Consider the following 72,089-nt stretch of genomic DNA (forward strand, 5'->3'; position numbering starts at 1 on the left):
AATACAAAGGGAAAGAGGTAAGAACAGAGGAGCTTGGAAGACAGTGCTACTAAACTTAATATTCTCTCAGTTCATCACAATTACAAAATAGTATCTCTAGCTGTGTCTCCTAACCAGCCTTGGGCTCCCTGGTGGCCCGAATGTCATCTGAAGAGCGGATGAGGTGCGATGACGGGACTGGGTTTGGCATCCTCTCTCACATCAAAACATACCTGCAGATAATTGACAGATGGAGAGAGAGAGCATGATTAAGCCTTGCATTTCTAGCACTGTCATTCATCTTAATCATCAGGGGGTGAAATACAAAACTGACCTTGGATCATTAACTCTGGGACTACTCCATCTCTATCTGTATTTCAATGTAAAGCATCTCTTGAATAAGACTTCCTGTTGACCCGACCAAGTGACCTCTCACCTCTGATCATGCTGTGCCATCTATGTAGCCAGTTCAGATGCGGGAGGGGTTCACCGACACAGCTGATATAACCTAGAGGATTTAGGGAGAAGAGGGGAGAGGGATAAAGTGAAGGGAGAGACTGTTATTGAGAAAATCGGGTAGTTAAAGAGACCGTGTTCAACAGGAATCTGTGTGTGTGGCCTTACCTGGTGTCCACACTAAGTGGCTGCAGAGTACTTTATACTGAAAAACATGCACAGACACACAAGGACAAACAATATCACGTAGTTATAGAAATAATGAAGTGTCTTACTATTCTCCATGGTTGGCCCTCTTGCCTATTCTTTTGAAGGTGGAAGGAGCCACAGCAATACACGTGAGCCTGCTTTACTGCAAAACACAACCATCAATCAGATTGATACACAAGTGTGTAGGTGTGGGTTATAGGTTGTCTAATTGTTCTACATTTTTTCAATATGGGTGACTCTTAAAAAAGCCTGTAAGTAGAAATCAAAGGGAGAGAAACTGGGAATTGAATAACTGCAGTTAACATAGCTAAGTAAATGGAAGAATACTGTGATTGCAATGTGAGTAGCTCTTAAAAGAGAGACGCACCCTCTTCGAAGAAGTAGGAGGTGAAAATCTCCTGCACATGGACTGCCTCCCGTGCTGCGATGTTGGCCCCTCTCCTCTGGCACACGGTGGCGAGCTGCAGACCCCCTCCTGGTCCTTGTGTCCATCCTAATGAAGTTATGCAGGACACAGGTAGCTTTCACACACCTGAATTCCTCTAGGAGGCAGTCCCAGATGGCCCTGGTCACCCAACCTTGCAGTGCCCTCGTTTTGAAGGAATCTCCAGTTGCAAGGTATCTGTAGGAATATGGAAGATAATGTCATTATTCGACTTTTCCATCAGTTCGTTGTGGATTACTGAAGTATAATATCTCTTTTAACAAATCATGATAACGTTGGATAGCTAGATGTATGTGCACATGTGCATGTGAAGCATGTGACAACAGCAGGATCATATCAAGGATAGTATCACAAATGAATACATACAGTAAATACCACTTGAAGCTTGATGATGAGTTAATCATTTGAATCAGCTGTGAAGTGCTAAAACAAAAATGTGTACTCCTTTGAGTCCCCAGGACCAGGACTGACAACCACTGCGCTTCATTGGGACCTCTTCATCTGCAGACAGACTTTCTGTATCTGAGTACAGGAAACATCACAAGCAACAGACTTCATTATACTCAAATTAGACAGCACTGATATTATGTTACTATTATCTCTGTCCTCACTTCTAGGGACTGGAACTACATAAAGTACCTGCCCTATCCAGAATAGCCAACTCTCTCACTTTGACAGTTGGGGCTGCTATCCTTTCACCCTCCTCCATGGCTGTGAGCTAGCTTCCTACAAATGCAATAGCTAGCTAATATGAAGTTAGGTAGCTGGTGATATTTAATTCACTTAGCTAGCTATCTATACAGTATGTAAAGTTGGCTAGATAGCTAGCTAGCTAAGTTAGCAGCTCATTTGAATTAGCCTGCACTGTAGCTAGTAAGTTAATAATACATAGTTTTTTTTACATTTTCAAAATGTATTTACTTAATTGAATAGGTTCTCCCAGCCTTGTGGACGATTGGAAACATGGCAGCAAAGTTTGTTTGTCACCAGAGCAGTTTAGAGCATATTACTATTCACCTGTGAATAAATTAATGAAATGGAGAATGGATTAAACTGTGGATTTCTTTTTTTGTTTTAAATAACCAGACCATACAAAAGCAGCACGTGGCAATTTACCACGTATTAATGTATCCAGGGCATTAGTGTACACCAATTGGAGGGCCTGTTGTCCGGACCTCTGGCAGTCTCTATGGGGGTACCACAGGGTTTAATTCTCAGGCCGACTCTTTTCTCTGTATATATCAACGATGTTGCTCTTGCTGCGGGTGATTCCCTGATCCACCTCTACGCAGACGACACCATTCTGTATACATCTGGCCCCTCTTTGGACACTGTGTTAACTAACCTCCAAACGAGCTTCAATGCCATACAACACTCCTTCCGTGGCCTCCAACTGCTCTTTAACGCTAGTAAAACGAAATGCATGCTTTTCAACCGTTCACTGCCCGCACCCGTCCGCCCGACTAGCATCACTACTCTAGACGGTTCTGACTTAGAATATATGAAACTCTCCTTCCAGACTCATTAAACATCTCCAATCCAAAATTAAATCTAGAATTGGCTTCCTATTTCGCAACAAAGCCTCCTTCACTCACTCCAAACATACCCTCGTAAAACTGACTATCCTACCGATCCTCGACCTCGGCGATGTCATTTACAAAATAGCTTCCAATACTCTACTCAGCAAACTGGATGCAGTCTATCACAGTGCCATCCGTTTTGTCTCCAAAGCCCCTTATACCACCCACCACTGCGACTTGTATGCTCTAGTCGGCTGGCCCTCACTACATATTCGTCGCAAGACCCACTGGCTCCAGGTCATCTATAAGTCTATGCTAGGTAAAGCTCAGCCTTAATGCTAGGTAAAGCTCAGCCTTATCTCAGCTCATTGGTCACGATAACAACACCCACTCATAGCACAAGCTCCAGCAGGTATATCTCACTGGTTGTCCCCAAAGCCAACACCTTCTTTGGCCGTCTTTCCTTCCAGTTCTCTGCTGCCAATGACTGAAACGAATTGCAAAAATCGCTGAAGCTGGAGACATATTTTTCCCTCACTAACTTTAATCAGCTATCTGAGCAGCTAACCAATTAGCTGCAGCTGTACATAGCCCATCTTTAAAAAGCCAACTCAATCTACCTACCTCATCCCCATATTGTTTTTATTGACTTTTCTGCTCTTTTGCACACCAGTATTTCTACTTGCACATCATCATCTGCTCATCTATCACTCCAGTGTTATTCTGCTAAACTGTATTTACTTCGCTACTATGGCCTATTTATTGCCTTACCTCCTCACGCCATTTGCACACACTGTATATAGACTTTATTTTTTTCTATTGTGTTTTTGACTGTATGCTTGTTTATTCCATGTGTAACTCTGTTGTTGTTTGTGTCGCACTGCTTTGCTTTATCTTGGCCAGGTCGCAGTGGTAAATGAGAACTTGTTCTCAACTAGCTTACCTGGTTAAATAAAGTTGAAATAAAAATGTTATTAAATAAAAATCATGGAATGTTGAGTCAAATCTAACTTTTTATGAACCTATTATGAAGTTGGTTTTGTAACATAACATAAACTGGGTATTTGATACTTTTGACTGATATTATGAGTGTCTGATTTTTCATATCTGCAAAGTAGTTAAAACGCTGTCACTTACACATTAAACTTTAGGTCACAGGTTACTTTGTGTGCTAAATGTGAAATGTTTTTTTTTGCAATGGGAAGTAATAGTTGTACATTTCAATTGGGAAATGCTTAATGGTTGTGTTTTTGTATTCTTATGATTGGGACCTACTGGCGTATTATGTCCGAGGCCATGGACTGCTTATCCTTTAACATCATACTGTGTGTGACTGCTGTCTTTCCATCGGCTCTGTGCAAGGGTGTAGAGGTGCCTGGAGAAGTCAGTATACTCTAAATTTGCCAAACAGTTCTTAAATGGCCCACCCAATGAAGCAAAGACAGACACCCTGTGTAAAAAATCCTGTTTTCCTATGTTTGTTATTGAGTTTTCCAATAGATTTTTCAGATTTTCACTCTCAAAATCACACCTTTTTTTATTGACGAAATATACTGAATGTTATGTTTTAAGTCCACTGCAATGCTTAAAACACATCAATCTGATTGGGTGGGCTTGTGTCCACACAGGCCCCATCCATGTGTACGCCCCTGATGAAAATAGTACATGATGACAATTGCGCATCACAAATAGCCTAGTAAACAACACTTTTCAGACCACATTTTTTTCAATAACTGGTTTGCGTACCCATTATTGCCTTAGTTAGTATTTAATGGTAGACAGGGGCGAAATTTTGGTTTTAGAAGTGGGGGGGACAACTTTTTATGAAAAAAAATATTCAGTCAGATAAACACTCCAAACAGCCTATCTGACCGCTTGGAGGCTTCCAAAAGGTCCTAGAGCACACCATTGCCTCGTTTTGTAAACTGGAGGGGGCAAAAATGCCATTTCAGAATGTGGGGGGGACATGTCCCAGTGAAAGTTGTGCCCCTGCTGGTAGATACCTTCAATTGAAATGTATTTTCTACCCTACCGGCTACCGATGTCATTCTTCTGTGAGCTGCTCCATGCCAAAACCAGTTCAGAGCTGCACATTCTTGCTCCCTGAAAATGATATTGTGCTGGAACACTGGCCTTTGTGTTTTACAAAAAGTGCACTCTCTTAATGCTCTCCTACATGAGTGCGCTGGTATTACGGTTGCTGTCCTTTCAGAATCACAAACCTGTCACACTCTGAAGGCCTATAGGTTCGCCACGCCACATAGTTAAAGTTATTATTTTTTTACATAAAGCTATACTAAATGTTTTCACGTCACCAAATAATTGACTAAAACACACTGTTTTACAATGAAGGTCTACAGTTGCCTCAGCAGCACTCTGTAGGGTAGCACCATTGTGAAGCCGGAATATCTATATCGGGACATCTAGCTTCTGTCCTCCTCTGTGTACATTGAATGCAATAGAAAATCTAGGAGGCTCATGGTTCTCAACCCCTTCCATAGACTTACACAGTAATTATAACGTCCAACAACCTATCAGAGCTCTTGCAGCATGAACTGACTTGTTGTCCACTTAATGAAAGGATCAGAGAATATACTGAAAGCATAAGCTACAGCTGGCTAGCACTGCAGTGCGTCACATATGGTGAGTAGTTCACTCAAAGAGAGAGAAAGACAATAGTTGAACAGTTTTGAACAAATACATTTCTTCCAAAATTAGGGAGTTTTTATTTTTTTGTTATTTTTTTAAACTTAGCTAGCAAATGCAGCTTGCTATTTTAGCCTAGTCAAACAGAGAGGGATGCTATGTTAGCTAGCTATTGCTATCCAACATTAGAACTCTTCCAAGTCAAGGTAAGCTTTTGGTTTGATTAATTTATTGCCACCGGGGCCCACCGGCGTAACTGCTAAACTGTTTTCAGCTAGATGCAGGCAAGAGTGTGCAAGGCGGTATTGAATGGCAGTATTGATTACTGTGCACCTACATTTTCAACTTTTAATTCATAATGGGTACAGGGAACATTTGACTATCATGTAGTAGCCTAAACTTGTCAATGTTGCATTGAGCTGGGTTAATGGAATATGAATGACATTCATCCAATATGCAAATATAGAAATAAGGCCATGCTCATATAAAAAAAATATAATCCTCCCTCATCTTAAATGGCAACGACCGCCACTTGTGCAGCATCACCCAACCTCACCCCATCCCACCACACCCCAAGATATTTGTCTGCCCCTCTTTCCCAAGAATTTGTAAAATTATTTTCACTGCCGGACTACTTGTGATTCTCTTATTTTGTCCCACATTCTCTTTTTTCTCTCTTTCTTTCTCTCTTTATCTCCCTCCCATCCTCACCTCTCTCTCTCTCCTGTGAACCCCAAATAAGATTTCAATGCCATTTTCCTGAAGTAGCATGAAGGATGGCAGAGTGGCTGAAGAGAGCAGCCGCAGTGAAAATCTTCTTTGACTACGCTGGCCAGGCAGGGGATGCCGAGTAAGGACAAAGTGAAAAGCTGAATTGAGGAACGGGAAATAGTTAAATATTTCAGGAAGGTCAGGGGGAGCAGCTGTTTTCTGCATGGGAGTGGTAGTGTGTGTGTGTGTGTGTGTGTGTGTGTGTGTGTGTGTGTGTGTGTGTGTGTGTGTGTGTGTGTGTGTGTGTGTGTGTGTGTGTGTGTGTGTGTGTGTGTGTGTGTGTGTGTGTGTGTGTGTGTGTGTGTGTGTGTAGATATGATGACTGAGGTTTTATGCTTGGTTGTCTCTATAGTCCCATTTGGACTGACAGTCTGTGCAAAGAGCAAAACAGAGGAGAACATAGGCAGGGGGACACATGAAGGGATGCAGGGTGACGCAGAGGGAGGGGAGGTAAGATGTGAGAGAGAGGCAGAGTGAGAGAGAAGCAGAGTGAGGCATGAAGAAAGGGGAGGAGAGACAGAGGATGGAATGGAGAGGCAAGGTAAGGCTGAAGGCTTAAAGACCTGAACGTTCCTCTTTGCCTCTCTCTCATTCAATTCAAAGGGCTTTATTGGCATGGGAAACATATGTTTACATAGCCAAAGCATGTGAAATAGATAATGAACAAAAGTGAAATAAACAATAACAAAGAAACAGTTAACATTACACTCACAAAAGTTCCAAAGGAATAGAGACATTTCAAACATTACATTATAGCTATATACAGTGTTGTAACGATGTGCAAATAGTTAACGTACAAAAGGTGGAAAAAATAAACATGGTGTTTGTTTTTCACTGGCTGCCCTTTTTGTATATGTATTTATGATGGATCCCCACTCTTTTTGGGGTCCAGCAAAATTAAGGCAGTTTATACAATTTTAAAAAACATTACAAAACATTCACAGGACCCTACTCCACCACTGCCACATATCTACAGTAATACATTTAGAGATAACTTATTCCTTGCCACAGGCACTGAAACAAAATGCAACTATTTGTTAAGTGTTGTAGTCATTTCAGTCGCTGTAGTAGCTGACGTGTATAGTGTTGAGTCCTCCACATACAGTACATAGAACACTCTGGCTTTACTGAAAGTCAAGTAAAGTTTGAAAAAAGCAAGGGGCCTAAACAGCTACCCTGGGGAATTCCTGATTCTCCCTGGATTATGCTAGAGAGGCTTCCATTAAAGAACACCCTCTGTGTTCGGTTAGACAAGTAAATCTTTATCCACATTATAGCAGGGGATGTAAAGCCAGAACACATACGTTTTTCCAGCAACAGACTATGATTGATAATGTCAAAAGCTGCACTGAAGTCTAACAAAACAGCCCCCTCAATCATTTCATCATAATTTTTCCTCAGCCAATCATCACTCATTTGTGTAAGTGCTGTGCATGTTGAGTATCCTTCCCTATAAGCGTGTTGAAAGTCTGTTGTCAAGTTGTTTACCTTGAAATAGCATTGTATCTAGTCAAACACAATTTTTTCCTGAAGTTTACTAAGGGTTGATACCAGACTGATTGGTCAGCTATTTGAGCCAGTAAAGGGGGCTTTACTATTCTTGGGTAGCAGAAGGACGTTATCCTCCCTCCAGACCTGAGTGCACACACTTTCTAGTATGCTTAAATTGAAGATGTGGCAATATAGTCTGCTATTATCCTCAGTAATTTTCCATCCAGATTGTCAGACCCCAGTGGCTTGTCATTGTTGATAGACAACAATAATTGTTTCACCTCTTCCATACTGACTTCGGAATTCAAAAGCAATATACTTGTCTTTCATAATTTGATCCGATAGACTTGGATGTGTAATGTCAGCATTTGTTGCTGCCATGTCATCCCTAAGTTTGCTTATTTTGCCAATGGAAAAGTAATTCAAGTAGTTGGCAATATCAGTGGGCTTTATGATGAATGAGCCATCTGATTCAATAAATGATGGAGCCGAGTTGGCTTTTTCCCCAAAAATTTCATTTAAGTGCCCCAAACCTTTTTACTATCATTCTTTATATAATTTGTCTTTGTTTCATAGTATAGTTTATTTTTATTTAGTTTATTCACATGATTTCTGAATTTGCAATATGTTTGCCAATCAGTTGGGCTACCAGTGTTAGTTGCCATACCTTTTGCCTCATCCCTCTCAACTATACAACTTTTCAATTCCTCATCAATCCAAGGGGATTTAACAGTTTTTACAGTCATTTTCTTAATGGGTACGTGCTTATTAGTAACTGGAATAAGCAATTTCATAAATGTGTCAAGTGCAGCATCTGGTTGCTCCCCATTACACACCACAGACCAGCAAATATTACTTACATCATCAACATATGAATCACCACATAAATTATTGTATGACCTCTTACACACTCACTATATTAGGCCTAGTCTTTGGATCTTTGGTTTTCCTAGATATGGCTAATATATTGTGATCACTACATCCTATATATTTGAATACTGCTTTTAAAGCAAATTTCTGCATTAGTAAAGATGGGATCAATACATGTTGATGGTGTCATTCCTGTGCTGTTACCAACTACCCTGGTAGGTTGACTGACAACCTGAACCAGGTTGCAGGCACTGGTTACTGGATACTTTGAATGCTAAAATCAGTTCTATAAAAATCATTTTTCATAATGTTCAGAGCTGGCCCTCCTGCGGTTGTTTAACCCCACATGGACTACGACAGTGTCAGCTCCCAGCAATCTGTCGTAGAACAGTCAGAAGCAGCCTTGTGATATCCTGTACTCGTGCGCCTGGTTAGCACAGGGTTTTTGCCTTTGGAACTGAGATGTTTCTCACCATAGAGCTGCCTATGATGACAGCCGGTGATGTTGAATGAGCCTGTGTCTCAGGTAGACTCACATTCTGATGAGGGTGGGAGCTCCGAGGTTCTGAACCCGAGGTTGAAGCCACCGGAGAGGGAGACAGAACCGAGGATGTAGACGCAGGTACCTCCGGATCCGATCTTGAATGGGAAGCCACCAAGGAAGAAGGCGCCGAAACCTCTGGACCCAGGGCGGCAAAGCTGTTTCTGGTCTATGTCAGATCTGGGTTCAACATTTCCATGGAGACCTCCATTGCCAGAGGATGCTTTCTTCGACTTCCACGGCGAGTGACTTACCTCCATGGCTGGTTGGTTAGGTCAAGAACAGCTCCTTCTCCAGGGATGGGGGAGACCCAATCGGGGATGGAACCCTGCTGAGCACCGGCCAGTCGGCTGTGGAAAGCCGACACGGCGGCAAAACATCCACCAGGCCAGAGCGGCGTCCGGCAAATGGGGTGGAAGAAAAATAAAACGTAGGCGGGCGTGGATTCCCCAGTAGCTGGGCTTTCGTGTCTCTCCCCCTATGCTGAATCAGGCAGGATCCCGGGACAGCCAGCAGTGCTCACAGCAACTATGTCCAACAGACCTGCAGGAGCCAAAATAAAATAAAAGTATATAAAAACACTGTCCGGTTTCAAACATACGTCACAAATCTTGCTGTTGTGATGGCACACTGTGGTATTTCACCCAATAGATATGGGAGTATATCAGAATTTGATTTGTTTTCAAAAGATCTGAAAGAAATATGTCAATCTAATATGGTCATACATTTGGCGGGAGATTAGAAAGTGCTGCTCACTTTACACCTCTTTTTTTTAGTGGGCAGTGTGCACATAGCCTATCTTCTCTTGAGAACCAGTATCAAGGCTATGCTTGGCTCTCTCAATAGCAAGGCTACGCCCAGTCTTTACATAGTCAAAGCTTTCCTTAATTTTGGGTCAGTCACAGTGGTCAGGTATTCTGCCAATGTTTACTCTCTGTTTAGGGCCAAATAGCATTCTAGTTTGCTCTGTTTTTTAAATAATTATTTCCAATGTCAAGTATCTTTTGGTTTTCTCATGATTTGGTTTGGTCTAATTGTGTTGCTCTGTGGGGTCTGTTCGTATAACCTGGTCTATGTTACCGGTGTTCATGGTTATTACATGGTAAAAGCTCTTCCGGTGTGTTATACTGCTTGTTTACATTACACTTCGGTCACAGATAGAACAATGAGACAGATATTTCACCGGATGTATAAATGTGAATCCTCCGCTTGGCATTTCCACTCACTACCAGGAAGCCCAGTGGCCGGCAGTGGGAGGAGATGGAACGAGATGGATTTTGGCCGACATTCTGCACATTTTCTCATCAATGAAACATTTGATCCCAATACAGTTTTCTGTTCCCAAAACTAGAATATGTTACGAACAGAGTGGAGTTAGTTTTGTAAACTTTAAATTGCGTAGTTTTGAAGGAGTGCGAAGGCGAATTGAGTTATTGCTCACACGCAATTCGGAGTAAGCGTTCCCTAACGGAAATATGCAAATATATTGAACGCACCTATAAGAGCTCGCTAGCTCATGCTTGGATATGCCCACATCCTTGCTTGTTCTGCCCACTATGACTCATTTGTTCCCATTTGAAATTGCGGCCTGTAGTCTTGTTTTGGTTGAGTTATAAAAAACGATTTGCCTTGTTTACAGGGGAGGGCCTGAAGAGAACAGACAAACACACACTCAGTCACTCACTCACTGGTGGTGGTGAAAGGAAGGAAAAGTAAATTGCTTGTGCTTGTTTGTGCTGGGACGCACACTAAAATGATAACAGAAAGGGGGAAAAACAGGAAACACGCAGTGGTAGAAAAAGTACCCAATTGAGTACCCAAACATACTTGAGTCAAAGTAAAGATACCTTAATAGAAAATGACTCAAGTAAAAGTGAAAGTCACCAAGTAAAAGTAACATAATTAAGTATCAAAAGCAAAAAGCAAAAGTTAGTCCGCCCAGATCAGAGGCAATAGGGATGATCAGGGATGCTCTCTTGATGAGAGAGAGAATTTTAGCCTAATGCAATTAGTGGAGGGGGGGGGGGTAAATGTCAAACCCAGGTTCTTTGAATGCATGTTCACATCGTAGAAAGTTTGTGTGTGACCAACAGGAACTCAGTCTCCCTTTCGAAATGTGACGTTTTATGGACATTTTAAGTTTAGGCTTCCATTCTGGCGGGTTAGGGCTCAGGTTTTGGGATAGGGTTAATACACACACACACACACTGGAGACACAAGGTGATGGGATTCAGTCAGGTTGTGTATGAATGTGGGAAGAGAGTGTGTGTGTGAACCCTCCCCTTTTAACACCATCTGATACCCTGACTGCCAGTTTGGTGAGAATCACACGTTATCGCCATACACACCAAACTCCAGTGTGTGTGTTTGTATATGTGTGTGTTTGTCTGCGCATGTGCACTTGCGCTCGTGTGTGTGTGTCCTAGTCTTTTGTCTTCTGCTGTTCCCTTAGTGGTGCGTTCAGAGGCTAGCATTGATTCACACTTGACACCATCTCCAGAGACTGGGGTGGATCGGTGACGATGTGTTGAATGCAGCTGTAGTTTTATAGGGTTGTCAAGTTGGACCGAGCTCATCATGAAAATCCTTTTCAACTCATCCAGGTATTCAACAATCTCCCAGAACAGCTTTAGTGCTCACCAGGCGGTAGAGCCCTATTCTGGGAAGCCCAATGTAGCAACCCTAGATTGCTAGCATACTTCTGTGGGTGTTGTTGCGTCACTAACTGCTAACTGCATTGACAGTGGGAGATGTGATGTGCGCTAAGCTAAAGTGGCGGCTGTGGGAAATGGCTACTGTTGCTCTGTATGCTAAGCTAATGTAGCACTGTGCTACTTTGGCGGACAAAGTGTAATGGAGCAGAGAGAGATTACTGTTCTACATCACCTTCATTATCTCTGCGGTCGTTCCTGAAGAGAGAACAATATCCCGTTAGGTTATAATTGGATTGTTCTTAAGGGCAGTGCGTGTGTGTTTTGACTAGTCATGTATGGAATGTTTTGAGGGATACAGACACACACATGCACGCATGCCCTTTTAATGGTCATTTGGCTATACAGTACAGTGTCTTTCTCATACAAAATACTCATCTCACACAGGTCGCACTCTACACCCATTCAATAGACCTACACACCAAACTCACTCACTGCTCTCAAACGTGGCCAAACTATAACCCTCATTTGAGAATTTTTATTCTGGATTTGTACAGTATATTGGAAACGTAAAAAAATGTTCTATCCTTTTCTTTGCCCTGTTAACTTATCATGACGACGTCCAAGCTCTCATTGCGCACGAGGAAGCAAATTAATTCTACACAGCAATGTAATTTTTTCAGTTTTTGCTGCTAGCAGTAAGAAGTCATCATCTTTTTAAAGAAACATTTTAATGTCTATTTTAAGACTGTCGGCTGTGCCTGGTTGGAGCCACCACTCTCGCTCCACATCTCCCATTCTCTCTTTCTACCCCCTCTCCATTTCCCTTTCCCTTTCCCTCTGCTTACTCTTCTTTCTCTCTCTGCCCCCGTCTTCCCCTTGTTCTCTTTCTCCTTTTCTCCCTCTCTCACCCGCTCTCGCTTTCTCCTTCTTAGTCTCTTTTTTTCTCTGATTCGTGTCTCTGATTGGCTCGTATCCATGTGTACAGCCCAGACCCTGCTTGATTGATGATGAGTCAGCGTGTCAGACTGATTGACTGCATTGCTTGATTAGTGGGAAGTGCTATCTCTACTATCTCCCGAGTGTTTTATCTCTGTAATACGTAAAGAAACACTGGCCTTCCCTCCCTACCTATGACCATCTCTCCCTTCACCCCTCCCCTACCCTCCTCTTCTTTCATCTCACTTCACCCCTCCTCTCATCTTAGACAGTGTGGCTCTGTTTGGGGTATAGTAGGTTTTCCTCCCATTCCCTCTGGTCGTATAGAGCTTTACGGCAGCCATTCCATTATAGGCCAATCTGGCCCAGTCATGTCACCATCAGTGGGCTGTTACCATACTGGGCTGCTGTTAACAGACAAACAATGGCAATACTCCAGCTATTAACAGTCAACGGGAGGAGAAGAATAGACAGAGACCTCATGTGGATCTGAGAGTGTGTATGTGTGTGTGTGCGTGTGCAGGCGTGTGCTTGATTGCATGCGTGCGTGAGTGTGAGTGGCTCAGTGTGTAACTTTAATGCCTCAGGCCCCTGCTGTCAGTGTCTAATATGGATACTGTTGTGTAGGTGAGTATGTGTCTACTCCCAGGGCCCAACGGCAGACATTTCTTGAGCCTTTGACAGAGGTCACGTCCTCTGTTCTCTCTAAGAAGGAGGTGGCCATCTGGAAACACAGCAAGGAGGAGAGAAGGATGGGCGAAGGACATAATACGCTTGTTCTATTACCTACTCTCTTTGCTCTCGCTTCCATCTTAAAATACCCCACTCTTTTCAGCCTCCCTCTGTCTCTTATAATGCCGTACCATGTGACTTAGACACTCTCGAAGTCTGTAATGAACTCTTATTCACTCTCACTGATTGTCTTTATTCACTGTGTCTGGGCAACATATCATTGAGAGGCTACGGAAAGTTACGATTTTGCGAAAAGATGGGCATTCTCTGGCACACTGGCACACACTTGAAAGCTCTGTAAAAAAAACATAAAACATATAAAAGAAACATAAAACATATATATATACATATATAACATATACTATGATTGATTGATCAAACAAACTCCTGTTTGTTTATGGTACTTTTGATCAACTTGTATGCTATTTGTTACCCAAATCCCTGAGCACGATTGTATGTTATTTCTCTTCAGCTGTAATGCTCACTGTTTCCCTGTTTCTTTCCAGGTTGAGAGAGGGAGGATTTCCCTCTTGTATTACCCTCTGTCCAGGCTGACCAGTGAGGTCTCCGAGTACTGAGGGGCTGCTTTTCCCATTGACGCAATTTCAGATAGCGAACCTGGTGAGAAAACCAATGGGAATTCTTAGCTTTCAAATATCTGGATGTCATTGGCAACTTTGCTGTTCGTGTGAGTGTGTAAGTGCATGTATCTTTGTCTGCAACGTGCATTTGTGTGTGTGTGTGTGTGTGTGTGTGTGTGTAGTTCATTGCTCAAAGTAATGTAAAATCGTGAATGTAAAACCCAGCGCCATTGATATGAACTAGTTATTACAACAGCATGTCTAATTGTAAGCATACGTCTCAGTAGTGGTAATTCTGTTACTGAATCTCTGCTTTGGTGATACATACACACACACACACACACACACACACACACACACACACACACACACACACACACACACACACAGGCACATACGCATACTCACACACCCTGCAAGTTGCAGGGAAGATAGATCAGCTTGTATGAATGTGGAAGGGTGTGTGCCTGCATGCCTGTGTCCATGCCTGTTTCTAACTGTACCTTGCGAAGCTTCGTATAGTATGGTTCAATCAGCCTCGGCGCAGCAGCGCTAGACTGGGTCTTTCTGCTGATATCTGTGTTGTTATCCCCCATCTGTCAGCCTGCTGTCTGCCTAGCCTCCATTGCTTTGATCCATGCACACTTAACATTGCTGCAAATGGCTTGGCTTTAGATTTGTCCTCATTAAACATTTAAAACACAATCTATATTCACAGGCAGATGTGGTGATGTGTGGGTAAGTTTGTTTGTGTGTGTGAGTGATGCGTGGGTCGACTCATATCCCGCAGTCCCCGCGGTTATATCCACGGGGCAGGCATGTTTAGGGTCATGAAATATTGTGTGGATAAAGGGCAGGTTGAATAAAGAAAAAAACAATAAATGTATCATTCATTTCTTAAATTATTTTCGGGCTATCTGGTACTACCCCTACCTACATGTACACATGACCTCGACTAGCCTGTACCGTCACACATTGACTCGTTACAGGTACCCCCTTGTATATAGCCTCGTTATTGTTATGTAATGTTCCTGTGTTACTTTTTATTGAATTTTTCACGTCCTCTGCACAACTGAGCAAGATGACAAGTACATTAGAGTGTTTAGTTTGAGAAACAAGTCCTCAACTGGCAGCTTCATTAAATAGTACCCGCAAAACACCCGTCACAACGTCAACAGTGAAGAGGCGACTCTGGGATGCTGGCCTTCTAGGCAGAGTTGCAAAGAAAAATCCATAGCTCAGGCTGGCTAATAAAAATAAAAGATTTAGATGGTTAAAAGAACACAGACACTGGACAGAGGAACTCTGCCTAGAAGGCCAGCATCCCGGAGTCGCCTCTTCACTGTTGAAGTTGAGACTGGTGTTTTGCGGGTACTATTTAATGAAGCTGCCAGTTGAGGACTTGTGAGGCATCTGTTTCTAAAACTTGACACTGTAATGTACTTGTCCTCTCGCTCAGTTGTGCACCGGGGCCTCCCACTCCTCTTTCTATTCTGGTTAGAACCAGTTTGTGCTGTAGTAGTACACCGCAGTGTATGAGATCTTCAGTTTCTTGGCAATTTCTTGCATGAAATAGCCTTCATTTCTCAGAACAAGAATAAACTGACGAGTTTCAGAGAAAGTTATTTGTTTCTAGCCATTTTGAGCCTGAATTCAAACCCACAATTGCTGATTCTCCAGATACTCAACTAGTCGATAGAAGGCCAGTTTTATTGCTTCTTCAATCAGGACATCAGTTTTAAACTGTGCTAACATAATTGCAAAAGGGTTTTCAAATGATCAATTAGCCTTTTAAAATGATCAACTTGGATTAGCTAACACACCGTGCCTTTGGAACACAGGAGTGATGGTTTCTGATAATGGGCCTCTGTATGCCTATGTAGATATTCCATAAAGAATCTGGCGTTTCCATCTACAATAGTCATTTACAACATTAACATTGTCTACACTGTATTTCTGATAAATTTTATGTTATTTTAATGGACAAAAAATGTGCTTTTCTTTCAAAAATAAGGACATTTCTAAGTGACCCCAAACTTTTGAACGGTAGTGTATGTGAAGGGCCAACATGTGGCCTATCAACTTTCACAGTGAAAGCTTTTGTTGAATGTTGTGTGCATATGAATTAATTGAATATTGCCAGATGCATCATCATCAGTAAAAAATATATTTAGCCTATTTAATGCAACCCTTGCTGTTATCGCAAAGCAGCATGCTTTACATTTTTTTAATGTAATTTCATTGAACCTTTATTTAACTAGGCATGTCAGTTAAGATCAAATTCTTATTTACAATGACGGCCTACCCCGCCAAACCCTCTTCTAACCCGGACGACGCTGGGCCAATTGTGCGCTGCCTTATGGGACTCCCGATCACGGCTGGTTGTGATACAGCCCGCGATCGAACTAGGGTCTGTGATGACGCCTCTAGCACTGAGATGGCACAAAACTGAGGGAAATGTTTGGAAATGATAACTTAACTTTCTCATCCATAGCCTTAAAACACTGTTTAGCTCACATCTGAAGGCTGCGGGGCATTTAAGATGTACTGCGGATTGCTAAAATATCCTAATGATTATGATCACACTTCCTCAATTCAAATATTGTGGCGACACTATACCAAAAATGGTTTGGCATGGTTTAGAAACTTGGGGACCAAGTTCTAGTTATCAGTGTGGCCCTTATCACCTGGACATGTTTAAATATTGTATCTTCATGCCTCGAAAAAAAAACTCCAGGCTTCCGTCATAACTGTCAATTTATTTTAAAAATAAGAATTTCAGGCCGCAGTTTGGAATAAACTAATCCCGTCCGAATCGTCCTCTGGAATACTGGACATTCTGGAGTAATATTTACAAAATCAACACTTTTTAGTAATACTAGTCCCGTGCAAACAGGTCTTTGGTCATGTGCACGCAATGAATACATGTGTCATGTAAAGAGAGGATGAATAGGGGATGTTTTTCGTATACAAATGAGAGATTTTGGTTACAGCACTATTCAGTCAGATATGTCGGTAATTATGTTGCAGCTTCATCAACACGGACGGCGCGATAAACACTGTTGATGTTCTGTGGTGGTCGCTGCATCGGGGAGGAGAGAGAGACAACAACGGGTGCTGGTCACACAGTCACTCGCTGTCTTTTTTTTTTTTAACACAGTGCAGCAAGTCTGAGCCTGGCCCGGCACAATCAAATCAATTGCTGGTCAGACACCCCCTAGTCATTTGTGTCTTCATTATTTAATCAAAGAGTGTGCTTAAAGCGTCAGACAAGCTCAGTGAATATAGTTGATTTGATTAAAACACATAGGATGTGTCAGTATATGGAAAAAAACTAGTTTAACATTTTTTACTAATTGATTGGTCGAAAGAACAGACAACTCTTGGTCGACCAAGATATTTTTTAGTCGGGGACAGCCCTAGTGAGCATGCATGCATGTGTGGGTGCGTGTGTTTATCCTTTGTTAAACACATTCTCTCCTGGTCGTGCTGTGTGACAGGCTATATCCAGTGAGACTCATAAGGTCTCTGTCAGGGCATTGGATTGTAATAAACTTGAGCTCTTAGTATAACCATACACACTGGCACGTGGGTGGTGTGGATTTGATGTGGTTCACAGGCTCACACAGGCCCTTACCTCCACACACACACACACACACACACACACACACACACACACACACACACACACACACACACACACACACACACACACACACACACACACACACACACAGCATCCCACTGGACCTCTCCTTCACAGGAGCCAGACACATCATTACAGAGCTGACTGGTCAGGGATAGGAGTTTCTACTACAATACCGCTCTCGCCCTGCCCCTAACCCTTGACCTCTGACCCCTGACCAGTGAAAGTGGACGGAGCTTATTGTCTTTAGCACTGCCTGATTGGCTCTCCCACAGGGCTTAGAGGGTCAGGTGGTGTGCTGACTTTACACTTTGCACACAGGGAGGTTAGAGTATCTCAGAATATATCCGAGCCTGCTGTGCTGTGGCTTATGGTCAGTGCCAAGCAGTGCCTCAGGGGCCATGGCTGCTCATATAGGCTATGAGATATTTCTCTACTTTGTACTTGGAGAGTCCAGTTCTACCTTCTCCTCAGCAGATGAGCTACTGACTGGGAGGGGTAATTATGATATTCCCATTTTGGGGGGTGGGGGTTGTGTATAGGCACACTAAGTGTACACAACATTAGGAACACCTTCCTAATACTGAGTTGCGCGCCCTTTTGCCCTCAGAACAGCCTTAATTCGTCGGGGCGTGGACTCTACAAGGAAGTCAAAAGCGTTCCAGAGGGATGCTGTCCCACGTTTGACTTCAATGCTGCCCACAGTTGTGTTCAAGTTCAAGTGAAAAGCCCAGCAGCGCTGCAGTTCTTGACACACTCAAACCTGTGCGCCTGGCACCTTCTACCAATTCACTTGGTCAGTCTATATCATGGAAAGAGCAGGTGTTCCTAATGTTTCCTGCACTCAGTGTATATGTTTTAGGGATGGTGGGGGGGGGCAGGGGTGTTATAGCGATGGAGATGGGAGGCAGTGGGTTGGAAGTTTGGAATAGTCCCGTGTGTGAGTCCACCAGTTGTTATTGACAGGGAGAAACAGTAACTGGGTATAATCCAAAGAAGATATGTTTATTTAGACTGGCAGTTGTTTTGACTGGCAGGGAGAATATGAAGTGTTTATTTCCAAAACGCTATATACGTACATGTTCAGGTGCGTTTCTTTCACTATATAATCATGGCATTGGGTTGTTCAATGACAAACATGTATTTGTTCAAAATCAATCATTTTTGACGGTTTCATTTCAGAGAGACAAATGATCATGCTATCGACAGTATCCGCCTCACTCTCAGAGGAATAAGTAGTACTACTAGGTTTTTACAGTGAAATGTAACAAATAACTACGTTTTTAATATAGAACTGTACAAATAATACAATTATAAAAAATAAAAACAATCCCATACGGTAATATGAGATATGCATGTAGTACCTTTACACGTGACATGGTTGTCATTTAGCAGATGTTTTTAACTAGAGCGACTTACAGCGCATTCATCTTAAGATAGTTAGTTGAGACGACCACATGTCACGGTCCAACATACAGGATACGAACCTACCATTCCAGTTTAACAATGGATATGTAGCGTTGTTCAAAAAAACACATTTTAATCTCAAATCTATGAATTTTAAAAAAATGCGAAAGCTGTCATATTTTACACACACATGGACATACCCATGAGCAATCATCTCTGATGAAAGAAACACGTGAACAATTGGTTGACGTGGCATTTTGGAAATAAATACTTCATTTGACAGAGGAAGAATTAGGGAAGAGATTAAAAGAGAGGAGATGTGATTCTTCATACAAGCTCATAATGGAAGTCTCTCATCTCCCTGAAGTGAGCATCCTCAGCCCTTCCTCTCCTCCTCACCCCTCTCTACACTTCTGCTGTCCCCATTGCCCCTCTTCCCCTCTTTCCATCCGTTACACTTCCCCCGTCCCCTCTCTCCACCTCGAAACCTGCCTCCACCCATTCTCCTCCCTCTCCTCTTATCCCCTTCTAAAATGCCCTTACTTCCCTCCTCTTGTCTCATCTTATCCACACCTCCTCTCCTCCCCCTCTCGTACTCTTTCAGAGCGATAAATGCCTCTCATCTTCTGCTTTGGAAGGTAAGAAATTGTGGTTCTGCTCCACTGGGGAAATAAACTCTACCCCATCCTTTATCATCCCTCTCCCCACTGCACTCCACTCCTCTCATCTCCTCTTCTCCCCTCCATAAACAGTCCTTCTTTCCTCCCCCTTTTCCCATAAGGCCTACTGTCACGCTTCCATCTCTCTTTCTCTTCCCCTCTCTCTAGCTCTCTCTCTCTCACTTTCGCTCTCTCCCTCTCTATTCCTCTGTTGCTCTCTGTCAACTGAGAAACCATTATAGTTGACTCCTGTCCTTTTCTCATACGTGGAGATTTGATCTGATATTACATGATCTCTGTCTTCATGATCTCTGTTTTTAGGGATTCAGCTTTGGATGGTTCACTACTAAGTTAATGATGTTGTTGTTTTTGAGGCACCGAGCCGCAGCGATAGCGTAGCCAATGTTTTATCCAATAACCGTCATACTACCAACATATTTTACATACATTTTCTACCAACTAGCCGGCCTTCACCCCATACCCTGCCCTGGACTTTAGTCACTGTTACTAGTCGGCTACCACACGGCACTCAACCCTGCACCTCAGAGACTGGTCACTTTAATACTGTCAGCATACTGCTTCACCCACTTCATATGTACAGTATATACTGTATTCTCATCAAGGCTCATCCTATATAACTACTGCTGTGCACACATTTTATATCCATACACTGTCCATTAGGTGTGTACACTCCATCATACACAGTACCCGTCAAAAGTTTGGAGAAGAGATTGGCTGTCTGCCAGCTTGTTGATCCTGTGTTTTTAACACTGTAGCTACCTTCCCTGCCACGTCTCCCTTGGTAGGTAGAGCAGACAAGTTGCACTGAGATAGGGCTACTGGGTTTCTCTTAGGAAGCATGGAGAGGTAAGCGGAGGGTGGATATCCCCGCAGGTCTCGTTCCAGAATGTTCTTGGAGGGGAAATACAGCAGGTGCCATGGAAACCCAATCACTGTCTCTCTGTCGCTCTGTCTTTATGTCTGTCTCTCTGTCTCTCTGTCGCTCTGTCTTTATGTCTGTCTCTGTCTCTCTCTGTCTCTCTGTCTCTCTCTGTCGCTCTGTCTCTCTGTCTCTCTGTCGCTCTGTCTCTATGTCTGTCTCTGTCTCTCTCTGCCTCTCTCTGTCTCTGTCACTCTCTCTCTCTCCACTGTTTCCTACCCACCTATTTATATGGGACACCCTTTGGGAGCCAGGGAAACCTAAACCATGTAAAGTCCCTTCTCTCTCTCTCTCTCTCTCTCCCTTCCCACTCCTTTTATGGTGCTGGCGAAACCCAACCCTGGGAACCAACCCCTGTATTGGTGTTTGGGTGGGGGGACTATGGGTTTACTGGCCAAGGCCCCGCCAGGGTGACCCTTAACCCCATAATTAGGAGATAAGAAGTGGTGTTAACCTGCATTAGTCATCTGGTTTGACAGCCACTGGATCCTCAGCCAACAACCCTGGACACTGATCTAAGGTCAGTTCTGTCTGCGTCTCCTCTAATGGTGAGGAATGGCAGAAGGTAAGCTGATCCTAGATCTATAACTGTGCCTATGGGTAACTTCTACCCAAAGCAACCAGAGGAGAACGAGCATTGGAGACGAGAGGAAAGCAGTGAAACCAGTTGAACTAAAGGTCCATTTGCAATATAACATCTTAAAACCAGTGCCTGTAGAAGTGCTGTATGAAACACTGTCATTTCATCAGGGTGTTTTTCTTTTTGGTATTGGTATATAACGGCTAGTGCTGCTACCAGTTGTTTGTGTGTGGTTGTTTGTGGTTGTTTCCACATCTGACTGGCTTGGTTTAGCTTGGAGGCTCAAAGGCAAACTGGTGCTCTAGGGACTGAGATTGCATTGCATTGCATTTCAGCATATATATATATTTTTCTTACACAGACACAGACACACACACACACGCACACACACACACACACACACACACACACACACACACACACACACACACACACACACACACACACACACACACACACAACATAGAAATGCCTGTGACTGGCCTTGCATGGGTAGATACATTATCGTTGTGCTCCTGTGTAAGAGATAAGGAGTGCTGAGACTGTACTCTCTGCTCCTCTCTGCTCTTTCAGCTCAGTTCAATCTCCCTCCAGACTTTCTCCAGTTATTACAGTCCCTAATGGGGGATCCATCATCACAGCTTCATTTAGATAGCAGGCCAGACGCAGGCTCCAACTAGCTTTCTGTTTAGCGAAAACAACATTGTGTCCTACTTTAATTAGAGAGCTGTACTCCCCCGTCTCATGAGCCCACACACTCACATGCACATATGTAAGTACACATGCATAGACGGACACACATTCCCTACTTAAGTGATAATGCCAGAGAAGCCGGTGTTTGGAGGATATATTGGCACGGGTGTTGTTAGGCCTGAGACGAAGTCGGGCTAATAATGCGCGATTTCGCATGACATGCTCTCTCGTCAGGACACTGTCGTTCAGAGGAGCAAGCCAACAACACAGCTTACACAATCACTTCAAACGGAAGCTGGAAAGACTGCAAACTAGCTTAATGTCATTTAGTTTGAACTGTTTTCTATAGACATTTCATTATATAATTTCACAAAAATTACGTCAGCTGATTTATGATTTAAACTGGCTGAGAAAAGCTGTCTGCCTGTCTGTCTCGTCCCGACATGTTCATTACTATGGGACAGCTGGAGATCGAATTTGAACATTGAAACAATTATTTTTCCGCTGTTGAAAACCAAATGTTAGTCTAAAAGAAATGGGAGATAATGTCTAGATGCTTTTTCTAGTGGAGATCAGGTTCATAAATTGCGTGGCTGGGCTGATGAGACAGTGGATTGCACAGTGAGATGGAACAGAGTAAATAAACATTTCAACATCATAGCTTTAGCTGGTGGTAACTAGTGAAATAGACACCGGCTGGAACCAATCAGCATTCAGAATTAGACCCACCCGTTGTATAAATATACATAGAACCACTTGGAGCCAACCATGTCTGCATCTATGTGCACACATTCATGCGCGCACATCACAGCAGAATTACATTTGAATTGAAGGAATGCATGCACGCACGCACACGCACGCACGCACGCACGCACGCACGCACGCACGCACGCACGCACGCACGCACGCACACACACACACACACACACACACACACACACACACACACACACACACACACACACACACACACTGTTAATCAACCACTCTTAGGAATCAGGTTACTTAGTAATGCATAGGTAACCCAGTCTCTGTGTTAAAAGAGCAAGAAAAAGAGAGCGAAAGACAATAAGAGCTGCGACCAACTCCTGTCTTTTGTCACAGAGGCTTAACCATGTGCAAGGTGACACCACTCCCCCTTTCCCTCGCTCTCTTTTCAGCCTCTCGCCCCCTTTTCTGCACATTTTCTGTTATCGAGTTGGACTACTTTCATAAACACACACAGAGAGAGAGAGAGAGAGAGAGAGAGAGACAGAGAGAAACAGAGACACAGAGAGATCCGCGGAAGAAAAGGAGGATTAGGGAGAGGAAGAGGAGGGAGGGGCTCTTTGAAAGTGTGGCTGTGCACAACAACGCGGACTCGCCGCTACCCGCTTGGCAGACACTTAACACACGGAGAGGAGAGCAAACGATTGGAGCTTACACGCACGCAGGTAGGAAGGAAGTGCAAAGGTCATAGCTTGTTATTATCAACTGTGTGGGTCTGTGTTTGCCCGCTTGCGTGTGTGTAGGTCGGCTTTGTTTTCACTGTCAGCTGTCAAATGTTCTTGTCAGACCTACAAGCACGTCTTACAGATGGAAAGGTGAGAGAGAGACAGAAGAAGAGATTGTGTCTGCATGTGAGGGAGAGGGGGACAGAACGAGTGGTGTGTTCCTGTGTGAACAGGAGTGGGAGGTGAGCAGAACTCCCCTGCTCTCTCCTTCCATCCCCCCCCGGAGTGAATCGAGCATTTGTGCTGTCATTGTGGTACTTCTGTCCCATTATTCTCTTCTGTCCCTCTCTTCCTACAGTATCGCCATCTGTCGTGGTTTACCTACAGAATGTTCTGCTTCTATGTTTGTGTCCTGCAGCTCTATGTTTTCTGAGATCTTTTCTTACGGTTGTTTTCCTCAAGGTACTATCTCCTAAAGGTTTTCCCCCAGGAATGTGACCTTTGTGTGCCGTGTTTACTATCTCGGATGTCCTTCTCTAGACTGTGTCTCTGTGTGTGCACTCTGTTCTGTTTTCTTTCTTTGTTGTATGTTGTTATTGAGTCGTCCAGTGTGTGGTTGTTTTAGCGAGTGAGCCGTCAGAGGTGACAGTATGTTAGAACAACAAAGTAGGGCACATGGGACAAGGTAACTACCTCTGCTGTTATTGCTATTCCTGCAGGCCATTGAAGGATACTCAGCTTAATCTGTTGCGGCGTCACTCTGTACAGGGGGGCTGAGGAGGAGGACGTGCGTGTGCCTGTGTGTACGCCCGCGCGTGTGCGTGAGTATCGCGCGACACGCGACCGCGTGTGTTTATGCATAACCAGGCAAATGATTGAGTGTAAACTGAGGTGAGATTAGTTCGCTGGTGACCTAGCGTAACCTCTAGCTCTATTGTTTCGCCTTCCCCTGTGTCTCTGTGACAGCTGGGGTTTAGCTCAGAAAACAATCCTCCGTATTGTCAACAAACGTTTGACGATTATGACATTGACCTATTAATCAAACTAGAATTGAATGATCTTAAACAGGATTTGCCTCACTCTTTACTATGGCTCTGATTGCACACTCCCTGTGTGTCTGTGTGTGTGTGTGTGTGTGAGAGAGAGTCCGCGCATGCGTGCCTAAAGATGAACAGATTTTCACACAGTTCAGCAAACGACAAATACACGCTGCTGAATCAACCTTTTTTTTTTCATTGGGAGAGGAGTTTCTTGAAAGTTTTCAAACCATATTCTGAAAGTCTGTTTTTCCGGGCCTCTGGGATGGATGCCGATGATCTATGATCGACAAGGGATAGCTAGCAGATAGGTAATAAGTCATAGGTCATAGATATTTGTCCAGAAACCGTTATTTTGCTTCTTGCTCACTCTCATATTTCTGCAGGCAGCTGCAGAGCTATAGTTACATTTAAACAACACACTTTCTCTCTCTCCTTTAGGCCCTTAGTAACTTGAAACCCATTCCCACTTAGAATTCCTAGACTAAAGTCCTCCATAGATGTATCTCTATCTCCCAGGAATGATATCCTAGCCTGCCCTCAAGCATGTAATTCCCTCATGCCATGTGTTTCTAGTACTATATGTGCTTTCTATTCCTCTGTATGTTTGTATGTATGTATGTATGTATGTATGTATGTATGTATGTATGTACAGTGGGGCAAAAAAGTATTTAGTCAGCCACCAATTGTGCAAGTTCTCCCACTTAAAAAGATGAGAGAGGCCTGTAATTTTCATCATAGGTACACTTCAACTATGACAGACAAAATGAGAAAAAAAATCCAGAAAATCACATTGTAGAATTTTTAATGAATTTATTTGCAAATTATGGTGGAAAATAAATATTTGGTCAATAACAAAAGTTTATCTCAATACTTTGTTATATACCCTATGTTGGCAATATCAGAGGTCAAACATTTTCTGTAAGTCTTCACAAGGTTTTCACACACTGTTGCTGGTATTTTGGCCCATTCCTCCATGCAGATCTCCTCTAGAGCAGTGATGTTTTGGGGCTGTTGCTGAGCAACACGGACTTTCAACTCCCTCCAAAGATTTTCTATGGGGTTGAGATCTGGAGACTGGCTAGGCCACTCCAGGACCTTGAAATGCTTCTTACTAAGCCACCCCTTCGTTGCCCGGGCGGTGTGTTTGGGATCATTGTCATGCTGAAAGACCCAGCCACGTTTCATCTTCAATGCCCTTGCTGACGGATCAGTCGTCCTGGTCCCTTTGCAGAAAAACAGCCCCAAAGCATGATGTTTCCATCCCCATGCTTCACAGTAGGTATGGTGTTTTCTTTGGATGCAACTCAGCATTCTTTCCCCTCCAAACACGACGAGTTGAGTTTTTACCAAAAAGTTATATTTTGGTTTCATCTGACCATATGACATTCTGCCAATCTTCTTCTGGATCATCCAAATGCTCTCTAGCAAACTTCAGACGGGCCTGGACATGTACTGGCTTAAGCAGGGGGACACGTCTGGCACTGCAGGATTTGAGTCCCTGGCGGCGTAGTGTGTTACTGATGGTAGGCTTTGTTACTTTGGTCCCAGCTCTCTGCAGGTCATTCACTAGGTCCCCCCGTGTGGTTCTGGGATTTTTGCTCACCGTTCTTGTGATAATTTTGACTCCACGGGGTGAGATCTTGCGTGGAGCCCCAGATCGAGGAAGATTATTAGTGGTCTTGTATGTCAACCATTTCCTAATAATTGCTCCCACAGTTGATTTCTTCAAACCAAGCTGCTTACCTATTGCAGATTCAGTCTTCCCAGCCTGGTGCAGGTCTACAATTTTGTTTCTGGTGTCCTTTGACAGGTCCTTGGTCTTGGCGATAGTGGAGTTTGGAGTGTGACTGTTTGAGGTTGTGGACCGGTGTCTTTTATACTGACAACAAGTTCAAACAGATGCCATTAATACAGGTAATGAGTGGAGGACAGAGAAGCCTCTTAAAGAAGAAGTTACAGGTCTGTGAGTGCCAAAAATCTTGCTTGTTTGTAGGTGACCATATTCTTATTATATACATAATTTGCAAATAAATAAATGTAAAATCCTACAATGTGATTTTCTGGATTTTCTTTCTCATTTTTTCTGTCATAGTTGAAGTGTACCTATGATGAAATTTACAGGCCTCTCCCATCTTATTAAGTGGGAGAACTTGCACAATTGGTGGCTGACTAAATACACTGCTCAAAAAGATAAAGGGAACACTTAAACAACACAATGTAACTCCAAGTCAATCACACTTCTGTGAAATCAAACTGTCCACTTAGGAAGCAACACTGATTGACAATAAATGTCACATACTGTTGTGCAAATGTAATAGACAACAGGTGGAAATTAAAGGCAATTAGCAAGACACCCCCAATAAAGGAGTGGTTCTGCAGGTGATAACCACAGACCACTTCTCAGTTCCTATGCTCCCTGGCTGATGTTTTGGTCACATTTGAATGCTGGCGGTGCTTTCACTCTAGTGGTAGTCTGAGACGGAGTCTACAACCCACACAAGTGGCTCAGGTAGTGCAGCTCATCCAGGATGGAACATCAATGCGAGCTGTGGCAAGAAGGTTTGCTGTGTCTGTCAGCGTAGTGTCCAGAGCATGGAGGCGCTACCCGGAGACAGGCCAGTACATCAGGAGTTGTGGAGAAGGCCGTAGCAGGGCAACAACCCAGCAGCAGGACCGCTACCTCCTTCTTTGTGCAAGGAGGAGCAGGGGGAGCACTGCCAGGGCCCTGCAAAATGACCTCCAGCAGGCCACAAATGTGCATGTGTCTGCTCAAATGGTCAGAAACAGACTCCATGAGGGTGGTATGAGGGCCCGCCGTCCACAGGTGGGGGTTGTGCTTACAGCCCAACACCGTGCAGGACTTTTGGTATTTGCCAGAGAACACCAAGATTGGCAAATTCGCCACTGGCGCCCTGTGCTCTTCACAGATGAAAGCAGGTTCACACTGAGCACATGTGACAGACGTGACAGTCTGGAGACGCCGTGGAGAACGTTCTGCTGCCTGCAACATCCTCCAGCATGACCGGTTTGGCGGTGGGTCAGTCATGGTGTGGGGTGGCATTTCTTTGGGGGGACGCACAGCCCTCCATGTGCTCCCCAGAGGTAGCCTGACTGCCATTAGGTTCCGAGATGAGATTCTCAAACCCTTGTGAGACCATATGCTGGTGCGGTTGGCCCTGGGTTCCTCCTAATGCAAGACAATGCTAGACCTGATGTGGCTGGAGTGTGTCAGCAGTTCCTGCAAGAGGAAGGCATTGATGCTATGGACTGGGCCGCTCGTTCCCCAGACCTGAATCCAATTGAGCACATCTGGGACATCATGTCTCGCTCCATCCACCAACGCCACGTTGCACCACAGACTGTCCAGGAGTTGGCGGATGCTTTAGTCCAGGTCTGGGAGGAGATCCCTCAGGAGACCATCCGCCACCTCATCAGGAGCATGCCCAGGCGTTGTAGGGAGGTCATACAGGCACGTGGAGGCCACACACACTACTTAGCCTTAGCACATTCAACTATGTAAAGAAAAAAGTATTTAATAAGAATATTTCATTCATTCAGATGTAGGATGTGTTATTTTAGTGTTCCCTTAATGTTTTTGAGCAGGGTACTTTTTTGCCCCACTGTATGTATGTATGTATGTATGTGTGTGTGTGTGTGTGTGTGTGTGTGTGTGTGCGTGTGTGTGTGTGTGTGTGTGGTGTGTGTGCACTTTGGTATTTGTTTCATTAGTCCATTGTTGATATAGTCCCAAAATATGTTTTGCATGTGAGCAATCACGTTTTCAAGATATGCAACATTCAATATATAGAAATATGGCCTGTATGATGCATTTGGCATCATATGATGCTGCGATTTGCAGTTCCTCTTTAATATTCCTCACTGATAATCAAGCCCATTGTCTGTGACTTCCTGAGGCTGTGAAGTGTCAACCAGGATTGGCACTGGAGAAGTGTTAATCTTTCCATTACCAGCACTGTGGAAGTGCTCTGATATAGGAGCGAGGAAGAGATTGGAATAGAGGGGAAGATTAGGAAAAGAAGGGACTTTGAGACGCAGACTGATAAAGGCTGATTTTAGAGGGTGGCCAGACGTGAGGACACACATTAGCTTGGGTTTAATCATCAAAGGACCAACGGACCATGTAACGCTGAGTGTGTGTTTGCGTGCGTGCGTGTATGACTGTTGTGACTGAAAAACTACTGCAAAAACAATGTTTTTTTTTCTCTCTCTCTCTCTCTCTATCATATATATTCATACAAACATAGAGAATCTTCCTTATAGAGTGCATTCGAAAAGTATTCAGACCCCTTGACTTTTTACACATTGTTATGTTACAGTCTTATTACAAAATACCCCATAATGACAAAGTAGAGCAGGTTTTTAGAAATTTTAGCAAATGTATTAAAAATCAAAAACTGAAATACCACATTAACATAAGTATTCAGACCCTTTACTCAGTAATTTGTTGGAGCACCTTTGGCAGAGATTACAGCATATTCTTCTTGGCACACCTGTATTTTGGGAGCTTCTGCCATTCTTCTCTGCAGATCCTCTCAAGCTCTGTCAGGTTGGATGGGGAGCGTCGCTGCACAGGTGTTTTCAGGTCTCTCCCGAGATGTTAGATCGGGTTCAAGTCCGGGCTCTGGCTGGGCCACTCAAGGACATTCAGAGACTTGTCCCAAAGCCACTCCTGCATTGCCTGAGGTCCTGAGCACTCTGGAACAGGTTTCTCTGTACTTTGCTCTGTTCATCTTTCCCACGACCCTGACTAGCCTTCCATTTCCTGCCGCTGAAAAACATCCCCATAGCATGATGCTGCCAACTACTATGCTTCACTGTAGGGATGGTGCCAGGTTTCCTCCAGACGTGACACTTGGCATTCAGTCCAAAGAGTTTAATTTTGGTTTCATCAGATCAAGGCCTTTCTCCCCCGATTGCTCAGTTTAGCCGGGCGGCCAGCTCTAGAAAGAGTTTTGGTGGTTCCAAACTTCTTCCGTTTTAAAACCTCTTAGGGAAGTTCAGAATTCAAGCAGATTTTCGCAGCTTTTTGTTAAAAATCGCGCAACATTTCAGCGCCCTGCTATTCATGCCAGGAATATAGTATATGCATATGATTAGTATGTGTGGATAGAAAACACTCAGACGTTTCCAAAACTGTTTAAATCACGCCTGTGGCATTTACAGAACGTGCGTTTCATCGAATAGTGCATGAAAATCTGTTCACTGAAAATGGAAAAATATATTCTTCCGCGACTACAGGCCATTGTTCAAAGCGAACAGAATTACATAGAGCCGAGTTTTCATTGGCTACAGCTTCCACAGGTTGTCTAGAGTCACGTCATTTGTTGCGCAATTGATTTTTGGTCTAACCGAAACAAGGGAACTCCTTTCCTACTGTCCCCGCCCAGATTTTGGTTCGACCTTTTCAAGACAACATTTTCTCCACGGACAAGCTAATAATTTCACATCGCCTCCTGAGGAATTTTATCGCTTATTAACGTGTACTAATACCTAAAGTTGCATTACAAAAGTATTTCGAAGTGTTTTGTGAAAGTTTATCGTCGACTTTTTGAATTTTAAAAAATTACGTTACGTTATGAAATGCTAATTTTTTTTCTTTACTCGCAACGGAGTCGTAGCTCGATATCTAGGCTATATATGGACCGATTTAATCGAAAAAAGACCCTAAATGATGTTTATGGGACATCTAGGAGTGCCAAGAAAGAAGCTCGTCAAAGGTAATGAATGTTTTATATTTTATTTCAGCGTTTTCGTTTGCGACGGCTAACGCAAAATCTGTAGTTTTAGGTGACGGTGCAGTATTTTGAGGGTGCATGGTATCAGATAATAGATAATTTCCCCGAAAAGCATTTTACAAATCTGACTTGGTCGATAGATTCACAACGAGTGTAGCTTTAATTCAGTATATTGTATGTCAATTTTTATGAAAGTTTGAGGTTTATCAACCTCTATGGTGGCGCTCTTGAGCATTTCTGCTGATTGTGGTCCCCACTTCGTTACCACGTCCTCAACAAGTTAAGAATGATGGAGGCCACTGATCTTGGGGACCTTCAATGCTGCAGAAATGTTTTGGTACCCTTCCCCAGATCTGTGCCTAGACACAATCGTGTCTCGAAGCTCTACAGACAATTCCTTCGACCTCATCACTTGGTATTTGCTCGGACATGCACTGTCAACTGTCAGACCTTATATAGACAGTTGTGTGCCTTTCCAAATCATGTCCAATCAATTAAATTTACCGCAGTTGGACTCCATTCAAGTTGTAGAAACATCTCAAGGATGATCAATAAAAACATGATGCACCTGAGCTCAATTTCAAGTCTCTATGTAAATAATAATTTTTATTTTGTAATAACTTTGCAAAAATGACTAAACCTGTTTTCGCTTTGTCATTATGAGGTATTGTGTGTTGGTTGATTGGGAAAATGTTGTATTTAATCCATTTTAGAAGAAGGCTGTAACGTAACAAAATTTGGAAAAAGTCAAGGGGCGTGAATACTTTCCAAATGCACTCTATCTATTATCTGTACAAAAATATATTTATTTTCCTGTCTCTGACATTGCTCGTTCTGATATTTCTTAATTTTTCTCAATTAGGCATTTACTTTTTAAATTGTATTATTATTGCTAGGTATTACTGCACTGTTGGAGTTTTAAAAAATTCAAGCATTTCACTGCACCTGCGATAACATCATCTGCAAATCAATAAACTTTGATTTGATTTGCTTCTCTTATGGTCAGAGTCAGAGCTGCAGCAGATGTGATATGAGTAGCAGAGTCTAACTGTCTAAATTGCAGGTTCATATGAAAACTCCCTGCTGTTATTGTGAAGTGTGTGAACCATCATGTGAGCACAGATTATTGACCGGGTTAATAATTGGGTTTCTTACCCTGCTCTGAGAAAAATGCAGAAGAGAGAAATGTGTGTGTGTGTGCTGCATCTCTCTGTCATCTCCCTGACACACGCCTGAACAGACTCCATTACCGTATATTGCCCCAAGCGACATAAAGCCTGATTTGAAATGAACAGAAGTGATCTAGGGAGGCTGCAGCGACAATACATGAGGACACACACACAGTCAGCCAACCAAACACTAACACACACATTCACACACATGCTGGTGGTTGTTCACCCGCCCGAAATTGCTAATAACCCATCCACAACCACCCGACTATATGTGATAAAAGTGAAAATCGGAGGCCCGCACCTCATCCCAACCCGCAAATATAGAATATGTGCATTAGGCTACAGTCAGGGAAGGTGGAATGATTTTTTGACAGGGGGTGCAGGATAGTTTTTTTGCCTAATTTAAATATGTTTCTGCTTATAATTTCGGACATTTTGGTAGACTATTTGTTAGTCAACTTGTCTATATTTAGATACGTGCAGCTTCGCTTCTGTCGTTATATCTTGCCCTAGAAGACTAAATAAACTCTTGCTCACCAGAATGTTTATTTTTTTTATTTAACCTTAATTTAACTAGGCAAGTCAGTTGAGAACAAATTCTTATTTACAATGAATACGCCGAGCCAATTGTGCGCCACCCTATGGGACTCCCGATCATGGCCGGATGTGATACAGCCCGGGATCGAAGGGTTGGAGCGGGGAATTTAACCCCGGTCTTCGCTGGATAGAGGGGTGGCGTTTCTAAGCCGTGTCCATTATTGCTAGACCATGGGCTCTACCGACTTGCATTCATTTTAATGAAGTAAACAGCAAAAAAAAGAACCGTCCCTTTTTCAGGACCCTGTCTATCAAAGATCATTCGTAAAAATCCGAATAACTTCACATATCTTCATTGTAAAGGTTTTAAACACTGTTTCCCATGATTGTTCAATGAAGCATAAACAATTAATGAACATGCACCTGTGGAACGGTCATTAAGACACTAAAAGCTTACAGACGTTTGGCAATTAAGATCACCGTTATGAAAGCTTAGGACACCAAAGAGGCCTTTCTACTGACTCTGAAAACCACCAAAAGAAAGATGATCCAGGGTCCCTGCTCATCGCGTGAACGTACCTTAGGCATGCTGCAAGGAGGCATGAGGACTGCAGATGTGGCCAGGGCAATAAATTGCATCAGTGCTCAGACTGTCCGCAATAGGCTGAGAGAGGCTGGACCGAGGGCTTGTAGGCCTGTTGTAAGGCAGGTCCTCACCAGACATCACCGGCAACTACGTTGCCTATGGGCACAAACCCACCGTTGCTGGACCAGACAGGACTGGCAAAAAGTGCTCATCAAATCAAAGTTTATTTGTCACGTGCGCCGAATACCTTACAGTGAAATGCTTACTTACAGGCTCTAACCAATAGTGCAAAAAATATATTAGGTGAACAATAGGTAGGTAAAGAAATAAAACAACAGTAAAAAGGTTTTTCACGGTTTTGTCTCACCAGGGGTGATGGTCAGATTCACATTTATCGTTGCAGGAATGAGCATTACACCGTGGCCTGTACTCTGGGCGGGATCGATTTGGAGGTGGAGAGTCCGTCATGATCTGGGCTGGTGTGTCACAGCATCATCGGACTGAGCTTGTTGTCATTGCAGGAAAACTCAATGCTGTGCGTTACAGGGAAGACATCCTCCTCCCTCATGTGGTATCCTTTCTGCAGGCTCATCCTGATATGACCCTCCATCATGACAATGTCACCAGCTATACTGCTCGTTCTGTGCATGATTTCCTGCAAGACAGGAATGTCAGTGTTCTGCCATGGCCAGCAACGAGCCCGGATCTCAATCCCATTGAGCACGTCTGGGACCTGTTGGATCGGAGGGTGAGGGCTAGGGCCATTCCCCCCTAGAAATGTCTGGGAACTTGCACGTGTCTTGGTGGAAGAGTGGGGTAACATCTCACAGCAAGAACTGGCAAATCTGGTGCAGTCCATGAGGAGGAGATGCACTGCAGTACTAAATTCAGCTGGTGGCCACACCAGATACTGACTGTTACATTAGATTTTGACCACCCCTTTGTTCACGGACACATCATTCCATTTCTGTTTGTCACATGTCTGTGGAGTTCGTCTCAGTTGTTGAATCTTGTTATGTTCATACAAATATTTACACATCTTACGTTTGTTGAAAACAAACGCAGTTGACAGTGAGAGGACGTTTCTTTTTTTTGCTGAGTTTATATGTTGGTTATTTATTTGAGTTAATTTCAATTAACCCAAGAATAATTTCATACAGTGTGGTTGAGTGGGTCAAATTCCAATAAAATGTATCATTTTACTGCCCTCCTGTTTCTAATCTGTCTTATTAAAGCATTGAAATAAGATGGAATTCAACAACAAATATTCTCCTTAAGCCCTTGTCATCAATCAATATTTAAGCTATACACCATTGATTGTATAGTAAACATATTTTGTGTTTTGATGTTGCCTTTTATTTGCACTAAAACTCTTAAAAACACCCATATTAAGGTTGAAGAACCACTTTGGGTGTTTCAGAGTACTTCATTTATGTTTAAAACACATTCTGTGCATTAAAACACTTGCATTGGGTTGACATTCAAACACCCTCCAAACTCCAGATCTCAGTTGAGACGTTCTACTTTTACAGTGTAGTTGACATCTCTAAAGTGCTCTGTCATCTCTGCTTCCTTCATGGATCAAAGACATTTAGGGACCGGGGAGAAAATGCAATAACAAAAAAGAAGGGTAATATTTTCAGTGGATTTTTTTTTATTATGCTTATAAAGATAACATCTCTACTGATGGTCATTTCAGCACATTCGCATTCACTCAAGATGCTGAAATAAATAAATAATATTTCTCCACTCCTGCTCTCGAGTCAAAATGTACATTTGGGTGCATCAATCAGCTAGGTCACCCTTGATACAAGTCAGTATTCGATGTCCATCCATGTCTGAGGATGTTTGAATCCAGCAATAGAAAGTTGTTTTTGAGATTTTTGTTTTAAACCTATCCCAAAACCTTAACCCTTACCTTAACCATTCGGAGTTAATGCCTAACCTTAAAAATTCGGAGTTAATTCCTTAACATTTAAACAATTGGTATCAATGTACTGCAAGAAATGTTTAGTTCTGCATGAGTTAATGTTAAGACTGTGAGAAGTTATAGACCTACAGTCATTGTCCAGATTAGAGTTTCCATTTAACCCATCAGAACAGTAGGCTACAGTTCCCTTGACGTGTCATAGGGCTATTTGAAGTCCCCGTCAAATTTATATAGCGCCTGTTACGGTTTTCTAGGTGTGAAGGAGAGTCGGACCAAAATGCGGCGTGTAGATTGCGATCCATGTTTATTAAACTGAAGCAACACGAATCTAAATACAAACACTACAAAACAATAAACGTAACGAAAACCGAAACAGCCTAATACTGGTGCACATAAACACAGAACAAGGACATCAGGACACTAAGGACAATCACCCACGAAACACTCAAAGAATATGGCTGCCTAAATATGGTTCCCAATCAGAGACAAAGATAAACACCTGCCTCTGATTGAGAACCACTTCAGACAGCCATAGACTTAACTAGAACACCCCACTAAGCTACAATCCCAATACCAACACACCACATAAAAAAAAACATGCCACACCCTGGCCTGACCAAATAAATGAAGATAAACACAAAATACTTCGACCAGGGCGTGACAGCGCCTCACAATCATCACACATAACATAGCCAACACTGCTATCATCCTCTTTCACCACTTCACCAAATCTTTACAAAACATACATTTAATGGCCCCTCCTTACTCTTTATTTTCAATTCTCCATTTAGCAGCTTTTCTGTTATTGATTTAAAACCTCTGACATTGTCCTTTTTGCCTCAGTGGATCGACATTAAACTTTTTCTGCCTGTTCCCAAAAGCTTTAGGGGATTGCCTTGTAGGCTATTTGGCAAGTGCAAAGTTAGACCATAAAGCTTAGGTTTACACACTAATGCCAGATGCAAACCTCTATATGTCCTATAGGCCTGGATATAAATTGCACAAGAACTATACATTTATACAGTGGCTTGCAAAAGTATTCACCCCCCTTGGCATTTTTCCTATATTGTTGCCTTACAACCTGGAATTAAAATAGATTTTGGGGAGGGGTTTGTATCATTTGATTTACAGAACATTCCAACCACTTTGACGGTGAAAAATATGTTTTTATTTTGAAACAAACAAGGAATAAAATGTAAAAAAACGGAAAACTTGAACGTGCATAAATATTCTCCCCCCCCCCCCCCCCCCTCCCAAGTAAATACTTTGTAGAGCCACCTTTTGCAGCAATTACAGCTGCAAGTCTCTTGGGGTATGTCTCTATAAGCTTGGCACATCTAGCCACTGGGATTTTTGCCCATTCCTCAAGGCAAAACTGCTCCAGGTCCTTCAAGTTGAATGGGTTCTGCTGGTGTACAGCAATCTTTAAGTCATACCACAGACTCTCAATTGGATTGAGGTCTGGGTTTTGACTGGGCCATTCCAAGACATTGAAATGTTTCCCCTTAAACCACTCGAGTGTTGCTTTAGCAGTATGCTTAGGGTCATTGTCCTGCTGGAAGGTGAACCTCTGTCCTAGTCTCAAATCTCTGGAAGACTGAAACAGGTTTCCCTCAATAATTTCCCTGTATTTTGCGGCATCCATCATTCCTTCAATTCTGACCAGTTTCCCAGTCCCTGCCGATGAAAAACATCCCCACAGCATGATGCTGCCACCACCATGCTTCACTAAAGGCCTTTACACAGAGACACAATGGCCTCAGCTCTTAATTGCATTATATGTTCCTCATCAGCCATGTTTGATTGACAGTCGTGCTTAGAAATACAGGAACAGGCACGTTTCCCTTGCCACCATTAACTATGCTCTACAATAATGTGGAATGGAAAACTTTGGCTGTTTGGTACCTAACACATGAAGAATTTCCACTTGAAGGAAGAGTTGTATTCTGTTATGTTCTGTTTAGTTTCCATTCTATTTCCAACCAAATCAGATGGTCTGACTGCAGTATTGGACTTTTGTCTATAAGCATAGACATTTTGACAGTTAAGTTTAGGCATTAATTCAAAATGGTTAAGGTAAGGGTTAAGGTTTGGGGTAGGGGGTAGGGTTTAAACCAGGGGCTGGAACTGGTTCAGGGAATAGAGTCGAAAACTGTAATATAACACCTTTTCAAGGAACAGAATGAAAACCAGTAACGGGAGTGATCTATGCTGTTCCGGAACGGAATCCTTGTTTTAAAAGCATGGGAACTTGATAATAACGTTATTTTATGTTCTAGGCAAGAGGGAGGGAGGGAGAGAGAAAGACATACGAAATATGACCTCAGTGTTGAGGCTATGCTTACAACTGTGGTGCTTACAACTGTGGTGTAAATCATTTCAGAATGGGTTTATTTTCAGCACTTACACACTTACACACACACACACACACACACACACACACACACACACACACACACACACACACACAGAAAACATTTGATGAAAGATTAAAAAGCAGATGTCTTTCAGTATTTATCACTTGATGCAGCCAAGGTTTTCTGGGAAAAATCCCCTTCCTGATCTCACCTTGACCAGGTGTTGTAGCTCCAGGGCCTAACCTCAATATTGGGTGGATCACACTTACTATTACTGTACTTTGGCAGGCAAAGAGCAGTAACTGTGCTTAAAAAAGCGCAGCAAGGAAATGTATGAGGTATTAGACGTGAATGTATTTTGATGTTACAGTTGACTCAACTGTAGATTTGAGGTGATTGCTGAACTATCCTTTTAAGGCAGGGGTGGCCAACCCTCGTCCTGAAGAGAGGCTCATTGAGGTGGCTGAATCGGTTGAACACCTCTCTCATTTCTGTTCTGTATCTGCAGGCCTTGGCTCTCTTTCCCTATCCAATGTACAAAGTCTCTCAACAGCCGTCACTGTGACCCAGCGATGGCTTTAGTTGTTGTGTTATTAATGTTACTAATATAATTGTCTATTGAATTATACGTTTGGTTAATAGACTGCACATGTCGAAGTTTCTCACCAGTATGTTGTGGTATTGTTGCTTGTCTCTCTCTCTGGCATTATCAGCAGTGCTCTTTGTCCTTGTTGTTTTAGAGTCTGCTAGCTATAAGCGCCGTGTCAAGATGAACGGGGTGATGAGAATCCATTGGAATGAGAGCCCTTGAGCAAACACACACACACACCTCGAGCAACCAAGCTAAGCATCTGTGTTTTTGTTAAGTAAAGTCGCACACTGAAGGGCAGGATGTTCATTTGACAGTCTTGAGGGTGTGTGTGTGTGCTAGTGTCAAGTAGATAAAAACCACAGGTTAGCGTTTTTCGTCATGAATCTTATGCTGGAGTCATCTCTGCAGAGTGGTCGCTAGCTGATAGTCATGAAATCCGATTTTAAACCTTAACCACAACACTAACAATAATGTCTAATCCTAACCTTAAATTAAGACCAAAAAGCACATTTTTGTTTTCATGAACTTTTACAATATAGCCAATTTGGACTTTGCAGCTGGCACAGTTCTGCCTCCAGGACAAGACTCATCCCAATAAATGTCAACCTGCATAAAAACCTGGGTCAAGTAGCGAATTCAGTTTAATCTCAACACTATACTGTCCACCCATCCCACTTTCACCTCCCTCTCCTCTCTTGCTCACCAGAGTTTCCACAAATACAAAGCAAAGGCCAGACACTCTTCTTTTTATAAACTCACAAATATTTTTTTACTTCTCTTTTTTAATTGGCAGCTACATACAATCTTGTTTCCTTCAGGCCTGCATCTAATTAAGGTGAAACGTGATTAATTAAGCTCATCATAAAACAAAGAGAGGCACTGGAACTCGTATAGCCCTTATAGATAGAGGGAGGTAGAAAGAGAGGGAAGGAAATGGAGAAAGAGAATGAGAGGGAAGGAAATGGAGAAAGAGAATGAGAGAGTCTACCTGCACTTATTGCCAGTTGTGCACAATACCCTGCTGTGAGCCTGGCTGTGAATAAACTGTGTGTGGGTGTGTGTATGTGCTTGCTTGCGTCCACGTGTGTGTGTGCGTGCGTGCGGGCTTCTGCATTTGTGTGTTTGCTTGTATTTGTGTTGTGAGATTACATGTTTTAATTGTGCCCATGACATTTCCGTGTCCTAACTTCTGCTTTGCTTGAGTATAAACTGCACTGTTATGCCACTAAAGCATTTTGTGACAGCATCATACTAACCTTCTAACTCCTCCTCTCTTTCTCCTCACCTCTCCCTCCAGATGAGAGGATGCAGCAGGAAGCAGATGAGCGACTGAGCCCCACCTGAGCCCTGACCCCTGACCCATCACCTCCCACCCCCGCCCCCACCGGCCATCCCATCATGCACCTGCCATTTCGAGGTCGTCTGAAGCTGCTAGTGGCATCTCTGACCGCCGTCATCCTGCTCACCTGGCTCTACCTGCTGGCTGGGAACCTGGAGAGTAAGTAATACCTGCCTGTCGCCATGGTTACATGACTGATCGAAACTACTTTTCCATTGAACTGCAGTAGGAGGGAATGGGAAACATGTATGCATGTACTGTAATGACTTTAAAAACAGTTTAAACAACGGTATACAGATGCCGTATCTTAATTTGATCATCCTGTTGTTGCAGGAATTTGGAAATGCAAATTTGTATTGCATTCGAGGTTTAAAATGGCTTCTAAAATTTGTAATTTCCATTTTAAGATGTCTGACTTGATTTTCCCTAATGGAAATTAACTCAAAATAATGTTTACGACCTCAAATAACAATAACTGTAACTTACTGTAACTGTGGCACAGTCGATGTCATACAGGGCTACGGGCCAGAAGTTTGAGGGTTCGCTGACCACCACAGACAAACTCACTCTCTCTGCCTGTTTCATTACGGCCCTGCTACACTGTAGGCATTGGGTGTTTGGCATTGCCATCTGCCATTGAGGAAATGCTTCCTTTGAAATCAATGAAAGCTGCTTCACTGCCTGTGTTGTGCTCGCGATGTGTCGTGTCCAAGCTCAAGAAATCACAGAGGTGAAATTCTCGATGGCTGACTTCAAATGTTCATTCTATCTTGTGAATTGAAATAATGACAAATAATGTAGATGTTGGTTGCATATGGCCTCGACTATACACCACTGGTTATTTTAGTCAAGAAGCTACTACTACTACTAGCTAGCTAGTTACGTTGACGAGCTAGGTTCAAAAGCAGCTTGCGAAATTAGAGAATCATTTAGTACAAACACTAGCAACAATTTAGTGAGTACTTGTGAAAAACTGGACCAAAGGTATTGTACTTACGCATAATCAATTATTTATATGGTACAGTAGGCAACATAGAATAAAGTCTCTGCTCCTAATACTTATTTTCCACCATCATTTGCAAATAAATTCATTAAAAATCCTACAATGTGATTTTCTGGATTTCTTTTCTTCTCATTCTGTCTGTCATAGTTGAAGTGTACCTATGATGGAAATTACAGGCCTATCTCATCTTTTTAAGTGGGAGAACTTGCACAATTGTTGGCTGACTAAATACTTTTTTGCCCCACTGTACGTAAGTATTCAGACCCTTTGCTATAAGACTCAAGATTGAGCTCAGGTGCATCCTGTTTCCATTGATCATCGTTGAGATGTTTTTAAAAATTGATTGGAGTCCACCTGTGGTAAATGAAAATAGATTAGCCTCTTTGGGCTAGGGGGCAGTATTTTCACGTCCGGATGAAAAGTGTGCCCAGAGTAAACTGCCTGCTACTCAGGCCCAGAAACTAGGATATGCATATTATTAGTAGATCTGGATAGAAAACGCTCTGTTTCTAAAACTGTTTGAATGATGTCTGTGAGTATAACAGAACTCATATGGCAGACAAAAACCTGAGAAAAATCCAACCAGGAAGTGGAAAATCTGAGGTTTGTAGTTTTTCAAGTGATTGTCTATCCAATATCCTATCCTATCCAGTAAATGTGGTCAGATTGCACTTACTGTGGCTTCCACTACATGTCAGCAGTCTTTAGAAAGTTGTTTCAGGCTTCTATTATGAAAGGGGAGAGAATAAGACTACTCAGAGTTAGTGGCTCAGCTGAAAGCCATGAGTTGTTCATCGCGCGAGCTCCGTTTCCTTTCCTTTCTAATTTGGTTGGAATATTATTGAAGATTTATTATCCTAAAGATTGATTATATACATCTTTGACATGTTTCTACTAACTTTAATGGAACTTTTTTTACTTTTCGTCTGGACGTAGTGCCTGCGCTTTGTGCATTTGGATTAGTGAACTAAACGCACAAACAAAAAGGAGGAATTTGGACATAAAGATCAACTTTATCGAACAAAACAAACATTTATTGTGGAACTGGAATTGCTGGAAGTGCATTCCGATGAAGATCATCAAAGGAAAGTGAATATAACACTATTTCTGACTTTGGTTGACTCCGCAACATGGCGGGTATCTGTATGGCTTGTTTTTGTGGCTGAGCGCTGTACTCAGATTATCGCATGGTGTGCTTTCAACGTAAAGCTATTTTGAAAACTGACACAGCGGTTGCATTAAAAGAGAAGTTTATCTTTATTCCTATGTATAACACTTGTATCTTTAATCAAAGTTTACGATGAGCCAGGCTCTGTCGCAGCCGGCCGCGACCGTCATCCAGGTTAGGGAGGGTTTGGCCGGTAGGGATATCCTTGTCTCATCACGCACTAGCAACTCCTGTGGCGGGCCTGGCGCAGTGCGCGCTGACCAGGTCGCTAGTTGTACGGTGTTTCCTCCGACACATTGGTGCGGCTGGTTTTCGGGTTGGATGCGCGCTGTGTTAAGAAGCAGTGCGGCTTGGTTGGGTTGTGTTTCGGAGGACTCATGCCTCTCGACCTTCGTTTCTCCCGAGCCCGTATGGGAGTTGTAGTGATGAGACAAGACAGTAACTACTAACAAGTGGATACACACAAAATTGGGGAGAAAAAGGGGGTCAAAAAAATTATAATAAAAAACAAAATATGATGAGTATTTCTGTAAATTGATGTGGCTCTCTGCAAATTCACCGGATATTTTGGAGGCAAAACATTACTGAACATTACTGACCTCAGACTGAGGCGAAGGTTCACCTTCCAACAGGACAACAACCCTATGCACACAGCCAAGACAATACATGAGTGGCTTTGGGACAAGTCTCTGAATGTCCCTGAGTGGCCCAGCCAGAGCCCGATCCAAAATCTCTGGAGAGACCTGAAAACAGCTGTGCAGCAATACTCCCCATCCAATGTGCCAGAGCTTGAGCGGATCTGCAGAGAACAATGGGAGAAACTCCCCAAATACAGGTGTGCCAAGCTTGTAGCGTCATACCCAAGAAGACTCGAGGCTGTAATCACTGCCAAATGTGTTTCAACAAAGTACTGAGTAAAGGGTCTGAATACTTATGTAAATGTGATATTTTTTGTATATTTTTTTAATGAGCTTTGTCATTATGGGGTATTGTGTGTAGATTGATGAAAAAACAATTTAATACATTTTAGCATAAGGCTGTAATGTAACAAAATGTGGATTAAATCAAGTGGTCTGAATACTTTCCGAAAGCACTGTAGGGAGGCGCATGCACGCAGATGAGGAAATGTGGCTAGGATAGAATAAATGATGTAATAAATCCTGCAAAAGAGCGAATGTAAACCAGCGAAAAAACACACTACCCTCAACCAGTGCCCAATATATAAATAAAAAACCCTTCCCAATTTCGATCTGTCCCTAACAATTCACATTTCCTCTTGCTGCAGGATTATAATCCTGCTGTGTGAAACTGGCTCAAATTAAGATGCATCATCTGTACAAACAATCTTGTAGGCTGTTCGAGATTCTGAGATTTCTTTGTCCTAGAATTGCTGCAGTTACTTTCCTGACTTTTGAGAATCGAACAAGGCTCTTCGGGGGAATATCTGTGCTTAAGTGTTCTCAGGCAGTCTGTTTATGATTGTCAGTCCTGTTGTAAACAAAACAATAGACCGTGGACATACGGTCATACACTCCTAAATCCAATTAATGATGCCTGCCCTAATTAATAAACGCACACACACACACACACAATGTGCATGCAAATCCTCTCTCACACATACTGTACCTAAGATGACTGATGGGGTGTTATAATGCAGTCTGTTCACTTCAGCTCTACGGAATTGCCGTAGGAAGCAGTGAATTACTGTGTCCACACCAGAGGACAAGGCTGTCCTGTGTCAGTGTTGGGTCTGACTGTCTACATATCAGTATTTCTCTCTCTCACCCACCTTCCTCTAAGTGACCAGAAACAGGGTGTGACATTTCAGCTCTGTCGGCCAGCTGCTCCTTAGACAGGGTGTCAAAACAGACAGAGATGGGTTGATGAGAGAGAGAAAGAAGCCGAAATACGATCTTTTCAACAATGCAAGTGAAGTGAACACTTTCTTCCCTCGTGTTATACAACTCTAGAAATGAAAGACTTAATTCAACCCTAATCCTAATTCTCCTCTCCCCCTCTCCCACCCCCCACCCCCTCCCTCCAGATGGGCGTTCTCTCCTCCTGTCCCCCTGTCTGTCAGAGACCCCCGAGGCACGGGTTCTAGAGCGGGCGGTTCTAGAGTCGCGGGTGCGCGAGATGGAGGAGGAGAACAGGCAGATCCGCTTGCAGCTCAACCAATTGCAGGGCACGGCTGGCCAGCCCGCCGACGGTGGTAACTACGGCAATGCGGCGTGGGGGCATCAGCTGACACTGGGCCCGAGGATGTGGAGAACACGGCAGAGGAGAGAGCCAATCACACCGAGTGTCCCCGTTCGCCCATCATACTGAAGTGTGAGGTGAGCCAGGATCAGAAATGTATTTTAGCGCAGCTCTGTGTTTTAGCTGTGTTTGTTTAGCTTCACTGTTTGGTCATTGGTTTTAACTTAGTATGTCAAATCTGCTGTCAGTGGTGTTTGTGTGTTTTGGATAAAATAACATAGATGTAGTTAAATAATATGGCTGTAGTGCCAAAAGGTAAACATAGGGAATCGATATTCCCAGCAGTGTTGATGGCATAGCTTGTCTGCCCTCTCTCCTCTGTGCAGCTGATCCATGTAGCGTGTGTGTGTGCCGGTCACAACGCCAGCAGAGATGTGGTCACCCTGGTCAAGTCCATCCTGTTCCACAGGTAACACAACAGAGCTTCACATACAACTACACCGACTGCTATAGCTACAGCTACACCTGATATAGCAACAGTAGTTGTTTATTCTATTTGATGAATCCTAAACTAATATGGCTGATGTCAAATCAAAGGCCACTTGTAGAAATTATTATTATTTATTAATTAATTATTGGACTCATGGGAAGTTGTGAAAGAGAGATTAAGCACTTGAGTAGCTCTTGGCATATGTATTTCTCTCTCTCTCTATTTCTCTTTCTCTCTCTCAGGAGAAACCCTCTCCATTTCCACTTCATCACAGACGCAGTAGCCAATCAGATCCTGAGTTCTCTGTTCCAGTCCTGGATGGTTCCGTCTGTACAAGTTAGCTTCTACGACGCAGACGAACTCAAGGTAAATACACCCCCCCCCACACACACACACTTTTACAGTATTTTCTTTTGATTGAGCTCTAGCTCAGTGATAGGCACCTATGGTCCCCAGGGGCCTGAGTGTCTCTGCTCTATCGTTTAAATCAGTGTTCAGGAAATCATTTGTCTGCACTCTGTGAGCAGCCATTGACATTCAAGGGGAATTCCACCACTTTCCAAACAATCAGTTGGCAGGAGAAAGAGAAATCCAGTAGACACAGAGACCATCCTTGCTCTCATTCATTTTTTTTCTTTACTCCCTCCTTCTCTTCCCTTAATCTTACAACAGTGATGTTTCATCTCAGTCCTTCTTTTCCTCTCGCCTCTCCTCTCAGTCAGTATGTGTCCATGTAAATAGAAAAATTGTGTGTGTGTGTTTGTGGGGGGTATGCATGTACTGTGTGTTTGTGTGTGTTGCGTGCTTGTTCTGTGGGTGGTTGGGTGGGTGGGTGCGTCTAGCTTTGGCTCTTTGCTATTGATAAGGGGTTCATAATGTAACATATTGTTTCTCAACTCACATACCAACCTGCCTCGACCTGCAATATGACTTGCCTCCGTCTCTTCCCCCCCATCATCACATTCTCTCTCAGCCTCCACAAGCTTAGCGGGAACAAAAGCTCTTTGTGCTCTCAAATTTCTCAACCTACTCAGTTTTCATTAACTCAGTTCAAACGAAGAAGGAAACACTGCATCTTATGAGCTGATTATATTTGCAAATGATTCACTTATGAAGATCCTGTTCTGCAGAATCAAGATTAATTAATGATCAGACATGGTTGCCCAGATGCATGCCAAAAGTTGTGCAGGTTTCAGTATTCATTGGGTATCCTGGGTATAAAAACAGATTATATTTTTCAAGATTGATGCTGTAGAGTAAACAGTAGTAATGTTCCAATTGGTTCACCTCTGGTTTAAAGGGTATTTTACACTAAAGGGATCTTATGAAACAGATGGGTGTCTGCGCAAGTTAGCTATTTAAAGGAAGGAGAATACCCTTATACACCTGACAAAGTGCCACAGTGGTGTTGCTTCTAATTACATTATTTTTCATACCTTGCAACTTTATATTCCCTTTTCTTTTGAATTCAACATTTTCTGTGAGGTCTAAAGTTCTTCAACCTCACTCTTGCTTTCTCTCTCCATCTTCTTGTCTCTTCCAGTCGGAGGTGTCATGGATACCTAACAAGCACTACTCAGGTATCTACGGCCTGATGAAGCTGACCCTAACCAAAGCGCTGCCCTCTGACCTCACAAAGGTCATCGTCCTGGATACGGACATCACCTTCGCCACCGACATCGCTGAGCTCTGGGCCATCTTCAGGAAGTTCACTGGTACGACCTTTGACTTTGACAAACATTTCTGGTTGATTGATTGAATAATTAATGAATTGGTTGAGTGATAAAAATCCCTAGAGGACAAAAATACCATTTGATAATCTAGTAGTTAAAAACCTGTCTATATGTTGAAGACTCCACCTCTTTACCAATGATAATCAGCATTTTAAAATCTGGGAAAATGATGATTGGTGATGCTGTGATTGCAGACAAGCAGGTGATAGGTCTGGTGGAGAACCAGAGTGACTGGTACCTGGGGAACCTGTGGAAGAACCACAAACCCTGGCCCGCCCTGGGACGAGGCTTCAACACTGGGGTCATCCTGCTCTACCTGGAGAGGCTGCGACGGATTGGCTGGGAGCAGATGTGGAGGCTGACCGCCGAGAGAGAGCTAATGAGCATGCTCAGTACCTCGCTGGCGGACCAGGTCTGTTTATTCAATTTGATCAAATTCTATTTGTCTATTATCTTTATTCAGAATATTATTAAATACTCTTTAGATCATTACTTACATAACATGTTATTATAGTGCAGGAATCATCAACTTGATTCAGCCGAGGGACGATTTTTTTTCTTGAGCGAATGGTCAGAGGGCCAGAACATAAATACAAATAATTTGTAGAACGCAAATTGACAGCAAGAAGCCCAAACAGATATTTTTGACTAAAACATAATAATTTCAAACCTTGCTCACATTTGTATTCGGTCACGTGTCTCTCTATTATGCGTGGGAATATTTGGGAACAGATGTCTTGAATAAAAATGACTTGGAGCTGATTCCCTGTTTTTCTTTACAGTCTTATATCTACAATACAAAAAAAATATATATCTAAAAATGTTGGGGTCCAAATAAAACCACCCCCGGGCAAAAAAAAGTTGGGGAACCATGATATACAGTAGGGTAATCTTATGCCTCAAAGCATACTGTGTATGAGGCAGATGGTCATGTAACTGTGTAGGACATCTCTAATGAACATTTGGAGAATGTGTCAAGGTGAATGTTTACTATTTTGTACCAGAGTTCTATATGATCTTAATGTTAAAATGAGTGTGTATGATACACTCTTAGAAAAAAAGGTGCTATCTAGAAACTAAAAGGATTCTTCGGCTGTCCCCATAGGCGAACCCTTTGAATAACCCTTTTGGGTTCTTGGTAGAACCCTTTTGAGTTCCATGTAGGACCCTTTACACAGAGGGTTCTACATGGAACCCAAAAGAGTTCAAGCTTGGAACCCTTTTGGAACCCTTTTTTCTAGGAGTGTATTACATAGGTCTTTAATGTGAGTGGGTAATCTTGTGTGCAGGACATCTTTAATGCATTCATTAAGCAGAACCCAGTCCTAGTGCATCAGCTGCCCTGCTTCTGGAACGTTCAGCTGTCTGACCACACACGCTCCGAACAGTGCTACACAGAGGTGTCTGACCTCAAGGTAGGGCTATGCAGTGAAATACACACACTCGCATACACACACACACACACACACACACACAATATAGCAAAACCCCTCAATTCTTTCCTTATGAATGTACTGCATCTAGACATACCCGTCACCATGGTACTGTAATATGTTCATGTCCCGTGTCAGGTGATCCATTGGAACTCTCCTAAGAAACTTCGTGTGAAGAACAAGCATGTGGAGTTCTTCAGGAATCTCTACCTTACTTTCCTCGAGTATGATGGGAACCTACTGAGACGAGAGCTTTTTGGCTGCCCCAGCCAGGCCACCTCAGAGAGCGTTCGGGTGAGTAGAACATTACCAAAACTTTAACCATAATCAAGTGATAATGCCCTTGAAGCCGGTGTTTGGAGGGTATATTGGCATGGGCGTTGAGGGCATTAGCACTTTTATACAAAGGGTTACCAACATATGCAAATAATGATGGACATATGTGACCGACCGCCTTGATTCTGTCTTATGTAGCAACATTTGAAATTGTGTTTTTTTTTAAATTTACATTGGATAAAAGCAGAGACAGAGATACAAAATGGTTTATCATACACTGCATCTGAGGAACAATGGGGAAAGTCATTCTGCTTTGAAAGTTGATAAACTTGTAACCTCACATTCGAGAAAATGGCTTTTGAATGTTTTGGTACCTACAGGAGAGCTCTTCTTTGTCTACACCCATTCAGTTTCATTCACACCCTCTTAAACTTTAGACCCACCCATCTCTTTAAGGGTTGATCTGAGCATTCTGTCCTAACAACAACATTCGAGCACCCAAGCTAATGTTGCCTAGCTACTTCCAGACACAAATGAGAGAACAGCTCCCTCACCATTTTACTCACCCTAGTAGAGCTGGTTAGGCTGTTGTTATGTTATCAAGAGTGTTGGTGACTGCAATTGTGCTGCTGGCAACAATTTGCACTTTTTTGCCAATGTTTACTGACACCGGCCATATTCAATGGATGTTGAGCGTTCATAAATTCGTCAGTTATTCTGCACTCTGGCACACTCAGACGAGAGTGTTCTGAAACCGGAGTAGATAGCTAGAGGGAATTGTCCATCAACAGTTGTCACAGTGACTTTCTATTGAAATCATTACTTGCATAGGGGAGTCTTTTGTTAAGACATGTTACTAGCTAAACAATGAACCATAATCCCAACTCATGACATTACTACCTTGCATCAATCTGCAGGTTTAACGGATGTGAAATGGCTAGCTTAGTTAGCGGTGGTGCGCGCTAAATAGCGTTTCAATCGGTGACGTCACTTGCTCTGAGACCTTGAAGTAGTGGTTTCCTTTGCTCTGCAAGGGCCGCGGCTTTTGTGGAGCGATGGGTAACGATGCTTTGTGGGTGACTGTTGTTGATGTGGGCAGAGGGTCCCTGGTTCGCGCCCAGGTATGGGCGAGGGGACGGTCTAAAGTTATACTGTTACACAGGTAGCTAACCAACCAGGTTCAATGTTAGCTAGCAAAGCAAATGGCTCTGAGATACAAATAATAAGATCATACTAGCGAGCCAGCCAGCTAACGTTAGCTGGCTAGCAAACAGTACAATTTAACTTGAAATGAAAACTACTTTCTGTCAAAATTAGAAACGTGTAATATCTGAAAATGTACCTAGCTAAACTATCTTACCCATATACATCATGGATGGACGCCTCTCCCTGTTACGGATGCCATGGTTGCCTTTAATTTAAAGATGTAATCCGGAGACAGTCATTTTCTCCACCTCCTTAGTTATCAAACTCTAATTCCACTGATTTAAAAACTCGGTCCTCTAGAAAGTGTAGAGCAACACTTATGCAGATCTACGCGAGACATAAATAAGCTGCGTTAGTCAGGATTACCTACAAATACTGACCAGCTCAAATAGACAGAAGCGTGCTATATGGCAGGCCAATCCGAACTCATCTATCGGCATGTCCAGCCCACTCATTATCTCAGCCAGTCATGGCTAGCGAGAAGGTTGGTTACTTTTTCTGTGGCTAAACCAACTAGGCTCATAATTTAATAATTGTATTTGTATTTATAGACGGCATACAAGTCTGTTATTAAGGCGCGTGAAAGTTCACATGTTCCAGAAGGCATTTCTGCCGAAAAAAATAATATTTTGATTAAAAAGGTTTACGTTCAAATGGCTCTCCTGGGAAGTAGTGACCCGCGACATACGCCTAGTTTCCTGAAACGAGTCATACTATTAATTTATTCATACTATTTCATCCTTCCACAAGATACAGTCACGACACAAATCTAGAGTTGCTACCCAAGCCGCCCAAGCCACCCGTCGTTCATTCTATCGGTTGAGTTGTCAGAGACGAAACCAAGTCGTTCATTCTTTTTGTTTTGTATCTATGGATGCGACCCAGTCATTAATTTTAAATGTTCTATTTCTGTACTGGCTGACAACATTCTTATCCTTTGCTTGCTAGCTAGCCAACTAAGGCTAACTTGCAGTCATGTCAACCAGTGCAGCCAGAATAACAACACAGTAGCTTAATTTGCATTTTTTAAAGATGTTTTCTAGTGACATTTATTTGGATACATCCATAACAATGAGACTTAAAGCAGGCATGATATACAATGAGTAATATAATTAATTTGTTAAAAAAATACAAAGATAAGACAATTTTTATTTTTTTATAGTAAAAATAATTATACAACTTCTGGATTCTTTATGTAAAATTAGCTGGCTCCTTGTCTTCTACAAATGATAGGTAAAGTTATATTATAAAATGTTATTGCAGATCCCTGAACGGAGTAACATATTTTCTCTAACTTGAGATGTTCCATAACTTCCGTTGTCCAATGGTTAAAAGTAGGAGGAAATCGAAATTTCCACTTAAATAGTATAAGAGATCTAGCTAGAAGAGAAGTAAATGTTGCCCAAAGAACTGTTTAGAGGGCCTCCTGTGGTGCCACTCCAAATGATGCAATAAAGGTAGAAGGTTCTGTAGGTCTCTCCAGTATATTAGAAGATGTCTAAAAAAATTGATATCAGTTAAAATCTGTCCATTTCAGACATGTCCAAAACATGTAGTAAAGTAAAGAAAAAAAAATATTTTTTTGCCATCATCTTTGAAATGCAAGAGAAAGGCCATAATGTATTATTCCAGCCCAAGCACAATTTAAATATCGGCCACAGATGGTAGCAGTGTATGTGCAAAGTTTTAGACGGATCCAATGAACCATTGCATATCTGTTCAAAATGTTGTATCAAGACTGCCCAAATGTGCCTAATTGGTTTATTAATACATTTCCATGTTTATAATTGTGCACTCTCCTCAAACAATAGCATGGTATTCTTTCACTGTAATAGCTACTGTAATTTGGACAGTGCAGTTAGATTAACAATAATTTAAGCTTTCTGCCCATATCAGATATGTCTATGTCCTGGGATTTTTTTTGTTACTTACAACCTCATGCTAATCACACTAGCCTACGTTAGCTCAACCGTCCCACGGGGGGGGGACCGATCCCGTATTGTGTTTTTTAAGAGAGTTCATGGAATACAGATTGTGCAAGTTTAATAACTTATAGATCAAGTGTACACCCCCTTTGATATAACGGTTCACTTTAAAAAGAGAATCTTGAAGGGAGGTAGATGGGCATGATGGCAAGTGACTAGAGTATGAAGAGACAAAACTACGCAATTGCAGATATCTAAAGAAATGGGATCTCGGAATATTTATTTGTTGTATTAACTGTTCAAAGGATGCAAAATCGTTTTTGTCGTTCGGTGAGGAGATCCCTTTTCCAGACCAGATATGAAACGCACGGTCTAATAATGATGGAGATAATGTATGGTTGTTTAATAATGGGGCAGAAGTTGAAAATTCACTGAGACCAAAAGATCACGTGAGCTGTTTCCATATTTGTAGAAAATGTTTCACAATAGGGTTTTTCGTTTATTAGGAAAATGCAACAGGTCTTTCTTGTTCCAGATAAAAGCAGATATCAGTTTATCTATGGAGATTAATCAATTTTGTCAGAAAGATATGAAATACATTGACATAACTATAAAAACTTAATATATTAATTTGAACAATGTTAATTATTCCGCCCAAAGAAAGAGAAAGTAAATCCCAGTGTTCAAGATCCTGTTTCAGGCTCCCAGAGTATCAAGGGAGGGAAATTGGCTTTGTAGAGATCTTGTTGTTTGTGACCCAAATTCCCAAATATTGTCAAATACTCTTAAAAACACATGACTAAAATAAGTTTGCATGGCAGAAGGATTAATAGACATCAATTAACTTTTTTTGTAGATTCACTTCATAATGAGGCGTGATTTCACCTGGCATAAAAATTGTGCTCTCTTGTCAGGACACTGCTGTTCCGAGGAGCTAGCCAAAAACACAGCTAACCCAATCCCTTCAAACTGAAGCTGGAAAGACTGAACTAGCTGCGCTTCCATTAGTTTTACCTGCTTTCTATTGACATTTCTTTGTATAGATCCCAAAAAATTATGCCAGCTGATTCATGATTACGACTGGCTGAGAAGCGCTGTATGCCTGTCTGTCTCGTACTGACTCCCGACATGTTCTGGAGATCGAATTTGAATATTGAAACAATGTTGCAAATGTTGGAGAGACAGACAGCAAGGTCTATACAAATCTCCGCTGTTGAAAACTAAATGTTAGTCTAAAAGAAATGTGAGATGATGTTTAGATGCTTTTTATAGTGGAGATCAAGTTCATAAATTGCCTGGCTGGGCTGATGAGACAGTGGCTGGCGCAGCCAGATGGAACAGAGTATATAGGCATGTTAACATCATAGATTTAGCCAGTGGTAACTTGTGGAATAGACACCGTCTGGAATTCGGCTTTGACCAATCAGCATTCAAGATTAGGACCACCCATTGTATAACATTTAACAAACCACTCTCTAACACCTCAAGGAGGTTTAAATATTCACCATACCTTTATTCACTATACTATGATACCCATGGACATCCAGCCAGAATACAACATAGTGTACAGTGCCGCATGGTCTCGTCACCTCTGACTGCATGGTGTCATGAAACCATGTTAGCATATTAGAGGGAATATTTACAATCCTAAACATTGGTTTTGACCTCCCTCTGTCCATCCCTCTCCAGTTACAAGGAGCTCTGGAGGAGCTGGATGAAGACGACCAATGTTATGACTTCCGGCGGGAGCGAATCACAGTGCACCGCGTGCACCTCTACTTTCTGCAGTACGAGTACACGCCCGCCGGGGATGACACAGACGTCACGCTTGTCGCACAGCTCTCCATGGATAGGTAAAAACTCACCTTATAGCTCTGACCCTACTGGCCTTTGGTTTACTAGTTGTTGGGGATGTAAGCATGAATTCATTATTACGATATGGCTAATGAGGAGTGCAGCTCTCTACAAATATGATTGTATTTGAATTTTTCTCTATTTCTTCCTCTTCCCCCTCCTCCCCCTTTTCTTCTCTACTTCCACCACTGCTTTTATTATCATGATGTAATATACATCTCTGTATCTCTAACACTCTATTTTATGACATCTCTATTTATCTCAGGTTACAGATGCTGGAGGCCATATGTAAGCACTGGGAAGGACCTGTCAGCCTGGCCCTGTACATGTCAGACGCTGAGGCCCAACAGTTTCTGCGTTACGCCCAGGCCTCCGAGGTGCTGAAGAACCGTAAGAACGTGGGCTACCATATCGTTTACAAGGAGGGGCAGTTCTACCCCGTCAACCTGGTGAGAAATGTGGCCCTGAGGAACGTCAACACACCCTATGTGTTCCTGGCAGACGTTGACTTCCTGCCCATGTACGGCCTCTATGATTACCTCAGGTGAGTTGTAGTTTTTCCTGAAGATGTTCCATCATAAACATAGACAGAACACTGGCTGAGATTTGTTTTATATATAGACATTTAGCAGCCATTTTAATCCAAAGCCATTTACAGACAACATACAGTTGAAGTTGCGAGTTTACATAAAACCGGTTGGAGTCATTAAAACTCGTTTTTCAACCACTCCACAAATTTCTTGTTAGCAAACTATAGTTTTGGCAAGTCGGTTAGGACATCTACTTTGTGCGTGATAAGTAACTTTCCCAACAATTGTTTACAGGCAGATTATTTCACTTATAAATCACTGTATCACAATTCAGAAGTTTACATACACTAAGTTGACTGTGCCTTTAAACAGCTTGGAAAATTCCAGAAAATGATGTCATGACTTTAGAAGCTTCTGATAGTCCAATTGACATAATTTGAGTCCATTGGAGGTGTACCTGTGGATGTATTTCAAGACCTACCTTCAAACTCAGGGTCTCTTTGCTTGATGTAACAGTATAGCTTCCGTCCCTCTCCTCGCCCCTACCCGGGCTCAAACCAGGGACCCTCTGCACACAGATGAAGCATCACCCATGAAGCATCGTTACCCATCGCTCAACAAAAGCTGCGGCCCTTGCAGAGCAAGGGGAACCACTACTTCAAGGTCTCAGAGCGAGTGACATCACCGATTGAAACGCTATTAGCATGCACCACCGCTAACTAGCTAGCCATTTCACATCAGTTACATTGACATCATGGGAAAATCAAAAGAAATCAGCCAAGACTTCAGAAATAAAATTGTAGACCTCCACAAGTCTGGTTCATCATTGGGAGCAATTTCCAAATGCCTGAAGGTACCACGTTCATCTGTACAAACAATAATACGCAAGTATAAACACCATGGGACCACGCACCCGTCATACCACTCAGGAAGGAGATGCGTTCTGTCTCCTAGAGAAAAGCGAAAAGTGCAAGTCAATCACAGAACAGCAAAATACCTTGTAAAGATGCTGGAGGAAACAGGTATAAAAGTATCTATCCCCACAGTAAAATGAGTCCTATATCGATATAACCTGAAAGGCCACTCAGCAAGGAAGAAGCCACTGCTCCAAAACTGCCATTAAAATGCCAGACTACGTTTTGTAACTGCGCATGGGGACAAAGATCGTACTTGTTGGAGAAATGTCCTATTGTCTGATGAAACTATTTGGCCATAGTGACCATCGTTATGTTTGGAGGAAAAAGGGGGAGGCTTGCAAGTCGAAGAACACCATCCCAACAGTGAATCACGGGAGTGGCAGCATCATCTTGTGGGGGTGTTTTGCTGCAGGAGGTACTGGTGCACTTCACAAAATAGATGGAATCATGAGGGAGAAAATGATGTGGATATATTGAAGCTACATCTCAAGACATCAGCCAGGAAGTTAAAGCTTGGTCGCAAATGGGTCTTCCAAATGGAAAATGACCCCAAGCATACTTCCAAAGTTGTGGCAAAATGGCTAAGGACAACAAAGTCAAGGTATTGGAGTGGCCATCACAAAGCCCTGATCTCAATCCAAAAGAAATGTGTGGGCAGATCTGAAAAAGCGTGTGCGAGCAAGGAGGCCTACAAACCTGACTCAGTTACACCAGCTGTCAGGAGGAATGGGCCAAAATTCACCCCATTTATTGTGGGAAGCTTGTGGAAGGCAATTTAAAGGCAATGCTACCAAATACTAATTGAGTGTATGAATATGTCTGCCCACTGGGAATGTGATGAAAGAAATAAAAGCTGAAATAAATCATTCTCTCTATTATTATTCTGACATTTCACATTCTTAAAATAAAGTGGTGATCCAACTGACCTAAGACAGGGAATTTTTACTAGGATTAAAATGTCAGGAATTGTGAAAAACTGAGTTTAAATGTATTTGGCTAAGATGTATGTAAACTTCCCACTTCAATAATATGTATGATGTTCATATATGGCCCATTTGGGAGTCGAACCCACAGCTAAGGTGTTGCCAGCAATGCATTCCAACCAACTAGTGGCAGCTGTGGCTCTAGCTAATGTACAGTTTTGGTTGTAAATGAATGGTTTCTTTATCGTATCCCCCGCAGAAAGTCAGTGGTCCAGTTAGACATGGCCCACACTAAGAAAGCTCTGGTTGTGCCGGCCTTTGAGACACTGCGCTACCGCCTCTCCTTTCCCAAATCCAAAGCTGAGCTGCTCTCCATGCTGGACATGGGGACCCTCTACACCTTCAGGTACACCGGCACTAACAGCTCACCCCATTGGTCAATCTGTCTTGTTGATCAGGAGGTTTGATTGGCCCTTCTGAAATAGATTACATAACATGGAGCATCCATCCTGATTTTGATACTATATTTAGTACATTGATACGTTGAAGTCATTTGATAATATTTGCAGTACCAGTCAAAAGTTTGGACATACCTACTCATTCAAGGGTTTTTCTTTATTGTTATTATTGTTTCTACATTGTAGAATAATAATGAAGACATCAAATCTATGAAATAACATATATGGAATCATGTTTTAACCAAAAAAGTGTTTAACAAATGAAAATATAATTTATATTTGAGATTCTTCAATATGGCCACCCTTTGCCTTGGTGTCAGATTTGAACACTCTCTTCTCTCAACCATCTTCACCTGGAATGCTTTTCCAACAGTGTTGAAGGAGTTACCACATATTCTGAGCACTAGTTGGCTGCTTTTCCTTCATTTATGGTAGAGTGGCCAGACAGAAGCCACTCCTCAGTAAAAGGCACATGTCAGCCCGCTTGGAGCTTTTCAAAAGGCACCTAAAGGACTCTCAGACTAACCAAGATTGAACTATTTGGCCTGAATACCAAAAATTCTCAAAATCTGTTTTTGCTTTGTCGTTATGGGGTATTGTGTGTAGATTGATGAGACATTTTTTTGATCTATTTTACAATTAGGCTGTAACGTAACAAAATGTTATGTTAAAAAGTCAAGGGTTCTGAATACTTTCCGAATGCACTGTATGCAATCTAGTTCAAAACTATTATTAACACACCTGTACACGTCTCTTTCTCCTTGCCGTCCCAGGTATCACGTCTGGACCAAGGGCCATGCTCCTACCAACTATGCCAAGTGGAGGACAGCCACCACGCCCTATAAGGTGGAGTGGGAGGCGGACTTTGAGCCCTATGTAGTGGTGAAGCGGGACTGTCCTGAGTACGACCAGCGCTTTGTTGGATTTGGCTGGAACAAGGTCTCCCATATCATGGAGCTAGATGCGCAGGTACAGTATGGAGGATAGTGGTGGGGTGTTAGAATATAATATATTTATTTTTCCTACAGGTCACATTATCACACCACAGTACATTTGCACACACTAGGTAGACCAAACAACCATAGCAGACAAGACGGGCAGACAAAGAGATGTAGTTAAAGTCTGGATACACTTATCTGTTTGACTTGTTGAGAAGAAAAATGGTTATTAAAGTTATTGTTCACATTTTATCCTCAAAGACTCTACTTCCAAATAATCTGCACATAATAACTCATTTTAATTTAAGTTTAATTTAAAACCTCAACTCATCTTTGGAATTCAGTTAAGGTTATGCTAATGATTAGAATAGATGTGATTCGCGGTAGACCTCTGATATTAGGTTTAATGCTTTCGCTAAGTCAGGAATAATAGCTATTGTAACGGCCCATAAATCAAAGTCAAGCTGTGACCTTTCAGTGTTCAGCACCTAAGAGCAACGTTTGTGACTTTGTTTCTCGAGTCTTAAATTATTTCAGTCACAGCTGGGACGGCAGAAGAGTATTAGCTACGTAGCTAAAATGCTAAAATGTTGTACACGGACCATGTCCAATAAGCAAATAAAATAATACCTTTTTCCGCCCCTTTCCCACCCCCCAGGAGTATGACCTGATGGTTCTGCCCAACGCGTTCATGATCCACATGCCACACGCACCCAGCTTTGACATCTCCAAGTTCCGCTCCAGCCCAGGCTACCGATACTGCCTGCAGACCCTAAAAGAAGAGTTCCACCAAGACCTGTCCCGGAAGTACGGCGCAGCCGCCCTCAAGTACCTTACTGCTCAGAGGAACATCTAAACCAGGACTCCCAAGGGCCACTGGGCTTCATACCTAGGGCCCGAATGGCCCCCATGCTGCTGCCTCGCAAGTCTAAAGGGGTTTGGGAATACTGGCAACTATCAGCCAATATCACTACTAAGCTTGAATAGCTTTAAAGTCTTGTAGAACATTCAGGAGATGTGTTAGCTAAACTTTCTGGGGTGGTTTGGGCTGGGATGACCCACCCAACTATGCTATAATGGGTTATGACCCAAACTGGAGTAAAAACAACCAAACAGATCAGACATGACAGTGGTCACACGATATTGGGCTCACTGGGAAGACGTTTCTCTGAAAGGGATGAGTGGTTGACTGATTTAAGTCTGGGAGTAAGTGACGATTATCATGATTTGTTCTGACAATCAGGGCCTTTTCTGAGGAAAATACATTTCAAACCAATCCGTCCACATGGGATATCTGTACCTGGAACTCAAGGACAGGAATTTGGGGAAACACAGACCTGAAAGAAAAGAAAGTTGCATCTTCCCTGGTCTCTTCAAGGGAACGAGTCGGAATCACGTTCGGAGTGACCAATCGAACTGGAGAAACATTTAAGCCTTATAATTTTCCATTATATTTAATAAGATATTTAATGATATCAGTATTTTTCTCAATGTAAATGATTATCAATTAATAACAAACAAATATGGCATACATACACTATCAGTCAAAATGTATAGAACATTTACTCATTCAAGGGTTTTTCTTTATATTTACAATTTTCTACATTGTAGAATAATACTGAAGACTGCACTTGATTGGCTCAAACACATTAAGAAGGAAATAAATTCTACAAATGAACATAAGGCACACCTGTTAATTAAAATGCATTCCAGGTGACTACCTCATGAAGCTGGTTGAGAGAATGCCAAAAGTTTACAAAGCTGTCATATTTGAAAAATCTCAAATCTCAAATATATTATGATTTGTTTAACACTTTGTTGGTTACTACATGATTCCATAAGTGTTATTTCATAGTTGATATCTTCACTATTATTCTACAATGTAGAAAATAGTAAAAAAAATAAAGAAAAACCCTTGAATGAGTAGGTGTGTACAAACTTTTGACTGGTACTATATATGTGTTAATTTTAATATATATTTTTTCTTCGTGCATATATTTATCCCCTTTAAGCCAAATATGAGCCCAAATTCAGCCAAAAAATACAAGTCACAACTGATTGGGACCACCGCAACCAGACCCCAATATTTTTTAAATAGCAACAAAAAAAGCACCTCGCTAGAAATTAAATGGCTGCAAATAAACCGCCTGTTGAATTGTTAAAAATCACTTCTGAAATTCCATGAGCGATTGGAGTATTACCAGTGCCATGTCTAGATGAGTGATACACTGTTATGTGCCATCTACTGTAACAAACCTTGTCATTTACCGAACATTTCCCCTTTCCTTTAAAACGTCATTCCTTTTTCTATTTACCCATTCCTTGTTTTTTTCGTACACCATGCTGAAACCCACTCCCGTTCTCACAAACCATCCCTTCTTTCTCTAATCCCAACCCCTTCCTAAATCTCTATATGCTACTACTACTGTTTTGAACACCACACATAATCCATGGGACAACCGGGCAGTAACAAATCAACCTTTCAACCCCAATGAACCTACCACTCCAAATACCAAATAATAGGTATACGCCTACAGTCACAAGAAACGGCACAAGTGTTCAAGCCTATTTGCTACTGTGATGACTTTGTAATGACTGAACGGGCACATATAATGTCACTATGGGCTGGGCACATACCCTACATGACTACTATGGGTTAGGTACATACAGAGCTGCCATTGAATTGGCTACCAAGAGATGGATCCAGACACCACCTCCCCTGCCACCTTCCATGCCTCGCACAACCCCTGTCGACTGTTCTGATTGCAGTAAATGCTAGTGCCTTTGCTGTATTGTGTAACTGGATATTGATTGTACTGCTGTACGTTACCAATGGGGCCTGAGGATAGTCAGGCACTCTATTTATTATTGTCGACTCAAATCAATCATATTTTTCTATGTAGGGGACAAAGTGCTTTAAATAAATCTGCCCTTTTTCTACCAGTTTGTCTGAGGTTTGTCTCCATTGGAACATATGTGGAACAGATTGAAGGATATGGTATCACTTCTATGAGTGTGGAATTATATACACATGATTTATTTTCAGAGTTAATTGGTGTTAAAATATCAAGGATTCTCCCCTCATCAATGTTTTTAATGAAGACGTAATGTCTGCAATGGAATTAACTTTATGAAAGCAAATAAAAAAACACACACACACACACACACACACACACACACCACACACACACACACACACACACCACAGAGGGAAATCAATCAAATTGTAATTCTTTGTTAGCTGTTTGTTATCTTCAGTGACATTTGTTACCAGCCTGAAAATGGAATTGTCTCTCACAGATGTATTGCTTTGTCTTAATGAAATAATCGGCCGCCAGGCAGGCAGATTTTTTCTTTCACAAAAAAATATAATAAAAATTGTTAAGTCAAGCATTTCTTCATATCCACTTTGCCATCTCCAATATCTTCAGAAACAACAGAGGCATGATGATAATAATCTATGAAAATAGTGATGTGTCACTCTACTGCATAAGCAATAAAAAGTAAGATGTTTTCATATTACAAAAGGTGGAACGGGTCACCGAGATGATCTATTCATTGGCATTCACTCACAGAAGGCACAACTGGTCTACAAATCACCATCATCTAAGTATGACATAAATTGTTGCATACGGATCATTCAAAGATTAGTGGGAAAAAAGTCAACTAAAAATGATGTATTTATACTAAACATTTAATAAACGTATCAAAAAGACTGGACATAATGCAAGAAAGTATCTGTATGCTCCTTACAAGAAAGATCAAATCTAGACGGTTGGCAACAAAATTCAGCCTAGTGTAATTTTTTTAAAATTATAATAATTTTTAAGTCCTATCAAACCTTTAGACTGACACATTAGGTATTCAAAGATGAGCAGAATTAAACAATGAATTATCTTCATTGATATCTCTTGACCTTTGAATGACCCTGGCAATGACAACCTGGTAGTCCTTTTTTATTTCACCTTTATTTAACCAGGTAGGCTAGTTGAGAACAAGTTCTCTGTAACGGCAATCTTCCTCCTCTTCTGAGGATGAGTAGCGAGAAGGATTGGAGGACCAATGCGCAGCGTGGTAAGCGTCCATAACGTTTATTTTAAGACATAAACTGAACACTATGAAATACAAAACAATAAATGTGAACATGAACGAAAACTAAACAGTACCGTGTGGCAACAAACACTCACACGGAAACAAACACCCACAACTCAAAAGTGAAACCCAGGCTACCTATGTATGATTCTCAATCAGAGACAACTAACGACACCTGTCTCTGATTGAGAACCATACTAAACTCAAAACCCCAACATAGATAAACACACATAGACTGCCCACCCCAACTCACGCCCTGTCCATACTAAATAAAGACAGAACAAAGGAAATAAAGGTCAGAATGTGACATTCATTTGCAACTGTGACCTGGCCAAGATAAAGCATAGCAATTTGACACATACAACAACACAGAGTTACACAAGGAATAAACAAAACATAGTCAATAACACAGTGGAACAAAAGATAACAAAAAGTATATATACAGTGAGTGCAAATGAAAACATCAGAGGTGTATTTGGAGGGCGAGTTAGTTAGGATGACATCTATGAGGGTGCCCGTGTTTACGAATTTGGAGTTGTACCTGGTATGTTCATTGATAATTTGTGTGAGATTGAGGGCATCAAGCTTGGATTGTAGGATGGCCGGGGTGTTAAGCATGTCCCAGTTTAGGTCACCTAGTAGCATGAGCTCAGAAGAAAGATGGGGGGCAATCAATTCACATATGGTATTGAGGGCACAGCTGGGGGCAGAGGGAGGTCTGTAGCAAGCAGCAACAATGAGAGACTGTGGGAGTGAGAATTTTTAGAAGTAGAAACTCGAATTGTTTGGGCACCGACTTGGATAGTAATATAGAACATCTTTGCAGTACATTGCAACACCGCCCCCTTTGGCAGTTCTATCTTGGTGTGGAAAATGTTATAGTTAGCAATGGAGATTTCAGGGTTTTTGGTGGTTTTCCTAAGCCAGGATTCAGACATGGCTAAGACATCCGGGTTGGCAGAGTGTGCTAAAGCAGTGAGTAGAACAAACTTAGGGAGTAGGCATCTAATGTTAACATGCAAGAAACAAAGGCTTTTAAGGTTACATAAGTCAACAAATGAGAGCATCTGGGGATAAGGGTAAGGGTACGGCTAAATGCTATACGAACTGGCCGTCTAGCACGTTCGGAACAGAGAGTTAAAGGAGTAGGTTTCTGGGCACGATAGCATAGATTCAAGGCATAGTGTACAGACAAAGGTAAGGTAGGATATGAGTACTTTGGAGGTAAACCTAGGCATTGAGTAATGATGAGAGAGACATAGTCTCTAGAGATGTTTAAACCAGGTGATGTCATCGCATATGTAGGAGGTGGAACAACATGGTTGGTTAAGGCATATTGAGCAGGGCTAGAAGCTCTACAGTGAAATAAGACAGTAATCACTAACCAGGACAGTAATGGATGAGGCATATTGATATTACAGAGAGGCATGCGTAGCCAAGTGAACATATGCGTCCAGTGAGTGGTTGGGCTGACTGGGGACACGGCGATTCAGACAGTTAGCAGGCCGATGCTAACACGCTGACAGTTAGTAGGCCGGGGCTAAACAAGCTAGTGATAACCATCTAAAGACTAGTTTGACCTCTCAACATATACAGGGTGAAGTTGTTCTGAAGTTTTTCTGAGACGGTTGGAGGGAAGTGATTTAGTCCATTGCGAATAGATGTGATGCTTCTTTCAAAATGAATTAAACGCTTTATGTAAACCCTCATGACACTTTGTAGGACAAATTTACACCACCCTCACTTTCTCCTTCCCTTCATCCATCTGTGCCTCCTTTCTTTCCTCCCCCTCTTTTATCTGCTGGCTAATAATGGAGTAATTGCTGGATGTGGTCCTTTATGACATTATGACTCATCTTGTCAACTGCACACATTAGACGGGTCTGACACAAGCACTCTTAACATAACAGGAAGTCACATTAGACCAACCACATAGAGGCTTACTGGAAGCTTCTCAATAGGAGAGGCAGCAACATGAAGCTACAAAAATCCAGCAGAGGAATGCACTCTTGCTTTACTTTGAATTTCAGATAGTTGTTTATGAAAATGCGGACACTGCATTTTGAATGGCTGGCAAAATTGGTTTGTTTCTAGTTATGAAATGCTCGACGTGGAAGAACAGAGGTGAGCTGTAGAGTTATTTTTACCCATGTTTGTTTAGGCTCTTGTGTTTGTTCCATTTGCTTTGCAGAAGCTTAAACCGCGCAGTGTGCTAGGCTAGATATATTTAGAAGGACTTGAACCTTTGTGCTCCAAACAGACACAATCTGAGTTAAACAACAGTTTCTAAGATCGCCTATCAATGTACAAAGAGAAGAACATTATTCAAAGTTTTGCAAATGAGTTGGGTGATGTGATCAATGATGTTCTGTTTTATATATTGTTTCCCAATGTTTCCAAAAAATAAATGGCTCAACAATTGCGTTAACTGTACACTTGGAAAATCCACAGGGTAGGCAACAAAATTCAGCAGAGGGCAATTTTAATTATAATAATTTTTACACTGCAAATTGATCTCAAATAAGCCAAAAATAGATAAAAAATAAATAATAATTTCATACCTGGTTTACATTGAGACATGATCATATATATGATATATATATTTTTTTATTTTTTTTTTATTTATGGAAATAATTGGGAACAGATTTTATAAATTCATTTTTTTCTGTATTCCTGTTGATTTTAGTCTTTTTTTTAAACTAAAAACTCCATATATATATATATATATACAGTTGAAGTCGGAAGTTTACATTCACCTCAGCCAAGTACATTTAAACTCAGTTTTTCAAAATTCCTGACATTTAACGCTAATAAAAATTCCCTGTTTTAGGTCAGTTAGGATCATCGCTTTATTTTAAGAAGGTGAAATGTCAGATTAATTAGTAGAGAGAATGATTAGTATTTGGTAGCATTGCCGTTAAATTGTTCCCACAATAAGACATCCTGTGTCTCCATGACCTGCAGACATTCCCCCAGGTCTCTCTCTCTCTCTCTCTCTCTCTCTCTCTCTCTCTCTCTCTCTCTCTCTCTCTCTCTCTCTCTCTCTCTCTCTCTCTCTCTCTCTCTCTCTCTCTCTCTCTCTCTCTCTCTCTCTCATATCTCGGTTTCCTGGTCTGCTCTTGGGTTCCCCTGTTTTGGACCATTCCTCCTCTGTGTATGCCGAGGAACTTAAAACTTTCCACCCTCTCCACTACTGTCCCGTCGATGTGGATAGGGGGCTGCTCCCTTTGCTGTTTCCTGAAGTCCACAATCATCTCCTTTGTTTTGCTGACATTGAGTGTGAGGTTATTTTCCTGACACCACACTCCGAGGGCCCTCACCTCCTCCCTGTAGGCCCTGTCGTCGTGGTTGGTAATCCAGCCTACCACTGTACTGTCGTCTGCAAACTTGATGATTGAGTTGGAGGCGTGCATGGCCACGCAGTCGTGGGTGAACAGGGAGTACAGGAGAGGGCTGAGAACACACCCTTATGGGGCCCCAGTGTTGAGGATCAGCGTGGTGGAGATGTTGTTACCTACTCTCACCACCTGGGGGCGGCCCGTCAGGAAGTCCAGGACACAGTTGCACAGGGCGGGGTCGAGACCCAGGGTCTCGAGCTTGATGACGAGCTTGGAGGGTACTATGGTGTTGAATGCCGAGGTGTAGTCGATGAGCAGCATTCTCACATAGGTATTCCTCTTGTCCAGATGGGTTAGGGCAGTGTGCAGTGTGGTTGAGATTGCATCGTCTGTGGACCTATTTGGGCGGTAAGCAAATTGGAGTGGGTCTAGGGTGTCAGGTAGGGTGGAGGTGATATGGTCCTTGACTAGTCTCTCAAAGCACTTCATGATGACGGAAGTGAGTGCTACGGGGCGGTAGTCGTTTACCTCAGTTACCTTAGCTTTCTTGGGAACAGGAACAATGGTGGCCCTCTTGAAGCATGTGGGAACAGCAGACTGGTATAGGGATTGATCGAATATGTCCGTAAACACACAGGCCAGCTGGTCTGCGCATGCTCTGAGGGCGCGGCTGGGGATGCCGTCTGGGCCTGCAGCCCTGCGAGGGTTAACACGTTTAAATGTTTTACTCACCTCGGCTGCAGTGAAGGAGAGTCCGAATGTTTTCGTTGCAGGCCGTGTCAGTGGCACTGTATTGTCCTCAAAGCGGGCAAAAAAGTTATTTAGTATGCCTGGGAGCAAGACATCCTGGTCCGTGACTGGGCTGGTTTTCTCCTTGTAGTCCGTGATTGACTGTAGACCCTGCCACATACCTCTTGTGTCTGAGCCGTTGAAATGAGATTCTACTTTGTCTCTATACTGACGCTTAGCTTGTTTGATAGCCTTGCGGAGGGAATAGCTGCACTGTTTGTATTCGGTCATGTTACCAGTCACCTTGCCCTAATTAAAAGCAGTGCTTTGCGCTTTCAGTTTCACGTGAATGCTGCCATCAATCCACGGTTTCTGGTTAGGGAATGTTTTAATCGTTGCTATGGGAACGACAGCTTCAACACACGTTCTAATGAACTCGCACACCGAATCAGCGTATTCGTCAATGTTGTTATCTGACGCAATACGAAACATATCCCAGTCCACGTGATGGAAGCAGTCTTGGAGTGTGGAATCAGCTTGGTCGGACCAGCGTTGGACAGACCTCAGCGTGGGAGCTTCTTGTTTTAGTTTCTGTCTGTAGGCAGGGATCAACAAAATGGAGTCGTGGTCAGCTTTTCCGAAAGGAGGGCGGGGCAGGGCCTTATATGCGTCGCGGAAGTTAGAGTAACAATGATCCAAGGTTTTTCCACCCCTGTTTGCGCAATCGATATGTTGACAAAATTTAGGGAGTCTTGTTTTCAGATTAGCCTTGTTAAAATCCCCAGCCTACCTGATTAAATAACGGTGAATTACAATTTTTTTTAAACTCATCCCAAATCATTTGAATTGGGTTGAGGTCAGTTGACTGTGGAGGCCAGGTCATCTGACGCAGCACTCCATCATTCTCCTTCTTGGTCAAATAGACCTTACACAGCCTGTAGGTGTGTTTTAGGTAATTGTCCTTTTGAAAAACAAATGACAGGCCCACTAAGCGAAAACCAGATGGGAATCGTTGCAGAATGCTGTGGTAGACATGATGGTTAAGTGTGCCTTGAATTCAATATAAATCACTGACAGTGTCAGCGGCAAAGCACCCCCACACCCTCACACCTCCTCCTCCATGCTTCACAGTGGGAATACATGCAGAAATAATCTATTCACCTACTCTGCGTCTCACAAAGACAAGGTGGTTGGAACCAAAAATCTCACATTTTGACTCATCAGACCAAAGAACAGATTTCCCCTGGTCTAAAGTTCATTGCTCGTGTTTCTTGTCCCAAGCAATTCTCTTCTTATTATTGGTGTCCTTTAGTAGTGGTTTCTTTTCAGCAGTTTGACCATGAAGGCCTGATTTGCGGAGTCTCCTCTGAACAGTTGATGTTGAGATATGTCTGTAACTTGAACTCTGTGAAGCATTTATTTGAGCTGCAATCTGAGGTGCAGTTAATTGCCGATTTGTGAGGCAGGTAACTCTAATGAACTTATCCTCTGCAGCAGAGGTAGCTCTGGGCCTTCCGTTCCTGTGGCGGTCCTCATGAGAGCCAGTTTAATCATAGCGCTTGATGGTTTTTGCGACTGCACATGAAGAAACATTCAGTCCTTGAAATTTTCCAGATTGACTGACCTTCATGTCTTAACCTCTCTAGGGTATGTGGGATGCTAGCGTCCCATCTGACCAACATCCAGTGAGGTTGCAGAGTGCCAGATTCAATTACAGAAATGCTCATTATAAAAAATCTGAAAACACATTTTTTACATAGGTTTAAAGATTAACTTCTTGTTAAAACTTTGAACTTCTTTTGCATCTCAAAGCTGAAAAAAAAGATAGAAGACAATACAAACAAAAAAACATGTCTATCAGATTTAATGTGTTATTCTCTTACATTAATTTCACATTTTCCTTTTAAATGGTATCAAGAATATGCATATTCTTGATGAAGGTCCTGAGCTACAGTCAGTTCGATTTGATCCTTAAAACCTGTTAGGGATAGGGGGCAGCATTTTCACTTTTGGATAAATAGTGTGCCCAATTTCAACTTCCTGCTACTCATGCCAACAATATAAGATATACATATCATTCATAGATGTGGATATAAAACACTCTGAAGTTTCTAAAACCGTTTGAATCATATCTGTGAGTATAACAAAACTCATGTAGCAGGCAAAATCCCGAGGACTAACTGTTCAGATCGCTTCCCTATTTTGTCTTTGCCATTGGAAATTTAATAGAAATATACTTTCAGTTCCTACATCTTCCACACGATGTCGCCAGTGTTTGAAATATGGCTGAGGTTATTTCTTTGTCTTAGCAAGAAGTAGGTCAATTCGATACAGGGGACCCTTTTGTGAGGTGCACAAGATGTGTAAAGCAGAGCCTTTTCTTTTCGTTGATGTGTTGAATACAGATTGCCCCGTCTACAATTTGATCGATTATTAACGTTTACAAATACCCAACGTTGTATTACAAAAGTAGTTTGAAATATTTTGGCCAAGTTTATAGGCAACTTTTGAAATATTTTGTAATGAATTTGCGTTTTTCTAAGCTGTTTTATAAATTTTCGACATATATGGACCGAATTAATCGTACAAAAGGACCAATTGTGATGTTTATGGGACATATTGGAGTGCCAACAAAAGAAGCTCGTCAAAGGTAATGCATGATTTATATTTTATTTCAGCGTTTTGTGTAGCGCCTGCTATGCTAGCTCTTTTGTTTACTACTGATTCAGATGGGTGCAGGCTATCAGATAGTACCTTCTTATGCTTTCGCCGAAAAGCATTTTTAAAATCGACATGTTGGCTGGATTCACAACGCGTGTAGCTTTAATTGAGTATCTTACATGTGTAATTTAATAAAAGTTTGAATTTTATAGCGTTTTATTTGAATCTGGCGCTCTGCATTTCCCCAGGCAATTGGCCAGTTGAGACGCTAGCGTCTCCCTATCCTTAAGAAGTTTTAAACCAACCACTCTAGGCCGTCATTGAAAATAAGAATTTGTTCTTAACTGACTTTCCTAGTTAAATAAAGGTAAAATAAAAAAATAAAAAATGATGGCAATCAGAAGACATTCATTTACTCAATAAATGTTCCTTTTATTCGATGAAGTCTCTTTATATCCAAAAACCTCCGTTTTGTTAGCGCATTTTCTTCAGTAATCCACAGGCTCAAACTTAGTGAAAACAATCCGACAAAAAATCTAAATTGTATCTGTAAAGTTCATAGAATCATGTCAAACGATGTTTATATTCAATCCTCAGGTTGTTTCTTAGCCTAAATGATTTATAATATTTCAACCGGACAATAACGTCGTCAATATAAAAGGTAAACAAGAAATGCACATGCGCCTGAAAAAACTCTTTGACATGTTAGGGTCCACTCGTTCAGACTGGTCTTACTCCCTCAATTTTCAGCATACAAGCCTGAAACGATTTCTAAAGACTGTTGACATCTAGTGGAAGGCATAGGAAATGCAAATGGAGTCCTAAGTCAATGGATACTGTAATGGTATTGAATAAAAAACTACAAAACCAAAAAAGAAAAAAATACTTCCTGAATGGATTTTTCTCAGATTTTCACTTGCCAAATCAGTTATGTTATACTCACAGACACTATTTTAACAGTTTTGGAAACTTTAGAGTGTTTCCTATCCAAATCTACCAGTTAAATGCATATTATATCTTCTGGGCCTGAGTAGCAGGCCGTTTAATTTAGGCATGCTTTTCATCCAAAATTCCGAATGCTGCCCCCTTCCCTAGAGAGGTTAAAGTAATGATGGATTATCAATCGTCTTTGCTTATTTGAGCTGCTATTGCCAGAATATGGACTTGGTCTTTTACCAAATAGGGCTATCTTCTGTATACCTGTATACCTTATCACAAAACAACTGATTGGCTCAAATGCATTAAGAAGGAAAGAAATTTCACAAATGAACTTTTAATAAGGCACACCTGTTAATTGTTAAGCATTCCAAGTTACCAGGTGATGAAGCTAATTGAGAGAGTGTGCAAAAAGTGTGCAAAGCAATCATCAAGGAAAACGGTGGCTACTTTGAAGAATCTCAAATATAAAATATATTTACATTTGTTTAAAACCTCTTAAAACCTCTCTGGGATAGGGGGGAAGCAAATGTCCCACTTGGCCAATTGCCAGGGAAAATGCAGAGCGCCAGATTCAAATAAAATACTATAAAATTCAAACTTTCATTAAAACACACATGTAAGATACCAAATTAAAGCTACACTCGTGGTGAATCCAGCCAACATGTGAGATTTTATAAAGGCTTTTCGGCGAAAGCATAAGAAGCTATTATCTGATGACAGCATAACAGTAAACAAAGAGAGAAATAATATTTCAACCCTGCAGGCGCTACACAAAACGCTGAAATAAAATATAAAACATGCATTACCTTTGACGAGCTTCTTTTGTTGGCACTCCAATATGTCCCATAAACATCACAATTGGTCCTTTTGTTAGATTAATTCCATCCATATATATCCAAAACATTTCAAAAGTTGCCTATAAACTTTGCCAAAATATTTCAAACTACTTTTGTAATACAACTTTAGTTTTTTTTAAACGTTAATAATCAATGAAATTGTAGACGGGGCTATCTGTGTTCAATACAGGAAGTAAACAAACCATGCTCCTTTTTACGTATTGCGCAACTCTCAATAGTGTAACGTTGTTCCAGCATGTGCTTCCCCTTTGTTGCACAAATGAATAACCTCAACCAAATTCCAAAGACTTGTGACATCCAGTGGAAGCAGTAGGAACTGAAAACAGGTTCCTATGAAATATCCCTTGGCAAAGACAATTTCAGGGAACAGTCAGAGGCAAAAAACAAAACAATTCTGAACAGTTAGTCCTCTGGGTTTTGCCTGCTACATAAGTTCTGTTATACTCACAGACATGATTCAAACTTTTAGAAACTTCAGAGTGTTTTCCATCCACATCTACTAATAATATGCATATCTTATATTCCTGGCATAAGTAGCAGGAAGTTGAAATTGGGCAAACTATTTATCCAAATGTGAAAATGCTGCCCCCTATACCTTAAGAGGTTCATCTTTAAACCGATGTATAACACTTGTATGTTTTATGAATTTTTATAATGAGTGAATTTGGCGCTCTGCAATTTCACTGGATGTTGGCCAGGTGGGACGCTAGCGTCCCACATAACCTAGTGAGGTTAAGACACTAGCATCTTACAGAAGGTAAGCAATTAAGGTCACAGTTATGACAACTTAGGACACTAAAGAGGCCTTTCTACTGACTCTGAAAAACACCAATAGAAAGATGCCCAGGGTCCCTGCTCATCTGCTTGAACGTGCTTGTTAGTATAATTTAATTATGACAATGTGCTTTCATCAATTGAAAGCCCTTAATGTATTTTATGATAATTTGTAAGATTTCTTGTTTGCATAAAATATACGCAGACCAGTCTTTAAATAATAGATAATATAATTTATTCTCGGAGCGCGCACCCACTCAAACACATGCATTAGTTTAAATACAGATCATGACGTCATTTCACTGTCTTAACCGAACCCCTTCCTCTCGACAGGACAAAGCAAGGTGAAAAGTTCATTCTAACTTACTAACACTCCCAGATAACTTTTGACCCCTCAACATTATCGATCACCACTGAACTGACAGGTTTAATTAACAGAAACCCTAGGAATGCACTCACTGCCTAATCTAAAAACCCCAGAGCTAAGTTTCAGGTTAGGTTAACCATAGGCTAATGACCTTATGTGTTTGTTTACACAGTCCACAACCCATTTGTTCCTGCCCAGTTGGAATGGTTTTATTACTCCTTTCTCCTGTCACACAATTTCTTCTTATGAACTCATATTGTCTATTAAACATACAGAGTATAAATTTACCTAGACACAATTCTATTTAAAATGGGGATATTGTTTATTCATTTATCCATAATAAATCCATAATAAATTCAACAGTGCTTTAGGCATGCTGCATGAAGGCAAGAGGACTGTAGATGTGGCCCGGGCAATAGATTGCAATGTCCGTACTGTGAGATGCCTAAAACAGAGCTACAGGAAGACAGGACGAACAGCTGATCGTCCTCACAGTGGCAGACCACGTGTAACAACACCTGCACAGGATTGGTACATCCGAACATCACACCTGCGGGACAGGTACAGGATGGCAACAACAACTGCCCGAGTTGCCTATGGGAACGTTGCCTATGGGCACGTTTTTCATTGAAGGAATGAGCATTACACCGAGCCCTGTACTCTGGAGCAGGATCAATTTGGAGGTGGAGAGTCCATCATGGTCTGGGGCGGTGTGTCACCGCATTTTCAGACTGAGCTTGCTGTCATTGCAGGCAATCTCAATGCTGTGCGTTACAGGGAAGACATCCTCCTCCCTCATGTGGTACCCTTCCTGCAGGCTCATCCTGACATAACCCTCCAGCATGACAATGCCACCAGCCATACTGCTCGTTCTGTGCATGATTTCCTGCAAGACAGGAATGTCAGTGTTCTGCCATGACCAGCGAAGAGCCCGGATCTCAATTCCATTGAGCACATCTCACTTGCGGAACGGTTTTGTCCCAGTGGGCCACCTGTTGTCAACCCCTGATACAGCATGATTACTCTCTCTTGATGTCATTTTCTTCCACAGTGCTGGCAAACAGTCCTTGACAGACAGTAAACTGGGTGGGATGCCAAGGAGTGCTGGAGATAGACCCATCAGGGGACAGAATGGGTGGCAGCGGTCTCATTACTGGTGTCAGCAGTGGGATCGATGTCCTACCTCCGAGTCACCAAATAAAAATGAACTCCCATGATCACCCCCCTCCACACTACTCTTCCACCTCTGCCTCCACTGAATCAATGGCAATAACCACTCCCTTTCTTTATTTTCTCACTTAACAATCCATCCCTCTCTGCTGTGATTGTGCCTCCCTGTCGTGGGAATGAAAATATATCTTTCATAATTTAAGGTCTTTATTGTCCCGCCCTATAGTGATACTCTTATGGAGCAGACTATTTGTTTACTGGAGGATTATTGGAGGACTATTTGTTTAGCGTATTTCTGGAGGGTTTCGTTTGTTACTTGATACCTGTAATCCCAGGCAATTTCTCTCCTCCAGGCTACATGGATCAATATGGAGCCGGGGTCAAAGGGTGCAGGTCGTGAGGGGTGGCGGTGGTATTTACAGTCATCAACAAGGGTCAGGAGAGTGTCTAGATCTATAGCTCCTTGTAATTGTTTTTCTCCAATTGGACTTTTGCAGCTAAAGCTGATTATGGACACAATGGCATGTTTATTGTACTGAGGCTCGGTTCACTGATGCTCATGGACTCAATTGACATTCTGAAGTTCTGTAACTTTTTCAAGGTGGATATGAGAATACAGAAGAGATCAATAGAATGCTCAGGTCTACTTGATTTTATAGCAGTTTCAGGTACAGAAGATATTTTTGATGATAGAGCCTGCACTTTGTTTAATAAAGTGCTGTTCAGATGTTCAAAAAGGTGTTGGAAGGACAGAGGAAAAATACATATTAGATGAATAACTTGGGTTTATGAGTTTAAGTTCTAAAGATGAGTAGTTGTTTGGAGAAAGCGAGAACGCAAGAGGGCGGGAACAGGCAAGTTTTTCCATTCCGCTTCAATCAGTCTGGACTGGAAATGTAGAAATGCTGTTATTGATATTTTTTGAAAGGTGTGTTTGACCTTTTCTGTGTGTTATTATTTAGAAAATTGGCAGTTAGTTGCTGAGGAGAGCTTTGAGCGTGTCGAACACACACACACACACACACACACACACACACACTCTGCCCGAGGTGGAGCATGTTGCTGTCAGTAAGCGATGAATAATGATGGTCTACATACACTTCAGAATTATGTGCTCTCATTTCAAAGTTTTGCACCGTGAACAACACTTGAAGTGTTTACCAATGTAAAAGCAATGAAGTGTAAATCAAATTAACAGCAGTTCAAGGTGAGATCATTAGTGTGGTTTACCCACTTTTTTTGTTTGAGAAACAATTTTTTTTGCAGACAAATGCATTGAAAGTATAGGGAGCATTACCTTTTTTTTCCCACTGCGACTGGCGATCAGAGTTTACCCACCTATTTTGTTACCACTACACGGCTGGGTGAGATTGATGATCTTATTGCATGCTGTTACTTTGTCTCTTTCTCAATTCAGGCAAGACTTGATTCCTCCACATCTTCTCTCATCGCCTCACCAAAACATATTTGTGAAGGTCTGAGGGGAGGGACCTTGGAACTTCTTCTCCTATACGGTTGAGAAGGAGGTGAGTACATAGGATGCTAGGAATTGAGATAGGGCCATTTTAAGTACTGTGTCATGGGCATCATAATATTTCAGATGGTATATT

The 72,089-nt window shown here is 42.1% G+C and overlaps 1 protein-coding gene across 1 annotated transcript; it reads left to right on the forward strand.

The window, feature by feature from the left end:
* The first annotated feature begins 22,880 nt into the window (after nucleotides 1-22,880).
* Nucleotides 22,881-58,942, forward strand: LOC115112039 (xylosyl- and glucuronyltransferase LARGE2s-like). The gene is given in 15 exon segments (XM_029638699.2): nucleotides 22,881-23,190; nucleotides 38,458-38,658; nucleotides 42,715-42,906; nucleotides 42,909-43,006; nucleotides 43,256-43,338; nucleotides 43,602-43,725; nucleotides 44,903-45,074; nucleotides 45,287-45,504; nucleotides 46,382-46,507; nucleotides 46,664-46,819; nucleotides 51,622-51,785; nucleotides 52,052-52,330; nucleotides 54,416-54,562; nucleotides 55,388-55,583; nucleotides 56,211-58,942. Coding segments are annotated over 14 exon segments (2,253 nt in total). The 5' UTR covers nucleotides 22,881-23,190; nucleotides 38,458-38,558; the 3' UTR covers nucleotides 56,409-58,942.
* The last annotated feature ends 13,147 nt before the right edge of the window (nucleotides 58,943-72,089 follow it).

Source organism: Oncorhynchus nerka, linkage group LG27, assembly GCF_034236695.1.
Source record: "Oncorhynchus nerka isolate Pitt River linkage group LG27, Oner_Uvic_2.0, whole genome shotgun sequence".
Lineage (NCBI taxonomy): Eukaryota > Metazoa > Chordata > Actinopteri > Salmoniformes > Salmonidae > Oncorhynchus > Oncorhynchus nerka.